At 43.9% G+C, this 67,371-nt stretch overlaps 4 protein-coding genes and 1 long non-coding RNA gene across 5 annotated transcripts; 1 reads left to right on the top strand and 4 right to left on the bottom strand.

The window, feature by feature from the left end:
- Positions 1 to 20,197: 20,197 nt before the first annotated feature.
- Positions 20,198 to 21,330, bottom strand: LOC136473698 (alpha-amylase/trypsin inhibitor-like). Its single transcript, XM_066471347.1, has one exon. It carries the CDS (start codon positions 21,223 to 21,225, stop codon positions 20,539 to 20,541), a length of 687 nt encoding a protein of 228 aa, XP_066327444.1. The 5' UTR covers positions 21,226 to 21,330; the 3' UTR covers positions 20,198 to 20,538.
- Positions 21,331 to 24,747: 3,417 nt separating this feature from the next.
- LOC136473688 (uncharacterized) lies at positions 24,748 to 30,230 on the bottom strand. Its single transcript, XM_066471337.1, has 5 exons — positions 29,637 to 30,230; positions 27,199 to 27,313; positions 26,279 to 26,397; positions 25,508 to 25,569; positions 24,748 to 25,095 (listed from the first exon to the last, which is right to left on the bottom strand). Exons 1-4 carry the CDS (start codon positions 29,885 to 29,887, stop codon positions 25,518 to 25,520), a joined length of 537 nt encoding a protein of 178 aa, XP_066327434.1. The 5' UTR covers positions 29,888 to 30,230; the 3' UTR covers positions 24,748 to 25,095; positions 25,508 to 25,517.
- A 2,789-nt stretch (positions 30,231 to 33,019) lies between these two features.
- LOC136452349 (putative cyclin-dependent kinase F-2) lies at positions 33,020 to 34,087 on the bottom strand. Its single transcript, XM_066452970.1, has one exon. The coding sequence runs from the start codon at positions 34,085 to 34,087 to the stop codon at positions 33,020 to 33,022; it is 1,068 nt and encodes a 355-aa protein (XP_066309067.1).
- Positions 34,088 to 35,107: 1,020 nt separating this feature from the next.
- Positions 35,108 to 43,540, bottom strand: LOC136473677 (threonine--tRNA ligase, mitochondrial 1-like). Its single transcript, XM_066471329.1, has 20 exons — positions 43,150 to 43,540; positions 42,711 to 42,948; positions 42,514 to 42,573; positions 42,316 to 42,405; positions 42,003 to 42,077; positions 41,759 to 41,887; positions 41,579 to 41,668; positions 40,835 to 40,923; positions 40,636 to 40,732; positions 40,466 to 40,552; positions 40,283 to 40,367; positions 38,183 to 38,277; positions 38,048 to 38,080; positions 37,694 to 37,780; positions 36,877 to 36,969; positions 36,512 to 36,604; positions 36,205 to 36,426; positions 35,769 to 35,840; positions 35,534 to 35,605; positions 35,108 to 35,392 (listed from the first exon to the last, which is right to left on the bottom strand). The coding sequence occupies exons 1-20, from the start codon at positions 43,464 to 43,466 to the stop codon at positions 35,297 to 35,299; spliced, it is 2,220 nt and encodes a 739-aa protein (XP_066327426.1). The 5' UTR covers positions 43,467 to 43,540; the 3' UTR covers positions 35,108 to 35,296.
- Positions 43,541 to 49,325: 5,785 nt separating this feature from the next.
- Positions 49,326 to 50,297, top strand: LOC136473670 (uncharacterized). The gene is made up of 3 exons (XR_010762712.1): positions 49,326 to 49,445; positions 49,542 to 49,793; positions 50,183 to 50,297. It is a non-coding gene; the product is annotated as an uncharacterized lncRNA (long non-coding RNA).
- The last annotated feature ends 17,074 nt before the right edge of the window (positions 50,298 to 67,371 follow it).

The following is a 67,371-nucleotide window of genomic DNA, read 5'->3' as shown; positions in this document are numbered from 1 at the left end:
AGATATATATCTTCAGGGGAGAGGCATATCAATAGGCAATGGAAACTTAACCAGGTTTTGGCTAGATCCCTAGTTATATAAAGAACCTATCTCTGTGATTGCTCCTGTGCTTTTTGAGTTATGTGAAAACAAGAACATCACTGTTGAACATGCTTTGAGTGGGATTCAGATTTCTTTTAGAAGATGGCTTTATGCTGAGTTGAGAGTGGCTTGGGAGGCTATTTGGAGAGACGTATCTAATTTTCAATTAAGTACTGATGCTGATTCTGTTGTGTGGCTGTTAGGAAAAAAGGTAACTTTACTGTTAAGTCAGTATACAATGCTCTCACTAGCTCCTCCACTGGGTTTTATAACAGAAGGATTTGGAAAGGTAAAATTCCTGAAAAAGTTAATATCTTCTTATGGTTAATGTCTAATGAGGCCATTTTAACCAAGGATAATTTACTGAAAAGGAAATGGCAAGGTGATTCTAGCTGTGTTTTTTGTGATGAGGAAGAAACCATTTCACATTTATTTTTTCAGTGCTCTGTGGCCAGATGCTTTGGCACTTCAAATATACCAATGAATCTTCAACAGTGTTGGTTGTGGTGTGAAAAGTGGCTTCCCTTTGGGGAGAAATATCACCCATGGGGTTTTTCTGCCATTTGTTGGGCAATATGGAAAAGCAGGAATAGAGCTGTTTTTGACAAAAAAAAAAAACTTATCAAAAGTCCACTCGAGATTGTTTGTCACGCATGTGCACTCATCAAGATCTTCAGAGTGTCACGTTTTAGTACCTTAAGTTTGACCAATTATAGATAAAAAAAGTATCCATGTTTATGATACCAAATAAAAACCATTAGATTAATTATAAAATGTATTCTCATAATAAATTAATTTAAAGCCATAAATATGAATATTATTCACTAAAAACTTGGTCAAACGTGAACCACTTTTCATGGCACGGAACACATAATTGCATTCTTTTCAAGACGGAGGTAGTAGTTGTAAGCTATTTTGTTTCCTCCTTGTGGCGGGTTTAAGGGCGTAGCGAGTGTGTTAGAAACTGCATAATATCAGCTGGAGCAGTTTTTTGTTTCAGTGAACTGAGCTTAGCTTAACTGGTTAGAATGTTTGTTGTGAAAGCTGTCTATCTGGTTCAAAAGTCAATGATTTGGTACGCGTGCTCGCATTTTCATAGGTGCTCACAGAGATAGCATGTATTAAATTCCATTTCTGTTTGGAAAACCCGAATTCCGTTTATGACTTGTTATCATGTAATTCCACTTCCTGGTTTTTATATGAACCTTCGTGCCTTGATGGGCTCCGTAGGCACCAAAACGAAACAGGCCGCGGTGGGCGAATCATTTCATTTCTGTGGGGCTGAGGCTGACTTCGTAGCTGCGGCCTTCAGTGCGCTTCCACAGGCGGTGGCGGCGTTGAAGACGCAAATCGCGAGCGGGGGGCTGCGTCTGGGTCTCCCCGTGCGGTGCGGTCGAGCTGACCATTTTAATTCCGCGTCCACTGACCGGGCTCAAGGGGAAATAACGCGTGCGCGGGCAGGGTACGGGCGCGTGCACGCATGGATGATCTCCTAATGTCAAGCCCGTGGTTTAGGCCTGTGATGATATTCTAACAATCTGCAGCACGTTCGTTTCAGCTTATTCGTTCATATCTGACTTATAATCTACGGCTTGAATAATATTTTTCTCTCACACCAAACTAGCCAGCAGTACTTTCAGCCATGATTTATAAGTCAATTCAGCTGAAACAAATAGGCCGCTGATCCCAGCTAGAGCAGAGGATATGCACAGAGATTTTGCTGCAGCCTTGACTTGTCTGGTCAAAGTCGGTTGGATGCCGGATATGGGATTTGCATGAAAGCAAGTATGCACAAACTCTTAAATATGGAGGAAAAAGTCTACTTAACCCCCCACCTATCATACTTGGTCTACTTTACCCCCTCAACTATGAAATCGTCTGTTTTACCCCCCTGAACTATCTAAAGCCATCTGTTTTACCCCTGGGCGGTTTTTCAGCGGTGGTTTGCTACAGTAACGTTGGTTTGCTACAGTACCCGTGGTTTTGAATTCCTTTTTATTTTCGGTGAATTTTTAAAAAATCATAGTAAATCATAGAAAAATCATAAAATGAAAAATCTAATTTTATTAGACTCCACATGAGTAGATCTACACAGTGAATATATAATACGGTATGCTTTAGTACAATTTTTTTTGTAGCATTAGATTAATTGGAAAATCCAATTTTGTCTGTAATTAATTAGAATTTATCTATAACTAAGTTATACATAGTGCAATGAGTACGAAATTTTTACTATAGTTCAAGCATACAATAATTAGCGTACCATAAAAATTTCACCATAATTGGACCATAGAAGCTGCAGCTATGAATTATTCCAATTAATTACAGACAAAATTAGATTTTCCAATTAATCTAAGGCTACAGTAAAAATTTTGTACTAAAGTATACCGTATTATATATTCACTATGTAGATCTACTCATGTGGAGTCCAATAAAATTAGATTTTTTATTTTATGATTTTTCTATGATTTACTATGATTTTTCAAAAATTCACCGAAAATAAAAAAAAAGGAAATTCAAAACCACGGGGACTGTAGCAAACCACCGTTACTGTAGCAACCCGATGTTACTGTACCAGAACCGCCGCTGAAAAACCGCCCAGGGGTAAAACGGACGGTTTTAGATAGTTCAGGGAGTAAAACAGACGGTTTCATAGTTGAGGGGGTGAAATAGACCAAGTATGATAGGTGGGGGGTTAAGTAGACTTTTTCCAAATCTGGATATCCCTATCCATGCTGAATCACTGGTATCCCCCTCTTCATCCGTCGCTTCCTCTCCCCCTCTCCATCAAATTAATTATAATTAAGTTGGATTGATAGCTTGCGTTCATGCCTTCCCTCGTCCTTCTCTATCTCTCCATATCCATCTGCCCCTCCCCCACTCTCTTCGTGGCCAACTTTTTTTCCCTTTATCTCACATTTCTCTCTCGTTCTAACTTAAGTTTATACGTATATAAACCACAAAAGATCTTCCATAATCTCACTAGTTGTTCTACCAACTCAGTATATTAACATTTGTTTAGAGAGAAGGTTTCCCCCACTTTATTACGCATAAAGCAAAACATCATTCAGAGAGTATCGGCGCGCCCACCAAAAACGACCGAAAGGTTGGAACAAGCATAATCAACATACGTCATGTTCGCTTGGCTTATAAGTCATACTTTTTCAGCTAACGAACAGTATTTTTCTCTCACAACAAATCAGCCAATAGTACTTTCAGCCATGGCTTATGAGCCAAGAGAACAGTGCAATAATCAACACAAGGGTTCTCCTGGCCCACTCTCAAACTATCAAAGCTAGATGGAATCACGAGGTGTAGTCCTGATCCGAAGGATGAGAGGCCAACGTCTCCAACCCAGATGCGTTGAGAGTTGTCCTCATATCCGCCCAGCAGATTTGCGGCGGTTGATGAGCCTGGGTTTCCAGCTTTTGCGCTTAAGACATCACTTGTTCCCCCACCTCTTGCTTGAACATCAGTATCCATCTTCTCAACATCTTTGCAAGTCCTACGAACACCATCTTCTCCCTTGTCCAACATTCTCCCTGAAAAACACAAATTATTACGTATCTTCCAAAGACACCATAAAATAGCATAAGAAGCAATATTAGCCACATCAAAGCGTTTATTAGCAATCCAGCGTGAGGTCATGATTTCAAAGCTACATTCACCACTCAGGTTTTAAAAAGACACTACTAGAGAACAGACTTTAGAATGATGTCCCAATTTCGCATTAGCCTCGGCATTTTTTTGTCTCCGGGACTAAAGGTCCCTGCCCAACGGTCATCCGCGGGGCAGGGATCTTTAGTCCCGGCTCGGTTGGTAATACCAACCAGGACTAAAGCTTTTAGTCCCGGTTTGGGTGATGCCCCGGGAATAAAGATTAATCTTTAGTCCCGGTTTGGACCCCTAACCGGAACTAATCATCTCGGCCTATAATTCAGCCCATTTCTTCCTCCCCGAGCCCGAGCCATTCCATTCAAACTCACTGTCTCTGTTCTTCAGCTTGCTGTTGTTCTTGCTCTCTCCCCCTCCATTGGTGTTGCTCTTCGATTTTGGAGGTAACAAACTTAATCCTCTTATATTTTATCAGTAGCTTATCTCATTTTGCGATGTAGATGCATGTGTAACTTTATATGTTGGACTTTATTATGATTTTATATGTCATTTTTAGCTCAAAATCACATGATGATTTGCATATATGTTTGGATAAACAAAAGTTAAATTAGTTCATCAAAATCATGCCTCGCTCGTCCTCGCTGGAGCACGCGCCATCCTCGTCCCCGGTGGCTTACGTGATCTTAGAATTAAATTTTCCATGAAATGAAAAACTTATAAAATAGTTAGAAAATTGTAGAAAATCCGTACTAGTTGAACTTGCGGACCGTGTTCATCTCGGCGAGCATGTTCTCTATCGAGCGGTAACAGACGTTAAGGAGGAGCTTTGATTCTACGAGGGAGAGCGACAACGGTCGTGGAAGACCGTGTTCCCTTTCTCGTAGAATCGGAGATCTTCCTTGGCCAAGTACGATGCCGTCCGGTGGAGAAATGCTCGCCGAGATGATCACGTAAGCAAGGTCAACTAGTACGGATGGTTATTTATTAAAACATATTTTTGAGCTATAATTTGATGGATATTTGATAACTTCAGACCTATAAATGTCATCTACAAATGTTACTATCATCGGCAACCTAAACGCCCACGAGCTCGTCGATATCGAGCAGGTCACTTAGAATTATTTTTTCCATGAAATGAAATACTTAAAAATCATGCCTTTTATTTTTTAAAGTTAAATTTTCCATGAAATGAAAAACTTAGAAAATTGTTAGAAAATTATAGAAAATCCGTACTAGTTGAACTTGCGGACAATGTTCAGGTCGGCGAGCCTGTTCTCTGCCGAGCGGTAACGGACGTCAAGGAGGAGCTTTGATTCTACGAGGGAGAGCGGCAACGGTCGTGGAAGACCGTGTTCCCTTTCTCGGAGAATCGGAGCTCTTCCCTGGCCAAGTACGGTGCCGTCCGGTGGAGAAATGCTCGCCGAGTTGATCACGTAAGCAAGGTCAACTAGTACGGATGATTATTTATTGAAACATGTTTTTGAGCTATAATTTGATGGATATTTGATAACTTCAGACCTATAAATGTCATCTACAAATGTTACTATCCTCGGCAACCTAAACGTCCATGAGCTCGCCGATATCGAGCAGGTCACTTAGAATTATTTTTTCCATGAAATGAACTACTTAGAAATCATGCCTTTTTTTAGAATTAAATTTTCCATGAAATGAAAAACTTAGTAAATAGTTAGAAATTTATAGAAAATCCGTACTAGTTGAACTTGCGGACCGTGTTTAGCTCGGCCAACATGTTCTCTGCCGAGCGGTAACGGACGTCAATGAGGAACTTTGATTCTATGAGGGAGAGCGGCAACGGTCGTGGAAGACCGTGTTCCCTTTCTCGTAGAATCGGAGCTCTTCCTTGGCCAAGTATGGTGTCGTCCGGTGGAGAAATGCTAGCCGAGATGATCACGTAAGCAAGGTCAACTAGTACGGATGGTTATTTATTGAAACATGTGAAATCCGTACTAGTTTTATTTAAATATATCATTTTAGAAAATATGAAATTTACACTAGTTTGCAAAAATAAGTATAGAAAGTAGATGACAACTGGTACCGGATCCTCGGCCTCTCGTTTGGTTGCGAAACGACTGAGGCCAGAACTCCCTCTCATTATCTGCGGCAAGTGTAAGCAGAAGATTGTGATAGAGTACCGAGTCAAGAGACAGGGACCCAACAAGGGTCGTGTTTTCTACAAGTGTCCGGATCGCGATGTGAGTTTCTTACGCATTTTATAATTATGGCTAATTGATCTGCTTTTCTTGAATATTTTTGACTAAATATTTTTTGGCTTTAATTTCAGTGGGAGGGCAATGGATGCGATGGTTGGTACTGGGAGGAAGATTATGCTACATACGTGCAGAATTTGGGTGCGCTTGAGGTAGCGGCTGCTGCTGATGAGTCAGTGAGCCAGCAGGAGAAGCTTATTGATATTCAACAGAAGAATAATTTGTCTGTTTTAGTTGCGTACGATCACGAAATAATTATGTTACTGAAGTGTATTGTAGTTTTAGTTTGTTTAGTGATAGTTGGGATTGCTTACGTTATAGCTAGGCTTAGTTAATTAATCAACCGTGTGTGTGTCATTTATGTTGTGTAATAAAATACTTAATTATGTTCAAGGTTTTCATAATTTGTCGTGTAATACAGATTATGTCACGCCATTGGATGTACAATGCCGATCGCCGCTCCCAAGACTTTATTGAGGGCTTGCACTATTTCTTAGGTGTGGCCGAGGCAAATAAGCGGGATAGTTTCATGTGCTGTCCATATGCCCTATGTAAGAATTTAAAAGAATATTCAAGCTCAATGAGTCTTCATTCACATTTGCTTAAGTCAGATTTCATGTCAAACTATATATGTTGGACTAAGCATGGAGAAAGCAGGGTCATGATGGAAGAAGGTGAAGGAAAAGATTTAGACATTGATGACATTATTGCTCAGTATGGTGCCTTTGATGATACTACAATGGGGGGAGATGAAGAAGAGGTAGCGGTAGAAGATGATCTCGGTGATGCTCTTGGCGATGCCATTCGTGATGCACAACAAGAATTGGAAAGTGAAAAAGAGAAAGTTAAGTTTGAGCACATGCTTGAGGATCATAGGAAGTTGCTATACCCGACGGCCGAAGAGGGGCAAAAAAAACTGGGTACAACACTAGAATTGCTATAGTGGAAGGCAAAGAATGATATATCCGACAAGGCATTTAGGAATTTATTGAACCTCATAAAGAAGATGCTTCCAAAGCCAGATGAATTGCCCACCACTACGTACGAAGCAAAAAAGGTTGTCTGCCCATTGGGATTAAAAATCTAGAAGATACATGCATGTCCTAATGACTGCATCCTCTACCATGGCAATGAATACGAGAATTTGGATAAATGCCCGGTATGTAAAGCATCGCGGTATAAGATCAGGTGCGATGATCCTAGTGACGTCGAGGGTGAACAACGTCCTAGAAAGAAAATCCCTGCCAAGGTTATGTGGTATGCTCATATAATACCACGCTTAAAACGTTTGTTCAGAAATAAAGACCATGCAAAGTTGTTGCGGTGGCATAAAGAAGACCATAAGGTAGACAATATGCTAAGACACCCAGCTGATGGGTCCCAGTGGAGAGCGATAGACAGAGAATTTCTAGAGTTTGCAAATGAGGCTAGAAACTTAAGGTTCGCCTTAAGTACAGATGGTATGAATCCTTTTGGGGAGCAGAGCACTAGTCATAGCACTTGGTCAGTTACTCTATGTATCTACAACCTTCCTCTATGGTTATGTATGAAGCAGAAGTTCATTATGATGCCGATCCTCATCTAAGATCTGAGGCAACCTGGCAACGACATTGATGTCTATCTGAAGCCATTAGTTGAAGAACTTCTAGTTTTATGGAACAAACCAGGTGTGCGTGTCTGGGATGAGTACAAACAAGAACACTTTGACCTACGAGCAATGTTGTTCGTAACAATCAATGATTGGTCTGCTTTAAGTAATCTTTCAGGTCAGACAAACAAAGGATATAATGCATGCACACATTGTTTTAATGACCTTGACAGTATATATTTGAAAAGATGTCGAAAGGTCATGTACCTTGGCCATCATCGATTCCTTCCTTTGAATCACCAAGTAAGAAAGAAAGGTAAGCATTTTAAAGGTAAGCCAGACCACCGGAAGAAGCCTCATAACCGAACCGGGGAAGATGTACTCGCAATGGTCAAGGATGTGAAAGTAGTATTTGGAAAGGGACAAGGCAGTGAATCTGTTCCCAAAGAAAATAAGGGGCACGCACCCATGTGGAAGAAGAAGTTCATCTTTTGGGAGCTACCCTATTAGCAAGTCCTAGAGGTCCGCAACGCAATCGACATGCTGCACCTGACAAAGAATCTTTGTGTAAACCTGTTAGGATTTATGGGTGTGTACGGGAAGCCAAAGGATTCACTTGAAGCACGCCAAGACTTGCAGGGCATGAAAGAATGAGACAACCTTCATCCAGAGAAGACAGATGATGGACGTCATTACTTAAGTCCTGCTAGCTACACGCTTAGCAAAGAAGAGAGGGACAGCATGTTCGAATGTCTAAGCAGCATCAAGGTCCCATCGGGATTCTCCTCCAATATAAAGGGTATAATAAATGTGCCAGATAAGAAATTCCTAAACTTAAAGTCCCACGACTGTCACGTGCTTATAACGCAATTGCTTCTAGTTGCTTTAAGAGGAATTCTACCTCCACATGTACGTCTAGCCACCGTGAAGCTATGTGCATTCCTCAATGCAATTTCTTAGAAGGCAATCAATCCAGTGGAACTAGCTACTCTACAGAATGATGTGGTTCAATGTCTTGTCAGCTTTGAGTTGGTGTTCCCTTCATCCTTCTTTAATATCATGACACACCTCCTAGTTCATTTGGTGAAGGAGATTAGTATTCTTGGACCTGTGTTCTTACATAACATGTTCCCCTTTGAGAGGTTTATGGGAGTCTTGAAGAAATATGTGAAAGTCCGTTCTAAGCCTGAAGGAAGCATCGCCTAGGGCTATGGAACAGAGGAGGTCATTGAGTTCTGTGTTGACTTTATTCCTGACCTTGCCCCGATTGGCGTTCCTGAATTGCGATACGAGGGGAGACTCAGTGGTAAAGAAACTTTAGGGAAGAAAACATATATTGGCATGAAAGACGATTATTTCAATAAAGCACACTACACAGTTCTTTAGAACTCATCATTAGTGCATCCGTACATCGAGATACATAAGGAGTTCTTACGATCCAAATTTCTAGGGAAGACTGAAGCTTGGATTAGGCGTCAGCACATGGAAAGTTTCAGTGGTTGGTTGCGAAAAGAATGTCAAGGCGATGACAATATTGATGAGCAACTGTATTTATTGGCTAGGCAACCATCATGGCATATCCTCATATACCAAGGGTACGAGATAAATGAGAATACATTTTACACAGTTGCCCAAGATAAAAGGAGCACCAATCAAAATAGTGGTGTTCGCATAGATGGCACAGATCCAAATGGGAATATACAAACATATTATGGCCGCATAGAAGATATATGGGAACTAGACTACGCACCTAATTTTAAAGTCCCTTTGTTCCGGTGCCAATGGGTGAAGCTGACCGGAGGAGGGGTAACAGTCAACAAAGAGTATGGAATGACAACAGTGGACCTCAACAATATTGGGTACAAAGACGAACCATTCGTCCTTGCTGCCGATGTGAGTCAGGTGTTCTATGTGAAAGACATGTCTACAAAATCAAAGAGAGGAAAAAACGAAGACATCAACTCAATGATCAATGAGCCAAAGCGCCACATAGTTCTTTCTGGAAAAATAAATATAGTGAGAATTGAAGACAAGTCAGACATGTCAGAAGATTACGAAAAAATGTCCGAATTCCACCCTTCATAGTGAAGAAAGATCCAAGCATCATGTTAAATGATGAAGACACTCCATGGTTATGACAAGATCATAACCAAGGGTCATACGTCAAGAAGAAATTCACGGTTGTGCCCGCATGATACAACGATGCATGTTTAATATATTATGTTTTAGAGACGGATGTTATGTAATATGTTATGACTTCACAATTGTTTTTTCATCTGAGGTCATTTAGTGTCTCATTTGAGCAAGTTTGACCAAGTTTGTTAAACTCAAAAAGATCTACAATTGTTGTTTTGGTCAACTTTCCATTTGAGAAAGTTTGGACGGTTCAAATTTGTGATTTTTAAATTTCGACGCCTACAAACTAGTTTTCGGGACCCTAGATTGTCTCAAATTGAAAAGTTTTGAATACCAAGTTTGTTAAGCTCATCGATATCTACAATCCTTATATAGGCCATTTTTCATTTGAGAAAGCTTACATAAAATGTAGTTCAAATTTCACAAGTGTGTGACATAGTTTTAGAAAGTCTATATGAGATTTAAGAAGTTGTGACTAGTGTTTGATAAAAATTTCTCAAATGGGAAAATAAGATATGTAACAATTGTAGATCATGCTGAGATGATCAAACTTGGTATTCAGAGTTTTTCATCTGAGGTCATTTAGTGTCTCATTTGAGCAAGTTTGACCAAGTCAAATTTGGTCAAATAAAAAAACAACACTTTGACTCTAGTATTATGAACTCGAAATGACTTCAAATTGAAAAGTTTTGAATACCAAGTTTGTTAAACTCAAAAAGATATACAATTGTTGTTTTGGTCAACTTTCCATTTGAGAAAGTTTGGATGATTCAAATTTGTGATTTTTAAATTTCGACGCCTACAAACTAGTTTTCGGAACCCTAGATAGTCTCATATTGAAAAGTTTTGAATACCAAGTTTGTTAAGCTCATCAATATCTACAATCCTTATATAGGCCATTTTTTCATTTGAGAAAGCTTGAACAAAATGTAGTTTAAATTTCACAAGTGTGTGACATAGTTTTAGAAAGTCTATATGAGATTTAAGAAGTTGTGACTAGTGCTTGATAAAAATTTCTCAAATGGGAAAATGATCTATGCAACAATTGTAGATCTTACTGAGATGATCAAACTTGGTATTCAGAGTTTTTTCATCTGAGGTCATTTAGTGTCTCATTTGAGCAAGTTTGACCAAGTCAAATTTGGTCAAATAAAAAAACAACACTTTGACTCTAGTATTATAAACTCTAAATGACTTCAAATTGAAAAGTTTTGAATACCAAGTTTGTTAAACTCAAAAAGATCTACAATTGTTGTTTTGGTCAACTTTCCATTTGAGAAAGTTTGGATGGTTCAAATTTGTGATTTTTAAATTTCGACGCCTACAAACTAGTTTTCGGGACCCTAGATTGTCTCGAATTGAAAAGTTTTGAATACCAAGTTTGTTAAGCTCATCAATATCTACAATACTTATATAGGCCATTTTTTCATTTGAGAAAGCTTGAATAAAATGTAGTTCAAATTTCACAAGTGTGTGACATAGTTTTAGAAAGTCTATATGAGATTCAAGAAGTTGTGACTAGTGTTTGATAAAAATTTCTCAAATGGGAAAATGAGTTATGTAACAATTGTAGATCATGCTGAGATGATCAAACTTGGTATTCAGAGTTTTTTCATCTGAGGTCATTTAGTGTCTCATTTGAGCAAGTTTGACCAAGTCAAATTTGGTCAAATAAAAAAACAACACTTTGACTCTAGTATTATGAACTCTAAATGACTTCAAATTGAAAAGTTTTGAATACCAAGTTTGTTAAACTCAAAAATATCTACAATTGTTGTTTTGGTCAATTTTCTATTTGAGAAAGTTTGAATGGTTCAAATTTATGATTTTTAAATTTCGACGCCTACAAACTAGTTTTCGGAACCCTAGATTGTCTCAAATTGAAAAGTTTTGAATACCGAGTTTGTTAAGCTCATAAATATATACAATCCTTATATAGGCCATTTTTCATTTGAAAAAGTTGTAAAATAAAAAATACTACATTTTCTTTATTTTTATAGGTTCAACCAAAATTTCCTGTCAATTTTGGTCAAAATCCGAGACAAAATTGAAACATTGACGTTACAATAATGTGATAATAAATTTCCTATCGAATAATATTAGTTTTATTAATTTTAAGTTACAAATATATTTTTGCATTAACAAAATACTTAGTATTAGTAACATTTATATTCTATATTCATAAAAGAAATTAAAAACTTTAGGTTACAAAATTTTCCTATTTACAATAAATAATTAGTTAATCAATAGTATTTTTTAAAATAAATATTGCAAAGTATTGAAGTTGCTATGGAATTAATTGATTAACCTAGTATTAAACAAAATTAAAATCCCAGGCCTTTCCAATTACGCTGGCGGGTTGCCAAAATTTTCAGGCCTTCAGTCCCGGCCCAGACCAAGAACCGGGACTAAAGGGTGAGCGGCAATTTCAGTGCCCGCCTAAAAATACCTTTAGTCCCGGCTGGTAAGACCAACTGGGACTAAAGGTCCAACCCTTTAGTCCCGGTTGGTCTTACCAGCCGGGACTAAATGTCCTTTAGTCCCGGCTGGTGTTTCCATCAGGAACTAAAGGGTCCCGGCCTATATATATCGAACGTCTGTTCTGTTCATCTTCGATCTCGCCTCCGTCGCTCAGCCCCGCCCGGCCGCGCCATCCGTCGTCGTCGAGCTCATCTCTGCCGCGCTGCCGTCGTCTACCCCCGCCCGGCCGCGCCATTCTCTCGGCCTGCAACGCCGTATCTCGTCTCCGCCGCCGCACCCGACCCCACCCTCCATCGCCGACGCTTCCCGCGCGCCCACCGTACAGCCTCCGTCGAGTACTCTTGATCTGCTGCATGCTCTCGATCGGCCATGTTTTTTAGATTTTTTTTACAAAGTCTCGGCTGTATGTTAGATTAAAATGTATTAAATTTTAATTAGTAGTTTATTGTTAGTTTTTTAGTTATTTTTAGATAGTTTTTGATATATTAGATTAAATGTATTAAAATTTAATTAGTATTTTATTTAGATAGTTTTTTTAGATAGTTTTTTATTATAGTTTTTTTATATATGTTAGATTAAAATGTATTATCTATTACTAGTTTATCTAATTTCATGTTAGATTTATTTAATTGGATTTAGTAATTATATATTCTATCTCTCTATATATATTATATCTAGAGAGAGATTCTATATGTATACATATGTACTTAATTATTTCTATATGTATATATACATGTACTTATTTTCATGTGTTGAGAGAGAGAGAAAATTGTATCTAGAGAGACATTCTATGTGTATCACATGCATATCTAGAGATATAGACATATGCACTTATTTCTATGTGTTGAGAGAGAGAAAATATATTGTATCATTCTATGTGTATATATATACATGTACTTATTTCCATGTTTTTGGATCGAAAGTGTTTTTGATTCGATTCCAAAGCCTATACCTTATTATTGTTTATCCTTATGAAATATTATGTGTTATTATATTTAATTGGATTTAGTAATTCTATATGTGTTATTACATGTACTTATGTTATGTACCATAGTAATTCTATCTATGTGTTATCTTGAATATACAAATGGCTGCTCTGGATGATAACTTGAGTGATGACATAATGGCGGATATTATCAACGCTGGCACCAATGTGGATGTAGATGACACGAGTCAGTACTTTGCTGATTATGAGGATATCCTGAATATGCCGGTGGTTGAAGATCAACAAATTGTCGCGTAAGAAAATACTGGCGAGGTATATTCGATTATCTATCATCTCTTATAGATGCATGCGTACGTATATTTGTTATTAATCATTGTGTTTCTACTCATGTAGCCGGTCTCTGGATCTACATCAACCACCGACAAAAGTAGGAAAGTCCGAGGGCCAAAAAAGCCATTAGAGGGCCATTTCATAATATCAGAATTCGACACCGACACCGGCAAATCATTGGGACCACATGCTCAGACATATGTCAATCAATGTGGGTTCATTGTAAGGGATAGGATCCCAGTTAGTGCTCGTAAATGGAAGCAGAAGATATCCGCTCCTAATGTTAGTTTTGTATCTGATCGTGACAAGAACCTAGCTTGGAGAGATATCACTCAGCATTTCACATTACAAGCAGATGATGCTTTGAAGGAGCTAGTGAGGGATTGGACAATGAAGAAGATGGTAACATTGTTCCAGAGTTGGAAGAAGACATTGTATAAAAAGTTTATCTTGAAGAATGCTACGCTGAATTTCAATGCTAAGGCATTTGTCAAGTTGGAGTCCCATTGGGATGCCTTCATAGAATACAAGACATCTCAAGACAGTGAGGAACGTGTGATGAGGAATCGACAGAATGCCCAACAGAAGCAATACCATCATCGCATGGGATCAGGTGGTTATAGGAGTGCTATTCCCAAGTGGTAGAACCTAGAAGCAGAGATTACTGCTAAGGGAATCATACCTGAAACAATAGAGAAGAACTGGCCTCAACGCGCGAAGAATTGGTTCTACGCTCATGGGGGAAGCCTAGACCCAGATACTGGTAAGCTAATTTTTGGCCAAAAATTTGAGAGAGCAACACAGAGACTAGCTCGTGCTAGGAAAGAAGCTGATAGTGGTGTTTTCAAGCCCAACAGAGAGAAGGATGAATTGACATATGCCCTAGAGAATCCTGAACACGATGGTCGAACAAGAGGCTATGGGGCGGTTCCATGGCTACACGCATTCCTAGCAGACAAGGATACCTACAGAAGCCGTCAGAGAAAGAAGGATGAGGAGGCAGAACGAATCCGTGCATTGGAGCAATTTGTTGATGAGTCACGACAAGCATTGCTTGAATCACATGAACGAGAAAAATCTCTTGAGGCAAGAATGTAGGAGGAGATCAAGAGGCAAGTGCAGTTAGCAATGAGTCAAATGCAATTGCAATCAATGTCGAGAGTCACCATTAGCCCCGTTGGTCAAATGAAAAGCAGTTGTGCTTCTACGGAGCTGCCAGTTATTCAAGACGACGCTGGGTTGCGCTTCTCTGTTGATGACATTACTGAGCCTCTAACAACATGTGAGCTGCACATTCCAGATGGTAATAATGCATCAATCATGGTGGCTATCGGGGTTGTATCTCTAATAGACCGAACGAAGACACCAAGAATCCATGGGTCAGTTATTCAACCTGGATATGCTAGCGTCTCGGTCGATAGAGTGCTCAAAGGTTACAGCAATGTTCCTCTTGACATTGAAGGCGGTGATAGGGAGAAAACACTAGGAGAAGCAGAGAAGACATTTATTCAATGGCGCAAACGCTTCATCATCATTCCTGGGGCGCCACCGCTTCCCCTACCTCACCCTAGGTACGAATGAAAGTGAATGAAATATTATTTTCCATTAATTTTCTATTGGCTTCAAAAATAATTGACACACAACTTGTTTTTGTAGCAGGGTCTCTCCCCAGCCTAGCCTAATCATTCATTCCCCATCTCATCACAGCGTCACGGGGGGCGAGACGACTTCATCCCCACGGCGATCGCCAACTCCTACACCGGCCCCACGGCCTCCACAACGATCTCCAACGCCTCCATGCCGGTCTCCACCAACACCGGCCACATCGCCTCCACGCCGGTCTCCAACACCGCCCCCACCCCCTCCACAGCGACTCACTACAAAGACATCTAAGGTCCCGGCGGCAAAGAAGACCCCGAGAAAAAGAGTTATTTCTCAAGAAATACTTTCTAAAAAGACTGATGAGCAAATAGCAGCTAAAGAAGACAAAAAAGTGAAAGATTTTTTTATAGATACAAAAAACAAGAGTCAAGCGAAGCTTAAGGAGAAACCGTACTTTTACCTACCACGAGAGGTGCTGAGGCAGAAGGTCGATGCTCACAAGAAAAAGATGATTGAACTTCGTAAGCCTTCGCCACTATCAGACTATGACCGCTCCCTCGTGAAGTCACATGATGCAGATAAGAAAAGGAAAAGAGCATCAGGGAAGGATGTCCCACAGCTCGGACAACAGAAGCAACCAATGTAAAATCTTGTTGTTGCTAATGAATATGGTTCCAACATAGAAGTCTATCGACCAGACAACTCTGGAGAAGTGTCGGTTCAAGCCCTTAATGCTTTTTTTAAAGATACTGGTTTAACCTTGGATCAATTGACGGGCAAAGCTCCAATCCAGAACCTAGAAGTTGATACCTGGAAGACTTATAAATATGGCAAAAGTCTGTACAACCCTGTGGCTCTGAATGAATTGGGTACGCAAATGTACTTGCTCAACAAGTGGTACATGCAGACGTGTGGCATGGGTGAGCAGTGGATCTTTGTCAGATTTAGAGACCATCATTACTTCCGTGGAGATGACATCTTATATATTAGTTTTGAAGAATTGCATCAACTATTCCACTTGGACGCTCTGGACAAATCAATCATTAGCTCCTTTTGTTTGTAAGTGATTCTTACTTTTATTTAATAAACTCACTTCCATGCGTACATGTATATAATTATCCTCATATATAATTTATATTTATATACAGATTCCAGATGTCAGAGCTCCAAAGAATACAAGACACTAGTGTTGGCTTCATTGATCCTTATATCGTATTCAAAACCGGTATTATTGTCAAGAAGCGGTGGGTATCTGAAGCACAGGAGAATATCATGATGTTCTTCGTGAAGCAGCATGACAAGACAACAATATTTTTCTCGTACAACTTTGAGTAAGTGTTAATAATAATGTAGTCTACACATTTTATGTAATATCAATACAACTTATATGCATGTACGTGTGTGTATAAACCAATGCAGGTTTCACTGGATACTCATTGTCATTGAGTTAAACTCAAGTCGGTTAGTAATCTTTGACTCGTTGAGAAAAGAGCGGGCACTATACCAAGATATGATAGACATTATCCAGGGGTAATTTCGATCTCTCGCGCACAACTATTATTGAATAGACTTTGCCATAATTTATTAACGATCGTACATTATTAGTCGCACAGGGTTTGGAAAGAGTTTATTCGGCAACATCGCAAGGATTGCAAGGCACCACTTAATGTAGTTGAAATAACAGTAAGTTGTACTATATACACTTCCCCACGTGTTTAATTACTATATCGTACTTCAATTTATGTGTGAGATGATAAGAATAATCTTCTTCTCGTACAGTGGTGTTTGTGGCAGGAACCAGGTAATAACTTGTGTGGATACTACGTTTGTGAATTTATCACTACGCACATAAGAACTCCTAAAGATGTCCTCAGAGTACGTATATATCAATTTTTTATTTATTTTTAAATGAATATATATATATATATGTATTAATACTTTTTCTTTTATTTCAAATGCAAGACTGAATGGTTGAAACGAAGGGTCATGCAAAAAGACCATCTGAAAGCAGTTCAAGAGTCAATAACAGGATAAAGTGCTAAATCCCAACGGCGAGTTCTACTTTGATCCTAAGGAATAAATGATGTAAATTAAATGTTTATTGATATCGTTATTTTCGAGAACAAGATTATGAAAGTGTTGTATATATACATATATATATATATCTATAATATATATATGTTCATACTTTATTCGAATATAATAATGCTCGAGATGAGAATTAGATGTAATTATATACGTGCGTGTATTTATATTAGCAGCGTAGAATACGTACATAAAAACATATTATATATTAAACAAATATGTGTAACTGAACTAAAAACAAATTAAAAAAAAAAGAAAAAGAAAATAAACCTTTAGTCCCGGTTGGGGTTACCAATCGGGACTAAAGGGTGCGGCCATGTTTGCTCGGCTGGAGGGCCTTTAGTCCCGGCTCGATGACCCGGGACTAAATGTGGCACCTTTAGTCCCGGGATCGTTGTCCCGACGCGGTAACCGGGACTAAAGGTCGTTACCGTCCGGGACAACAAGTCCATTCTATAGTAGTGAGAGATGATTAATCGTATCATTTTCGCCACAAAACAGACTAAGTCTGGTCAGTGACTTCTCTACGCTTGGCCAAATTGCCTCTAGTTAAAAGCTTGTTTTTGGACAGCAACCACAGGAAAATCTGCACCCTTGGAGGAATATGCAACTTCCAAACAGCATGAACATAGACAGGGATGATCCCCTATGTGTGATCACTGCTTACAATGATTGAACGAAATATCTACCATTAGAGTTATAACTCCAAATAATCTGATCCTCTTCCTCTACAAGATTAACATTCTCTACTATGCTTAGCAGGTCATACCAAAGTTCCATTAGTCTCTCATACACACTCCTCCTAAAGGAGAGCTTAAGAGTATCACCATCCCAAACCTCTTCTGCATCCAAGAGAAAAACATAAACTTGTTTTTTTTTAATGTCTGCCTCTGCCTCTCCCTCCTTTACCCCCACACACTTATATGTCTATCTCCCTTTCTCCATTGTCCTCTCAATCCCTCGTTTCCTCTCTTTCCGCTCTCACTCTCTCTTCTTCCCCTCTCTCTTAGTTGCTAGCATAGAGGCATGCAGGACATATACATGTTCTTTTTTATTAGAAAAGAAATAGACATGCTTATTAGCCTCTTTATTTTGTCCTAGCAGCTAAAAATTGATTAGTTGTTAGCTAGTTTCTCCTAGCTAATATAAATTGAAATTATCAGTTAGCCGGTTTCTCCTGGCCTGTTCCAAGTATTGTTTAACATGAATCCAGACATATAAACGACATGTTGCTAAAAAATATATATAGTTATCGACATTTTTTTATTTTCAAGGTCTGACCAACTTGTTTTGTGACCGGAGGTAGTACCAAAATGCTAAAATAAAAAAAAATAGTTATCGACATTTTTTATTTTTAAGGTCTGACCAACTTGTTTTGTGACCGGAGGTAGTACCAAAAATTAGGATCAGTTGGTAGGGCTCTAGCTCTGTCACCTTTTGTGGAGATGAAACCGTTTTGAAAGACATTTATAAAAAAACAGTTTCATTGGTAGTTTTGTTATAATTTATATAAGTTTGTGAGAAAAGGAGTCTTGAGAAGTCATGTTTTTGCAGCTCCAACTCTTCAGTAGAAAAACGACTTCGACTCCTCTTGATTTCTTCATAAGAGCTGTTTTCAGGTGCTCCGTGGCAAGAGCCACAAGAAGCTAGAGCACGGCTGGAGCAATATATTTATATTTTATATAGTCCAAACATGCACCTGATCAACCTCGTCACGACGAGATCAAGGTCTTCTGTGGACAATCCATAGTCACAACATCGTGGAACGATTGGGTCGTGGAACATGCCTATTTTTTTTTTACAATTTAACCTTTTTTAAAAAAATTTACGTTTGATCCCTGGAAGACTTAAACTCATTTTTTTTACCTTGGGGGTCGGCGCCAGGACTCATGGCGTCGAGGTAACACGTCTTAGCGCCACATATCTTGACGACGAGGTGCCTGGCCATGCACAGCAGGGCATCCAAGGTGACGTTCACGTGGCTGGTACCTCGACGCCAGAACACATGGCGCCGACCTCGGTGCCATGTGTTCTGACACCGAGCATGGATTCAAGACCCGAAGCCAAGTTTTCCTTGTCGACGCTACTCTCATTTCTTCCTCATCCCCCCCCCCCCCCCCCCCCCCCTCTCTCGGTTTCTTCCTCTCCCTAACCCGTCCAATCTCTTGAATCGACGAATTTGACCTTGGATACTTAGATTTGATCCATACATCTTCGCGAGCAAGGTATCCTCTCTCCCCTTATCAAATTTTACGCATTGATTTAGTATATATTACGTCAATTTTGTAACCCTAGATACGTTATTACCTAATGTTTGAAGTGATTTTTTATTTTTTGTATTTTGTAACGGTAGGATATCAAGGCATGGTAAAGCTAGTAAATCAAGGTAATCTCTTATCATCGTGTTATATTATGTTTTCATTTATGTGCAACAAGTAGAAAAACCCTAGCCAAAAAAAAACCGTGGTGCAGAACCTGGCGCGAGATACAGAACCCATCATCAGCAGACACGCGAAAGCAACGGAATTCTGCATCAAACCACCGCCATTCAAATAGCCAGCAGCACCAGCAGCGCTCACTACTAGTACTCACCATGCCTGGCCCCTCGACGAGCCGTGCTGGACCGACGACGACATGGCCGCTTCCCTGCCCGCTACGCTCCGTCAAGCTACGATCCGGAGGAAGAAGGAGATGGCATCTGCTACATCTACTTCCCTCCCTCGCTCGTAGACGTATGCAGGCTGTTGACTGATTCGTATAGTTGCTGATTCATTTATGTGAGAGAAAAGTATTGCTGGCTGATTCATTAGAACAATGTCTATGTGAGGGAACTTGCCGGCCAGCCCCAGCCGAACACGGCGATGATTGGGGCGGGCGCCGGGCGGGTAGGTGTGGCAATTCAGGGCATCAGAATCCCACTTCCCAGGCCAGGGTCAGCAGCAGGAAGTTATTGCTGGGGGGATAAACAAGGAACGACAGGACAGCCGGTGACACGTATGGAAAGCTGCACGTAACACACGTTCCCGGTAACTGTGGGGCAACCCTCCCTGCTTGGAATGGAAGAACAGGGGAATTAAAGAGAAGGCAAGGTAATCAAACAGACGATTATTAGAAGCTTCCCTTTGCTTCATCTTGCAAGCAAGCCGAGTTTGAAAATGGTTCGAAGCACGCCTAGAAAACACGTACAAGTTAATATCGTACGCAATGTATCTGATATCATTGCACAAAATTCATTTGCCAACCTTGAAACTAGAACAATGCATGGAATTAAAGGATACGTAGAAATGTCCGACGTACTCGCGTGTACTAGGTACCATGTCATGCTACGTGGAGCATGGTGTATCAATTGTTCTTGCACAAGTTATTCATTTGTGCTAGTTTTATTTATTTCTCACGTCTCGTGGGGGTTAACTAGGTACTTCGGCTCGACGATCGAGATCATGGAGTCATGTGCAGAAGACGACGTTGTAGTTGGTGCCGCCGGGGCACGTGTAGGTGCTGGTGGCGTCGTCCTTGGGGTAGCTGTAGGCGTCCGGGCACAGCCCCTTGAAGAACCTGGAGTAGTCGGTGGCCCCGCAGGTGTTCGCCGCCGAGCCAGTGCAGCAGTACTCGTCGGTCTTGAACACGGTGCACGGGTTGTCGCACCCGCCGGGGGCCTGCAGCGCGGCGGGGCACTGCGACGTGACGTCGGCGTCGCAGCGCGGCCCGCCCTTGGGGCACCCGGAGCCGTCGCCGGCGGGGAGGAAGTCCAGGGGCACGTTGAAGCCGTCCACCAGGGAGATGTCGAAGAAGTCTTGCCCCTCGTACTTGTTCAGCCCGTACTCGGCCAGCGTGTTGGGCGGCTGCCCGTACTGCGTGCACTGCAGCACGCCGCCGCAGTCCCCCGTCTGGCACTGCCCGTTGCCGTTGCCGTCGAAGGAGCAGCCCGTGCGCGCCCACACGCGCCCCCCCGTCGTGCCCGCCGGCACGTCGATGCTCCACGTCTGCCCGTTGTCCAGCTGCTGCCCGCCGCCCGGCACCGCCGCCGCCCACACGGTGTACGGGCAGTTGTTCGTCACGGTGAAGGTGGCCGCGTCGGCAGCCGCCGCAAGGAGGAGGACGACGAGCGGGAGGAGGTGGAGGATGGAAGCCATTACTGGTTCTCTGTCTGCTGCTCCGATCCCCTGATCCAACTGTCTAGTCTAGTAGCGATGCTGATGCATAGTTGAGGGAACGGATGAGTATATATAGCTGTGGTAGTGTGCATGAACTGGAAGAATTCAACATTTGCGTGCTGGAATTTTCTCGCCGAGTTTCTAAGGTTCCACGAGTTTGGCAAGGCAGCTTGATTGGATAACCCGAATCGTCTTAGACTCGTAGCTTTGTCTTGCTGGCATATATACGCTCGTTTGCAACTGTTAAATAGGGAGTACTATACGTAAATGGCATTGGAATAATAATAATATGCACTGGATCCAATTTAGACCTTGTTTGGATGCATGTGTATTCACTTCAATCTACATGTGTTGACATGAAATGGAATGAAACTTAGTTCAATTCCACTCCAATCCACTTCAACACGTGTGGATTGAGATGAATACATGCGCATCCAAACAAGGCCTTACGCTGTCAAACTTGATGTGGATTTTGTGGATCGATAACTTCTCGCGCAACTGCTTATGTAAAGATCTTGCATTCTGTAGTTAATAGGCGAAATTGGGTTTCTGCAATACCCATTCGTTCCAAAATGTTCTAAGCAAATCTTCTCCGCAGTTGACTAAGTTTATAGAGAATTATACTAACATCCACAATACCTAATAAATGCACTATCAATACATATGTTATGATGGATTCAATGAGACTAATTTGATGTGTTGTTGTTAGTGTATATATAATTTAGTTAAAATTAGAGAAGTTTGATTTAGAATAAAACTAAAACAATATAGGGTAAAGTATATTTTTCACACTCAAATTTGTGTGGTGGTCTAATTTTCCACCTTAAACTACGAAACTAGGTAACAAATATCCTCCAGTTATTAAACCAGACAAATTTGGTTCTCATGCTAGTTTTAAAGGTGGTTTAGGTATTAATTTGATTTACTATCTAAAAAATAAAATTAATTTATTTTAAACCAGGAAAATATGAACTAGTACTACTTTTTTTTAAGTTTGGTTTATTTCTATTCCAATTGCTTTTATTGCTCGGCTTGCACTCATTATTTATTTAAAACAAATAAGATCTTAATAACTCTAAATATAGCACCAACATATAGATGCATTTTTAGAAGAAAAGTGGAACTAGTTTCATTATTTATGATTTAAAATAAATTAACTATGAATTTCTAGAGATCAAACCAGATTATTATTATTATTATTATTAGAAAATAAGAAAACCATTTTTGAAGTTGATGCTAGCCAGAAGGCCAAATTTGTCTGATTTCGAAGTTGAAGGTTGTGTGTTACCCGGTTTCATAGTTAAAGTTTGAAAATCGAATTACGTTGGAAGTTTTGAAAAAATGTACTTTACCTTATAGTATTTGATATGGTAATATGCCGCTTCTTCCAAAAATGAAGTCAAATTACAAGATAGAAAATATGGGACAATGTTGAAATTAAATGAAGTGTTTGCCACGGGTACGTTGAATTTCCACACATGTTGAGGAATCAGCACGAGTGCACAAGACTTCTACGCTGAAGTTATTGCATCTGATGACTCTAAAGTTTATCTAGAATTGCTTGAACATATGCAGTTGCATGTGCTCGGAGATTTCTGCCAAACAACAGCGTGCAGTAGACGTCAAATTGGCCAAGATATGGCTGAAATTGGTGCACGCACGGATGATGGACGCGCCAAATACTTGGTCCTTCCGATGATTGTGGCGAGTGCGTCGCTGGCAACTGGCATGTCAAAATTAATGAGAATCGTGCTTCGAGTGATAAGAGAAAAACAAAGGTCTTACTTTCCAGAACAAAGCGGAAAGTAATACACTTTCTGACAAAAATTGTGTAATGGCCACCATCATGTGTTTCATAATTTGCGCTCTTAATTTTTTTAAACGAAATGGTCTAGATTTTTCGTGATCTCCAAAGTTCAAACCTGCTGCCTCTTGGCAAAGCTCGCTCTGGGACGAAGATCAGCGTGCAGGTCCTTGTTCGCGCTCGAATCTTGGCAAATTTAGAAGGAGCGAAACACACGGTGCTTCCGAGCTACGCCATCCACGATGGCTAAAGCTGAACGGTGGATTGAAACTGGCGCAGGGGGGATTTCGTATGCATCGCATAACCGCAAAGGTTGTTCTAGTCAAGATGTAGCCCCAAGGAGAAACTCCACGGCCGGCAACGTCATTCTTGTAACATATAACTTCTTTCTTCTTAATACATGATCCATAATGCACTTGTGTATTCGAGAAAAAAAGAGTTGTTGCCTGCTAACTAATCTTCATATTTACTATATTTCTTCCCCCTATCTGGGTTTGCTTATCACCAGAAATTTACTGTAGCACCTTTGACCATTCATTTTTTTTCTACAAAATAACTATATTAGTGTAACCCTAAAACTTTTATGTAGAAAAAAGCGCTCGGTCAAATTTTCTAGGTAAAAACGTTGTAGCAAGTAGACAAAATAGTACGAGAATATGACTACGAGGATGGACCAAAAATATGAGCATGGTTTTCTAGTTTTGCATATCAAGCCCAAATTGTACTCTCTCCATTTCAAATTACAAGACATTTTGGTTTTTTTATAGATTCATGATTTTTTGTTATGCACTTAGATATAATTATGTCTAGATACACGGTAAAAGCAATGTATCGAGAAAAGCTAAAACATTTTATAATTTGACTGAGGGAATATTCTCTAACAAGGATTCTGCTTTATTCCCTGTTTTCAAGTTTTACATGGCACTTATTTAATGTGCATGATGCAATGCACTGTGACTAGCTAGTCTAATTATAAGATTTTGGGGAAAAAATAATAGCCTTACGAAGTGTTGAGTGAAAAGCATACTTAATCCACTCCTTTGCATTAAGTAACTAGAGGACCAAAGAAAAAATATCCTTATTATGAAGTGATCCATAAGCGAAGAACATTAAGAAACAGTCCGTAAAGATCATCTGACTAAGTCAAAATAGTGTAGCCAGAAGCTTTAGGCCTGTTCGCTTACTTATCAGCTGGTTTATCAGCTATAATCTATAGTATTTTTCTCTCACAACAAAACAACTTCAGCCGACTTTAATACCAGCCGAACAGACCCATTTGACCGCTTCCGCAATAACGCAATATTAGGTCCAGAACTTAATCACCTAAACCCAACGCAACGCCAGAGTTGTTTATACTGTGTGATCCCCTGCCCATTTTACCAGTCCTAGGGCCTGTTTGATCCCCTCATCTAAACTTTAGAACACTTTAGCTCAGTTTTAAGATATAAAGCTCTAATGTGGGGTGGGTTAAAGTTTAAAGTTAACTTTAGAGTTTGGAGACTTTAGCTCTAAAATTTAGAGTTCTAAAGTTTAGAGAAAAAGATCAAAACAGAAAATATGCTGTTTAGAGCTAAATTTTTTACTAGGCTACTACGCCTTAAACCTGTAATGTCTCAAGCAGAAAATATGCTGTTTCATATGTTAATCTTCAGTCTAGTCATCTGACAAGGTGGCCGATTCAAACAACCATGTAGTAGTATCTTCTGATAATTAATTGACGAGGAACCCCTTGAACAGTTACGCAATAACTCGTGGATTAACCATATATATGGAGATTTATCACATTAGAAGAGACAATGCAGTTTCCCTGTCGAGTGCATCCGTCATGATCAAACTAACAACTGTTGTCACAGTAGAGCTATCAAATTGAAGTCGGTACACAAGAACACAGCAGCATTGTGCCATGGTGCGGCTGTGCAAGCACAATGAGAATAAAACAAATTTTCCACCAGAGAAGTCTACCACCCCTGAGACGGCGCTTCCACGAAATGGTGACATCATGAAATGGTCCCTTTTTTTCCCTAATGCCTCACCAACCCAATAGTCTGCAACGAAACATTGCAGCAGTGATAAGTATGACCGCATTGTGTGAAACTGGAACACAATACGGAGCTGAATAACCAGGACAAAGGGGAATGCACGCCTAGACATCTTAGCATAGCAAATACTATGTTTCACTCTTCGTGGCTCTCTGACATAGTACCAACATAATAGAAGCATCTGAAATATTTTTTCAGGATTTTTTTTTGTCAACTCAATAGAACTTCTTTACAAAAGGTTCATATGAAACAAATGGGAATGAGCAAAGAGCCCCAAGCATATAATCACATAAAAAGATTGTCAAACATTGATGCAAAATACATATGCAGCGCTGTACAGCGCACCAATTATAGATTGTTAGGCATTCAAAGAACTACTATTTGAGGCGCTGTAAGCAACACCAAGGATAGAAATTACCTCTACGACATCAAATTAATGTTCTCACGTATTGATCGAGATGTTTATTGAAAAGTTCGCACCTGCAAATAAGAGATGCTCAGGAAATTAGTGAACTGAGATAAAGAAGAAACAATGTGACCAGTAGGCATGAAACAAGAAACTACTGGTTGTTTATGGGTAATTGAGGTATCATCTCAACTCTCAAAACTAATGACTATCCAGGGTTCATATCCACAACAAGGCTGTTATCCTCAACTAGAAAGAACACTATAAGTTATGGACAGCAAGAGTTAGGCTATAGCTTATTAATAACTCAGCTGAACATGTGCAAAATAATGGTCAAACGGAAACAATCATGATGTTTGAAAACAACAAATTCATGAACAATCATGTGAATTAAAGAGCAGTAAACAGTATCACATAGTGCCACTACCACAATTTGAATGTTTAAGCTTAGATTTCACAAGTTTCAGTATGTTTGGGAGACTGAGGACTACTAGCTGTGAAAAGATCTAACACCTGCCGCTGGCTACATCTATCATGGTATCTTTACTTGCAGCATCAATATGCCTCCCAAATAAGTTATGCACTTATATCTATCTAACGTCTGCTCATTACTTAGGTCAAAATGCTCAAATATGAATTCTGGAACAAATCATCCCTTCTACAAATAGTCTCAAAAAAGGATCCCATCCTTCTAAAAGTTGTAATGTTAGCAAAGCAAAAAACAACAATATTCTAGCTAAACATGCAGTAAAAAAAAAAAATCCATTAACCGGCAAAACTTACTTGATTGGTGTTCCAGGAGCATACAGAGGATTTTTTACAACATATTCCACATATAGGTTGTAGATATGCTTTAGCGAGTCTCGCTGATCACCAGTCCTTGGATGTGTAATTAGTATAAGCTACACCAAGAGGGTAGAGTAAGTCATAGAGTATAGCTCTGGAGAAAGGAATATTGTACATCTATCTGCTCGATCACTACCATGCTAAAAGAAATGACCAAATTACAAAGACATTCAAGTGGTACAACGCTGCAGGAAAAAAAGATTGCACTGATGTCTTTCATACTAAAGGTGAAAATGCCACACCATACATTTAGTATATCAAAGGAAGGGAAATGGATTTAGCTTTTCAAAGGAGAGGAAGCATAATCTATGTAACAATATACCACATCAGCAGCTTTCCTGATAGAAGGATACTGACAGGACTAGGACATTATGGATGACACATAGGTAGACTAAAAGCCATGGTATCCAGTGTCCTAAAACCTGTGATGCACAGATACTTAAGAGTGCTCATGTATTGGGTATCAATACTCTGATACTTGTCGGACAAGCATCTGATATTTAAGCATTTTTATAAAAAAAAAATTCTGATACTTGTCAATACTTCTTCGATTCTTTCATGGGACCACTAAACCCTAAGCTCTCATCGTGCTCATAAAACCACCCTCTCCATGCTGCCCCCATCGTTCTTCACAATACAAATGTACAACACATTGGTCATACCAGGCAAATTATTAAATCAATGGCGAAGCAATCTGGTAGTTCAATAGCATTTAAAGCAATATTTATTTCTGCTGCAAGTCGTCGTAACCAATCAAATTCATCTGGCCCAAACACAAATGAATGTTGGGATACATAAAAAGAAACTTTGATCTTAATAAGATGATCCAGCAGGGCAAGAACATAGGCAATACTAACCTTTATACCAGAAGGGCTCTCCATGAAGTTCAGTTTGTATGTGTTTGTCTTGAAGCTATAAAACGAACAACCTTGGCCTGGCAGTAGTGGCACACCAAGATTTCCCTTTTCAGCCCTGCATTTGTTACATGAAAAAGGTCAAGAGGAAGAGAATTAGGCATCTTAAAGACTCAAAACACTTGCCACTTGGTACACGGTCTATGTCCTCCAGTTATTTGTAAGTATAAATGATTGTCTTCTACAATAACCTTGTTATCAATCGGGCAATGCACAGTTTGGAAAATATATATAATACAAAACTAATGCAACTGGTGTGAAAATACAAAAAACATCAAGCTGTTTGCGAATCCAAGCAGAGCATCAGTGGCTTAACATTTGAGCAATTGATCAACTTCCATCAATTTTTTTACCTTTTGTCATATCATGTTAATACTCCAGTAATTATTGTGTTGAAACATCAAACCCCAGCCCTTTAAATTGTTACAAGCTTATGTAAACTAACCAGAAAGTCTATATATACATAGGTAGCTGACAAGAAATCACCAACATGTCCCATTACCAATGTTCATAAGAGATGGAGATACTTGTTGTATTACAAGGATAAGCCTCTGTTACCCTTTCCAGCTCTCTTCTTCCATTTTCACCGCTAAATTCTTCTACTACAAAAGAGCATGAAATCTCCTCCAAACTCATCATGCTGTGAACGACTACCTGGACTGATGATGGAACTCTTATTCATCTCTATAATACTAATCAAGAGACAAGGTTCGGGCGGTGGATCAATCCACGTCGCCTGCAAACCTGCTAACCGTCAGATCCGGCAAGGACACGATGTAGACCGTTCGATCTAGGTCATAGCAGGTCTATCGCCCATTAATCCGTAAACCCATGCGCTCGCAAATCATCGTGAACCTGCACAATTCCTCCTCTGCTCCTGCTGCCATGCCCATCTCTCTCCTCCCACTACCCTCCGACGTCCCCTGCCCTTCCCCTCTGCTGGGGTGCTGAAGAGACGCAATCACTGTCGGTCCCAACCTCCCAGACCTCCGGCGCTAGTTCTTTGCGCTTCTTAGCGAGTCCTCCATCTCCTGCCACTAGATCACCACCTCCATCGTGCTTGCCCTCCTCTCCTGCATGGCAGAGGTGCGGCGCAAGGAGATCGCCTCCTCCTAGGCAAGGAAGCCACAGTGAGCTGCTAAGCTGGAGGCGCAAGGACAAAGCAACCCCTGGGTGGAGACTCGGCGGCAGCATTGAACCCAACGCCACGCTGCCACGCACTCCCCCTGTCTTCTCTCCCTGGCGCAGCATCACCCTCGCTGCCGCTCCTTTCCTGTTCCTTTCCCCTATCTAAGCAGAGTGGAGGCGGAGGCAGCGACTGCGCAGCGTGAGGAGGAGCAGAGCATGCATGGGTGGCGCAGGCACGTGGCGCAAGGAGGATATGAAGCGCAGATGTGCCGCAGGGGGGTACTGGCATGGCGCTGATGGTGGGCTCGAGCTGCAAATGCTCACCGGACGCCCCCATAGTGTTCGATGAAATGGTCGTTTCTCGTTTGGAACGCCATGACCTGCCTGCCACAAGGTCTCTTCCTCTAGCCCCTCCACCGTCGAATTGTTGTGTCAGGCAAGGGTGTCCGGTGTTTGCCGTCAACAGCACTGGAGGTCGACCCGTCAGCATGCTTCAACGAGGATTTGTTCGGACAGGCAACCTTACTTTGCGACACAGATTCATTTTTGTATGTAGTTTCTGCTTCACAAATTACAAGTAACCTCATGCTATCAGTTTAGGCTGCTAAAGAATATTTTATATGTCCGGGCTCATTTTTGCAAGTAATTTTTTATTCACAACTAACCTCATGCTATCAGTTTAGGCTGCTGAAAATTCATTTTATATGCTCGTTTATTTCCAGGGACTAGTTTCAATTTTGGAAGTACATCAATTTTCGAAAGTACTTCAAGAGGTCCTTGGAGGATGAATCCAAGAGTTGTTGGCATAAGGTAAGAAATGCAGATAGTTTACTTACTACTTTACCCATTTGTATCATCAATTAATTTATGAGTTTTCATAAAACCATTGTGAGTTTTCTCTGCTTTCAAACTGAACTATCAGATCACACAAAAGTTAGAGCTGCCACTCTAAATATTCAGCCATTTGGTTAACATTAATATGTGATTTGGCAGGAGTATCGTGCTCTGCAGAAACGGTACTAGGCCATCATACATACTAAGTGTACCAAAAAGTAAATGTGAGGGCTGATCAAAACTGGCCCAATCTAGCTTTGGCGGGGCAAGGTCGCACCTGCCTTTCTAGTCTAGTTTCTAACAGAAGATCATACATTGGCCAGATGCAGGATCGATGCGAAACTATTTCCGACTAACGGCCGCCTCAATAGATAACCGCTCACACGAGGAGTGCTAGAAGATCGAGAAGCAGGACGTACGTGGTTGGGTCGATCTTGGCGGTGAAGGAGCGAAGCGAGAAGAGGAGTCCGAACATGAGCTTGTGGTCCTGGGTGGGGTCGAGCGTGCGGAGCGGGCGGTGCCACTCGCGGTAGAGCAGGCAGACGCCGCTGCGGTTGAAGATGTAGAGGACCTGCGCGCTGGCGCCCGAGCCCGTGCCGGGGGGCGCCGCCGGGGCTGGGGTCGCCTCCGGCGCGACCGACGTCAGCGACGAGCCGCCGAAGAACTGCATCAGCCGCCGTTTGCCCGGATCTGTCGCGGAGATGCGAGGCGGATCTCCGGCCGGAAAGGGAGGTTGAAGTCTTGGGATGCGTTTTCCAGGCGAGGTTGGGGTTGTCTTCCGCGCTTCTCGTCCTCCAGGCGCCGATGTGCAGGCGGCTAGGCGAGGGCGGCGGTCTGCAGGCGAGTGGCCGGGCGGCGGTGTGCAGACGGGTGGCGCGCTGGGGAGGGGGCAACCGGGCAGCGGTGCCTCAGGAGGAAGGTCGCCGGGGAGGGGGCGGCTGAGCGGAGAGGGATCAGGAGTCAGGAGGGGGCGGCTGGGCGGAGGCAGCTGGAGGGGGCGCCGGTGAGGAGGAGCCGAGGGGGTCACCGTGCAGGCAGAGAGCAACGGAAAATTATAATACTCCTGTAGACAAACTAGAGGATGACAGGTGGGGCCGAATAAAGGATGGTGGGACTACAAGACGACTTAAAGTTAACGACGTTAGACCGTCTCCCACAAGTGACTTATATGGGCACCCAGACCTAAAATAATAGACAGTAAGAGATCTAAAATCGACCTTCAACAGAGTATCTACACGGGTGACCTATTTTGGTTTGCCTGAGAGACATAACCCAAATAGGGCATGTTCGGCATGACTGAAAAATAAGCCAAAATACTGTTCCGGCTTATTGTTGTGAGGGAAAAATATTGTTCTATCTGACAACACTGTGTAGATGAACAGTGTTTTCGTGAGTGGGCTGGCCAGCCAGCCGAACACTCGCATCTCTTCTTGAAACCCATTTGCAGAAATGATTCGCTTTTGGATCCTGTTTATGGAGAATATACCGAATATGTATTAAACCCTTTGCCTGTAGCGCTACTCAAATGTCAAATGGGTCTTGTATTTTGGCCCCGTTCGCTTCGCTGGAAAAACAAGCCGAAACGATGTTCCGGGTGATTGGTTGCGAGAGAATAACACTGTTCCAACTGAAAAAACAAGCTAAAAAGTACAGATTATAAGAGAAACGGATTGGGCCTTTGAGTGTTGTTGTTGAAGATAGTCTTTTATCATCCCGTCCCTTCAATTCACCCAACCAAACAAAAAGATTAGGATGAGCATGTCCTCTTAACCAAAACTTTTATTAAGGTAATACTGTCTGATTTCTAAAATCAGAGGCAGGATGATCCATCTCACTTCGTCTAACATGAGAAGCTATTTTTACTAATAAAGAACAAATGGAGGAAAAAATAAAGAGTATCATCAATATTTCATATTTTGTAAAAATCTAACATGAGCAACTATTTTAGTAAATGTTCTTTTAGAGTAGTTACTTAGAGCCAAAGAAAATTATTCCACCAAAGAGCTAAAGCTAGAGCAGTTTAGCTAAGGTCGGAGCTCTACCAAATACACCATAAAGCAGTCCATACCGTTATGATCGGCAATATAAAATTTAAAAGAAATTATCTTTCCATCTTATCCTATCACGATAGCTCTCGATGGAGAGAGGCATGGGTCGACAGTCACCATAGACCATGCGCGAGGATTTGATGTCATCCGGGTCCAAGGATAGGCCTTTCTCGCTCTACGCACCACTGAGCATGTCTGACTCATCGAAGCAAAGGGAGCGTGAACGCATCTAGGCCCTAATATGGAGTAAATAGGGGTTTGGTGATTGATAGAGCATAAATATGTGTGACTAACATATATCTTTCAGGGGCTAATTGCATTTGAGTTAATCATGTTATTGAGAATGGCCACAAATGACTTGGCTTCAAGATTTGGTGTTTATCATGTATGGCGTAAGGATTACGAAAATACTAGATGTTAATCACATTCGTTAATTAGTGTGTAATAAGTTTTTATTGTACTTTGAACATACTATTAAGGGGGTCCAAGGAATTTAGCTTCAAACGGTCAAAGCAATAGTATGGAGATGCATGAAGTGACTAAACTCGGGGTCGAATTGATAGCTACAAGTGGCTAACTCTCACTCGATCTCCTGGTGCTGAACGAGATGAATCGCAGCTCTGGCTCGACAAGTGACACACTCACCAAGGACCTGATTACAATACACCTCGTGACGCACTGTCATGACTCGAGGGTGAATGGGAGAGAACGCGTGCCGAGATCAGCATCGTGATCGTCGTCTCTGCCGCAAAGATCAACAAGCAATGAGTGGTTGAGACGGAGAAGGAGGTGGCAGAGATGAGGCTCCTCCAACACGTGCACTGTTGTTGTAAAAAAAACTCATGTCCTTTTTCTCTCTTCTCCAAATGAGACAGAGGTAAAAAAAACTGTTTTTTCCTCCAGCTCCGGCTCCTCACCGTAACACGAAACAAGCACGGCCAACAGGCCCATGGTTTCAGACAACACTCTTATACAACCAACTAATACAAGTAAATTGTTGCTTTTGTGATTTGTAATTTATCTTTGTATTGTAACATATCAATTTTTTTGTCATTGTATAACTATAGAAATAATTGCAAATTATTAACTGTCTTTGTGTCAACACAGATAAGATTTTATCAGATTTGTAGTTTTGTCGGATAGGTTTTTTATTGCGAAACCAAAAATTACATATTATACGTACATAAATGGCAACGAACTAAAGTTACAATTTTAATAAAAAAATATATGCAATAACTGTCGCATGCAAGTTAGCTAAAATTCAGACATTTGAATTTTAGCAAGTTCCTTTTTTTGTTGGTTAGTGGGCCCTACCTCTATAGTCCATCTGATCTTTACATATTGTGACAATTTTTTACAACTATAAAGACTGTTTTTTTAAAACCACTTATGTAGACCACTTTGCAATATATATTTCTCATGCACTGAAAGTGTGAGACTGAAGATCAATCTCGGCCGAACTCATGTGCTTGAACTAATATCCATATCCAATTCTACCATGAATACATACTATTCCATTTGCTGCCATACCAATATTTAGAGAGGAGATCACTTCAGGGTTTAGTGCTTTATTTATGGCAAGACGGATCAATTTCATTCAAAAACGCCACAAAAAGATCCAATTCAAACATGCAATTTATATTAGTATATCACAATATTCACAGCAACAATACAACAGGCATTACAATCTGTGTTCAGAAGAACAAGTTAGTTTTAAACGCACACAAACACAACGGTGGAAGCACACTTCAAAGTCACGGACAGAGCACCCTTATTCTCTTGATCTTGGGCAACGTTGATGGCACTTCTTCTTTCTTTTGCAGGTGCAGCTCCGGTGCGTTCATCTTGGTGGCGAACCATGGGTGCTTGAGTGCGGCAGCTGCCGTGAGCCGCTTGTCGGAGTTGCAAGTGAGCAGGCCGCTGAGTACCTGGAATCCTTGCACGGACAGCTTTTTCTTGGGGAACTCCTCGCGCAGTAGGTTGCGCCGCTTCATGTTCAGCTTCGGAATCAACTTGGTGGCGAACGGCGCGGACGAGAACCATGGCCACGTCGTTTCATCTGGCACGCCCAGGACGTTGAAGATCACGTCGAGCTGGTCTGCTTCATTGGAAGCCATGAACAGAGGGGATCCGTCGATGAGCTCCGCCATCACGCAGCCGAGCGACCAGGTGTCGACGAGGGCGTCGTAGTCGGGCTTCCCCAGCAGCACCTCGGGCGCCATGTACCACAGCGATCCGGCGGTCTCGTACGGCGGAGGCTCGGCCATGTACATGGCGAGCCCAAAGTCGCAGATCTTGACGGTGGTGCGGTCATCGGCGACGAGGACGTTGTCGGGCTTGATGTCCCGGTGGACGACGTGGGCGTCGTGCATCTTCTTGGCTCCCGTGAGCAGCTGCCACATGACGGCGCGCACCGTCGCCTCCGGCAGCGGCGGCATCCCATCGCAGCGGCGCTGGTGGAGTAGGTCGTGGAGGCTCGCGCCGACGCACTCCATGACCAGGCAGAGGTCCATGGTGGCCGGTCTGCGGGCGAGGCCGTGGAAGCCGACGACGAACGGGTTGTCGCGGCCGCTCGCCTCCAGCAGCGACGCCTCCCGCAGCAGCGCCACCTGGCTGCCGTCGGCCGCGGCGAGGCGCTTGATGGCGACGGTCCGGCCGGTGCCGCGGTGGCGCGCCTTGTGGACCGAGCCGAAGGCGCCCGTGCCGATGCGGCCGGTCTCCTCGTAGTCGTCGGTGCTGCCCATGGCGATCCGCGTCCTCTTGCGGGTCGGTCGCGCCGCGCCGGCGGCGGGGGCTGATGCTGCCTGTACGCAGGCCGCCATTGGGGCGAGTGGAGGAGATGGATGATTCGACGGGCTGCTTGCTGGAGGCGGAGGCAGGGGGACGATGATCGTTGGAGGTGGGGGAGAGGCGGCGACTATATACTGCGGGTGCGGAGTGAGTGCGACGACGACGAGCAATGCTCGACTTCGACTTCGACTTCGACTCGGTTCCCGCATCCGCATGGTCGATCTCTCCTCTCGTCTCCGACAAAGGATGGGAGCGAGCAACCGCCTGACGCGTGCCGCGGACGCGTTCTGCGACGATCCTGCATGCGACTCCGACAGCGAGCCTCCCGACTCCGAAAGCTTTTGGGCGATGGCCTGCGTTGCGCGCGCGGCACACAGTGCCAAGTTCCGATCGGGTTTTGGTTGGTCTGATGGATTTCATCGTTGTTGGGCTCCGTCGTCGTCAAGTGTTTGGGCTATGGGCTGTGGGCCGTGGGCCGTGGGAGACGTAAATCACGGCTGCTTGTCCGGCCTGCAAGGAAGCAACGGAGCGACAAGGTTGGGCCTCAGAGTCCCACTGTTGCTGAAATGCTGACATTGGCCGTGGCCCCGTTGGCTCAACAAAATTAACAGGACCGACCGATTTATGTGCTCCTTATGAAATCTAAGAACAAAACTATTGTTTTCGTGCTCTTATTACAGTCTTACTTACTTAAACGAATTACGAAATCTAGAACATAATCTACTTCAGCACAACCTCCTAAGGGGAATAAGTCCTGGAACCGATCCGGCCAGAAACGCCACTGTATTTTATACAGCTAAGCATCAGCAGGATACGTTTCGCCAGGAATGAAAGAAGCAAACTTAGGCTGATTTCTGTTAAAACGGCTGAGCCTGTTTTATCAGCCAAGATCCAAATTGAAGTTGTATTTTGACACGGTTTCAAGTGTTTTCGACCCCTATCGTGACAAATCGCAACCACAAAATGATTTTGGTCAACGTGGTTATGATGTGGGTGGTAGGAGAGGGTGAAGACACCGTCCAACAGTAACGAAAATCACTGGAAGTCGACAATTGTTTACTATTGGCAGTATTTAACTTCACATCTGTAATTATAATAACAAAAATACAACCTTTTAGTAGCTTCCCAACATACAAACAAGAATAGTAACACGAGGAACTCAATGCTGATCGGTAAAAACTCGTCAAAATCACAAACTAGTCAACGACTGACAAGTAGTATGAAATTATGCAGCATCAAAATCATCTGAAGGCTACGATTTCTTCCTTCAAACGTGTGATGAAGCCACCTACGCTCATTGTGGCCAGGTCAGCATTGTCTCTTACCCTAACGCAGATCTGCAGTACACAAGGGATCCACGTCAAACAGCAAGGAAATCAAATCTATTTTGCGTGCATCAATATCTGAGGGTGATAGTGGTACACAAGCACACGGCATGTGTAGAAGAAAAATAATGGCACGAGGTAAAGAGGACTTACATTTCCAGTCTCGGCCTCTTGTGCACCTACGACAAGAATGTAGTTGAATTGGGCTAGTTGGGCTTCCCGTACCTGCAAGATTTATTGAGAGGTCACAGTTGGCTCCTTCTTTTTTAATTGGAAATTTTGTATGAGGACACGCAAACAAATATAAGAACAAGAAATAACAAATATAAGACAAGAAATTAAAAGAAACGGTGCCAAAGCCTAAAAGAGCTTGGTAACTGGAAAGTACCTTCTTTTGTATTGTCCTGTCACTAGCGTCAATATCAACGTGAAAACCAGCTTCATGTAGAGTGGCAAGAACCTGGCATCAGAAACAAAAAGATCATCAGCACCATTATTAAATGAGCAAGGTCCAATTTTGTCTAAAGCGGTAAAAGGGAACACATATAACATGAACCCATAAGGATAGTATGGCAAGCTATCAAAGGTAGGAAGGTTACATTAAAGGATACGTGTGGACTCATCAACCGACTCAAACTAAATAGATATTTGTTGTTTGAATTTGAGACAAAAACTAGGCAATTTCACACTGCTGACCGCAAAGAATCATCTAAAATACCACACAACTGGTGAGGACCACAAAGTGGAATATAACTCAACACAAGTTTTTTTTAATGTCAGACACAACAGAGAACTATGAAGTCAAGTCAGTTTTTACCATTTACCTGTCTCGCATATTCCACTGAACCAGAAGATACTGAGCAAACAATGGCCTGGCGAGGGCTTAGCCATAAGGGCCATTTACCATTGTAATGCTCCAAAAGAATGGCAAACATCCTTTCAACAGAACCTAGGATTGCCCTGTGTATCATCACAGGTCTTTCAATTTTGGCTTCATCCTCAGCAGAATAAGCCAGCTTGAACCGAATGGGCAGCTGAAAATCCAGCTGTAACAGATAATAATATAAGGTTAGATAAAAATGATAAATGATTATTTTAATTATTTAATGACAGAATAACATTCAAGGGAACCTGTAAGGTTGCACACTGAAATTTCCTCTTAAGGGCGTCAAACACACCAATATCAATTTTTGGGCCGTAGAAAGCACCATCCCCTTCATTAATCTGCTTGAAGGCATCTATATAAGTCCTCTCAATACAAGGCAATGTCATGGGAAAATAATGTTGCAAAATGTGCATGCACTTCCTCTGTGATTTTAGTCAGAGCCAGTGCAGGTACTAACAATGACATGATAATTGAGTGAAAGCCCTTTTAACTGCACCAAAAATATTGAATATTGTGTACAAATACAAATCTAGTCTAGCTCTAGTATAGCATAATAAAGGCATGGAAACATCAAAGGGAAAAAGGGCTATCATAGTCTTTGTGAAGGTACCTTCCACGGCTTCCCAAACTCATTCAAAGCTTCTGTTAATTGTTGCTCTGCTTTGTTCCAAGTTTCAATTTCACCTAAATACTTCTCTGGTCTCTGGAATAATGACACCATGATCAGGTTAGAGTATTAACTAAGAAACATCAAACTATTACAAGGTTATCAATATCCTTTGAAGCTCAGAGAATTCATTAAATCTTAGCATTTTGCCCCAAAGATATGAAAATGGGAAGTAGCAAGGATAAAACAATGGAAGTAACAATGTAACATACAAATTTTCATTAGTCGTTGAAAAATTGGTTTTTTAGATCACCATAAGACAATATATCAAATCCAATCAAGCTGTCTGGAATTAAAGACTCAGGGAAACATGTGGAAACATCAAATGCGAAGAGAGATTGCAAGATCTTGTCATGAGCTTTACCAACTCGAAGTTCAAAAAAAGCAAGAATGTATACTACATTATCTCAATATATTTCAGTGAGATAATAACAAGCAACTAGCAACCAAGAACAAATATTAGTGTTACTGCCCAGATTTTAAAATAATTCTGAAAAATATGTATGTGATAACATGCCCATAGCTACATAAATATCACATATTCAGTGGTGATCTTGTTATTCGAATTCATCAGAGGTTAGCACATAAGTATAGTAAGAATATATTAACGCTGATTGTTAAGCAGTTCATCCTGCATATTAAAGCTGCAATTTACAGCTCCCAGATTGTCATCATTTCATGCCAAATGTTAAGCATATATTCTGGTTCCTATCAAGCAGAAATGCTATCAGTATAAAAGATAAAAAGAACAGAAGAATACCGTAGACAACTCCAACTCATATTTGAAGCCAAATATCTCGTAAACATAATTGATGAATTCCAAAACAGCCTTAACTTCATCCTTGATCTGCAACAAAAACAAACTTTTAACAAATGTAGGAGTATATCTACTGTCAGAGAAAAGGAAGAAACAGTAAACACACTATACAACTTGCTAATGCAAATTAGAATGTATGCAGGGTGCTGGTGTTAAGCACTCATGTAAAAGTAATTATCATAACACCATACACTTTATGTAGATTATACAGTATAGTGATTACTAATAGAAGTACAAAACGATCCATTCCATTCTAGAGGATAGTAAAAAAGCACGGTTTACACAAATAAAACCTACTTGGTCTTCTCTGCAGAAGATATGAGCATCGTCCTGCCATAGACAATAAAACATTGAAAAATTAGTATGGAGAGAACAAATTATCATTAAATATAACTGGACTGAAACAAACAACTCACAGAATAGATGTCTTACCTGCTGGAATCTTCTAACACGTGTCAAACCTGTAAGAGCGCCACTAAGCTCATTTCTATGAAGCACTCCAAAATCAGCCATGCGAAGAGGCAACTCTGTAGCAAAAGGTAAGCCAGCTATTACACATAAGGTTTGTCAAATCAACAAATGCACAGTAATGGTAGAAAATTAAGGGTCCCCTTGAAAATGAAGATACTACAGAAGGATGACTGGAGCAGCATTGGTTAAGCTTAAATTGTTCATTTGGTTCCATTTGGAGTTAGTATCAGTGACAAAGCACTGACATATGGGCTCCTATGGATCCAATCAAGATTTGATCCAAGTTTGATTGGGGATAAGTATAAGAGGAGCTGGTTTGATTGCATACTGTTGTTAGCACTTATCTTGTCTTGTCTATACAAGAGGTATGCAATGCAATCTGAAGGCAAGCCGTGAAAATTGTCTCCAATACCGAAAGTCCAAAAAAACAGCAGAAGTCTCCCCTATAATGTTCTATCTTGTGCAACAAAGTTCATGGTGTTTATAGTCGAACACAGACACACAGCAGTCGTGTTTGTTACATGCACATAGCACATCTTACCCAAGGACCGCTTTAAGCCATGAGGGATATGGGACTAGGGCCATGGCCCTAGGCGTGGCCCACAAATTGGCTTTCCCATTGAAAACTTATGGCCAAATCCATGTGGCCCTAGGCATGACCTAGTGAACCTCCCAGCCCAGCAAGACTGCCACCTTGTGTTTGTCCTACCTGAAGCCTCTCCTCTTGTTGTTTGACCTCTCCGCTCACTCTTTCCTACATTGGTGCAAGCAGCGCTCACATGCAGGCGGCTGCCCCCCTCCCTACTCCACAATGTGAACCCTAAGCACAATCATTGGCATGGCTAAATTGGGCGGCAGCATGGCCAAATCAGCCAAATGGGGATGACTGGCAAGCGACGGCACTGCCAAATCAATTAACAAGCAAGCCAAAGAGATGCAGGGAAGCAGCTAGCAGAGGCTGGATGCAGGAATGGGAGCATAACTAGACGCCTGTGCGCAGAGCGCTATGCTTGTGCCGTTGTGTACATGGACAACCGCCGGCCAACGTTGGAGAGCATGGCAGCAGCCAGCACTCCAGCAGGTAATAGAATTCCCCATTCCCAAATATCTATTGAAGTCCCCGTTCCTGTGGTCATGCCGGTTGTGAGCACAGTAGTTAGGGCTAGCTCCAGCTGTGAAGAAGGAGATCAGCCTCACAATATAAGGTTTTACCTTCTAGATAAGGGGCAGACCCAGTGCCGGAGGCTCCCACATGAGTGGGGTCTGGGGAAGGGAAAAACCGAGGCAAGCCTTCCCCCCGCAAAATCTGCGGAGAGGCTGCTTCGAACCCGTGACTTTGTACAAATCTTTATGATGTCAGTCTATTGTTTAGTTCTAGTCATGACTTCATGCCCAATTGATCACTGGTCAGCAGTAGTTTGCTGAAGCATATGTTTCATTTTAGTCTCAGTCAAATTTGTTGAGAAAAAAAAGACATCTCTCATTCGCATTTGTTTACAAGCTTCTTAAAATGGTGCTGTGTTACTACCATTTGCAGTTACAAGTGTTGAGAGAATATTTTCAGAGCGCATTTTTTAGAACAAGCTAAGAAATAGTATAGGAAATCAATATTTGAATGATTCTTGGTTATATATATCTATCAAAAAGAAGTTCATTCTATTTCTATAAGTTAGTGATAGTAAAGCCACAATCTCTTGTTTACGAAAGACCCCTCATCCAATTATGTTTACGAAAGACCCCTCATCCAATTAACTTGTAGTATCCATTTTAAGTTTGCAAGGTTATGAACCATTATCTTGTATAGATTAAAGAACTATTTAGTTCTTTTATGAATGTTTTTCATTAATGGCAAAATATTTGGCTCGTATGTGTTTTGTACACCAAAAGTGAAGTCGTTGACTATAGGTTAGTGGGCCTGGTATGAGTTGCTTAGGCGCTTAGATAGTGGCCCTAGGCATGGAGATTTATCAGTTTGCAACTGCTTTAAGCTATTCTTGTGCAAGCAGAAAGGTTCACTTAAAACAAAGCAATTTACAATACAATGATTAGGAAGAAACTCACCTCTGTATGACCGAACCCTATTAGCAAACATTAGACAGTGGCCTGGACAATTCATTGGCTTAAGTCCAAATTCCTGTTTCTCAATCTGCAGAAGAATTGATCCAACAAGCAGTCTATCTATGACACATGTAATGTACAATAAACTGACATAGATTCTGCTGCATAATCTATGAATGCACATACCTCAAAAACAAACATGTTCTCCTTGTAGTTTGCAGCGTGTCCAGAAGTTTCCCAGAGTTGCATATTGTACATATTTGGGCTCAACACCTATAAGATAGGCATAAGGAACAAAAACAGTGGAATTGAACAGCGATGTCTATAATCTAAGTAAATAACAAACTAATATATACCTCTTGGTATCCTCTAGCTCTGTACTGTTGCCGCATGAAGTCCATCAGTTTGTTATATATCCTAGCACCATGTGGAAGGAAGAAGCAGCTCCCAGGACTGCACAATTGTAAATACAATCAGCAATTCACCATTAATCAGAGATGTCACAATGAGATATGAAAGCAAGAAAAGAAAGAAACATAAACGAGTTCTATGTACCTAAGTTCATGGAAAAAGAAGAGTTCCTGTGCTTTCCCTAGCATCCTATGATCACGTTTCTTAGCTTCCTCTAGAAAATGTTTATATTCCTGCAAAGTGTCATGTAATAAACATAGACGCAAAAGATGAGAAACAAAAGAAAATGCAAACATATCATTCAGGGACGGTCGGACAGATTACGATAACACAGATCTGAAAGGCATGGCCTGTCTTGATATTCATAATTACTACAGTTACCTGAACTTATCAGTGCCTCAGAGACACGCTCAATTAAAGTTTCACACGATTACCATGCAGTGTGTTGTGCAAATTATCCCTAACCCCATAATCCATGTTAACCAACAGGTTCCGAAAAACACAAGGAGATCTTAGACACGGTTTCAAGGTATTCATTCAGAGAAAAGTGTATCATCATGTATGAAACTTTCTGCCAAGTCAGATGCAGCACATGAATCATGATTCATGAACAAATAATTTATGCTAGTATCTAAAGTGCAAATATAACTGACATGTTCAGCAGGGTTATATATTACTCCCTCCATTCCAAATTATAAGTCGCTTTGACTTTTTTGGTTCATCCATTTTGCTATGTATCTAGATATATTATTTATCTAGATGCATAGTAAAATGGATGTACCAAAAAAATCAAAGCGACTTATAATTTGGAACAGAGGGAGTAGTAAACAGATTACAATTGTCCATGTCATCAGTGATAGCATCATAAGCAGAAATTCAATTCTATACCGTGAGACGTCGAGAATCAGGGAAAGAAATTCCATATACTCTCTGCAGGCTTTCGCGGTCTACTTTTCCTCTCCAATATGATGATGAAGCCTGAATATTTACATGTGTGTATACATATGAAATAGCCAGTTCCACTAAAAAGAGAACCAGAAGAATAGTGCACAATCAAAGAATCATTACCTTCAGACAAGCGAAAGCTTTGACGAAGGAAGTATTTGGGATGTGTGGCCCACGGCATAGGTCAACTAAAGGACCACACCTGTATACTGTAATGGTCTTGTCCTCGGGCAACTCATTAATGATTTCAACCTGAACATATAATTCATTTTTTTTGTAAGAATGGACGGAAGTCATATATATTTAACATAAGCAGCAAAATAATATAGAGGAATGAAACAAACAAGACAGGAGCAAGGAAGGTTGCCTTGAATTCATTTTCAGCAAACATTTCAAGAGCTTCTGCCCTGCTGACCTCGATGCGTTCAAATGGTTGCTTTTCCTGCACCAAGTGAGATTTAACCATCTAAGAACACAATGTTTCTAGCTAGAGTGCTTCACTGATGCCACAAAAACAATGCAAGACATGGATACATTATTAGCAATTTCAAAATTCTGAATCACAGCATGTACTTTGTGACCCACATACAATGCATTGAAATAAGCCGTCCAGGTAGATAGTGCCCACAAAACAAGTTTAACATAAGCTTAAATGAAATGAGTTAAAATTCAAAGCATACCGCAACAGCCTTTTTAGCTTGGCTTTCAATGATACCAAAGTGCTCCTCGTTCAATGTTTGATCTTTGTAGTAAGCATCATAGTAGAAACCCTTAGCATGTCAAGTGGAAACATTTCAGAAAGCAGTTCACCAACAGATAAGATGGTTACATTAAATTCATTAAGCTTTAAGCTGGTGATCTTCGGATCATTTTCATACCTCCCCTCTTGTGGTGCAAGGCCCAATACACAGCTTGCAGCCATATGCTCTCTCAATAGACTGCAAATTTACATGAAAAAATGAATTTTCACATACAAATACTAGAAGTCATTGAATAACAAAATAGAAAAGGTATGACAACGTTTAAATAAAAAAAAACATGCTCGAAGACTTGAACAAGCGAAATGCCAACTCACTTCTCCAAGAATATGAGCACTTGAGTGCCAGAAGGTGTCACGACCTTCATTGGTATCAAACTTGAACATTTGCAATTTACAGTCACCTTCGAGAGGCCTCCCCATATCCCAGAGTGTTTCGTCCACTTGAGCTATCAAACAACTAGATGCGAATCCACTTGATATCTCCTTAGCGATATCCATTGGGGTTGTTATCCATTTCTTCCCTTCCTTGATAGCACCATCAGGCAGAGTTACCCTGAAGGATATGGCCCCCAAACAATGGTTCCGAGTGAGAATCAGCATTATCAAGCAAGTAAACAACAGTTGGTACAGCAAAAACTACGAACAGTCAGCAGTTCAATTTCATGATGTCATATGAATTTCATACAGTGTGGATTATGATTCCACCTGCATGACTCTAATTCGAAAATAACCCCACAAGCGGATCAGCACTCACTTGATAACTTCGCCGCCGATATTCAGCCGCTCCACGGCCTGCCTTGCCTGGGTCTCCTCGAACAAGCGAATCCTCTTCTGTGTGACCGCTTCTAGGTAGGAGTCGTCGCGAGCAACCAGGACCGAATCCGCGGCGGGGGCCTTGGCCTTCCCCTTCCCCTTCCCCTTCCCCTCCTTACCAGCAGAGGAGCCCTCACCCATCGCGTCGGCGGCGAAGTGGTGGAGGAAGAGGCGGGCAGGGTGGAGATACGGTTTAGCGAGGACGCGGGTGGTGGGGTGCCGGACGAGCGAGAGGCCTCGCCGGAGGCACTCTAGCATTAAGCGTAGGCGGCGGCGTCGCGGGATAGGCACTCTAGGGTTTTGTTTTTATTTTGACGGGTTCATTAGACCAAACCATGCCCGTTTGGATCCTTTCCTATTAGAAAAAATAAATAAAACTGCTTTATTTATGGACAAGCTATTTGACTTAAAATTTATTGAACTTTCCAAAATTTAGATATTCATGTCTTAAATTCATAAGGATGAGAGATTCCATTAATTCCTATGCTTTATTTCTATTTGCAACTTATACCATGCCCTTCGCTCGCTCATCTACGACAACACTGCAGCACGCAAGTATCTCTTCCATACAAGTACGTTACACATCTTGAAAGTAAAAAAAAAAAAGTATGTTACGCATCTAGCCATGTTAACTTGATGGATATGTGCTTAAATTGTGATTATTGGAATAGATAAGGATCCAAATTCAGACAATAGGTAAATATTAAGTCTAAAATAGAGTTGTTTTGAGACTCTAAAAATAACCCTAAAAAAACATTACCGAAGGTACTCTATTTTACATTTTCTATTTTTTAAGGTTCCACGTCACTTTATTCTTCTTAGTGCCTTTAAATCATCATGCATTGTTTTTGTGGAACTTTACTTTAGCAAGAGATTTATTTTTGAGTAAAATGCATGAGCGTTCCTTATACTTGTAATGGTGTGTCACTTAGATTCACGAGCTTTGCCCTATTCGTTTGGCTGATAAGACATGACTGAAAGTAATGTTGGCTGATTTATTGTGAGAGAGAAAATACTGTCCATTGGCTGAAAAGTACGACTTATAAGCCAAGCAAATAGGACCATATTTGTGAACCCCTAAACGTTAAACGGGGTCAGGGGACCAACGAAAACATCCACACGGAGATAAATAAAGGGTTATTTGGATCTAGGCCATTACAATTATCAAGTTTTGAGATACGCCATTGTAATTCGCATATTCTAAGATCTGTCATTGTAATTCGATTTCTCTCTCAACTATGCCATTTTCTACACTAGCCACGTACAAGGGCCACTGTCAGACGCGTATACCTACTGGAACGCGTATAGGAACACGTATGGACATGGTATAGCCCAGTGGGCGCAAGGCGGAGCGAAGGCAGAACGACAGTGCTCGCTGCGGCGGCCAGCGCGCGAGGGAGGAGCCCATCAGCGTGCGCCTGCTCAATCTCGTCGTTGCTGCCTCCCTCCCTGCCATCCTGCATCTCACTTGCTCAATCTCGCTGCCGCTGTCTCCCTCCCTCACGTCCAGATCGTAGCCGAGGTGTGTTGCATCTTCACGGTGAAGACGGTGGCATCCTTATCTCCCACGTCTGACGCGCGGGTCGTGCTGCACGCCAAGCACGACGTACACGAGTAAGTCCCCGATGGCCTCGTGGACGAGGGAGTCGGCGACGAGGCCGTAGCGCACGACGCTGCCCATAGCGTTGGTGTCCAGCGGCTCCACGGCGCCGCCCATCTCTGCAGACAGATCAATGGATGAGCCATCGACCCACCGTCGATGTTGATGTGCTCTGCTCTGGTGCACGTAGGCAAAGAGAGAATCCAGGCCAAAGAACGGATTTTTCTTTTTGTACGGTGGTGTACCTTACCTGTAATCTAGGAGAACCAAGTAGAGGTGGGCGCGGCGGAGAGCGCGATGACGGTGATCTGCTCGGGCGCCCAGCCCGTGACGCGGTGCAACACATGCGGGTCCGTGTCCGGCAGGTCCACCGCGTGGCCCATGTCCCTGACTGCCACCGTCGACGGCAGGCTCCATCTCATGCGTCTGGGCGCGACGTGTCCTCGACCTCCACGTGCGCCGTGACCGCGACGATGAAGAGGGAGGACACGTCGGAGAAGACTGTCGCGGAGGTCAACGCCACGGCCGTGGCCGCGTCGACGACGGCAGTGGTGATGGCTGCCGCGTCCGCGGCGAGGTCGTCGGGTGGGGCGGGCGTGGTCTTGGCGGCGCGGGCTGGCTGCTCCCAGCACAGCGCGGCGCGAACCTCGGCTTGGAGCATGACGACCGTGACCAAGACGTTGCGTCGTGCGCGTCCGATGGGCCTATACATTGTCCATACGTATTCATGTACGCATACGCCTATGATAGTGGGCCCTTATACACAATAGGCGTAGAAAATGGCACAAATAAAAGAGAGATAGAATTACAGTGGTTGATCACCAAATAGATGAATTATAATGGCGTATCTCAAAACTTCAAAAATTGTAATGGGCTGGACCGAATAACCCATAAATAAAAAGAGAAAGAAATGTCGGATAAGGAAACCCATCTGCAAGTTAGCTTATATATATATATATTTTTTAAAAAGCTTGACAGAGTCAAAATGCTGTAGACAGAAACTTGGCCCGATGGGCATGTACGTAAATTAGGCCTAGAACCGATTGACCTGCCCGTTTGTTGACAGCGTTCTGGAATGTGCGACGCGAGGCCTGAGTTGAGTTGGGACCTCCCGGCCCAACTTGCTGTGCCCGCGGGGCTTCCGCGCTCAGCAACGGTACGCAGCAGCCAGCAGCTCCCGTGCTCGTTCTGTCGTCCTCGTTCATGGATCTACCGGCAAGCTTTAAAAAAAAATCACCCACATAGTTTTTTTATAACGAATCCCCACCTAGTTTTTTCTTTGTTATAACGAATTCCCACTAATTAACATCATCGCATCGGCAACCGCAGCAGGCCACCGGGCACCGGCACACAAACATTTCGCACGAATCTCGTCAAGTTTTCGAGGTTATCTAGCGCGACACTAATTAGAAGCATCGCATCCCTCCCAGTCCCAGTCAACAGTACTAGTCCTAGAAATCCCGTCAGTCAAGTAGAGGGAGCTGGGAACATCTCATCAGTCAGTGCATCGCCACTTCGCCAGTCATGCATGCGCATTGCCCCTCCCCGACCCGGCCTGATCGATGAGCACAACGATAGTCAGCCACGCTCCGCCGAGCCCCAGTCGAGGTGCGCGAGAACGAAGGGGAGAAAAGTTGCCGATGGATGGATCGGAGCGGCGGTGCCTTTGAGCTTTGCGTCGTCATCACGCGACCGGCCCGGCCTCCTGCGCGTCGCACGCCGAGCACTGCCCCTCTCTGACCGGCATGGCCCCCGGCCGGCTCGCTCGCCCACAGGCAGGCGACGAGCACAGTACACAGCACCCATACGGCACTACCGGAGACTGTGTAGTTACCGAGTGCCCCGACAATTACCGAGTGTCAGAAGTCGGGGCACTCGGAAAACAATATTTACCGAGTGTCAACACTCGGAAAACAAAAACACCCGGTAGTAGACCGCTTTACCGAGTCCACACACTCGGTAACTTAAGACAATCGGTAAAACTACAAGTTTACCGAAGGGGCGCACTCGGTAAAACTAGACACTCGGTATTGAGGTGCCACGTCACCTAGGATAGCAGTCGTGCGTCGAACGGCGTCACGGCATGACATGTTTACCGAGTGTTATGAGCGTACACTCGACAAAAATCACGGTAACAGCTCCGCCCGTAAAGCGCCCATAGCAAATAAAAAAGACCGAAAATGTTTACCGAGTGTCACTGCACAACACTCGGTAAACACTATCTTTTACCGAGTGTATTGGCGCAACACTCGGTAAAATTCAACCAAATTTCTTGTTTTTCCCTTCATTCTTTTTCCTCTATCCACATATGATATTTAGTACTCCATTCCAAAATATGGTGTTTATTTCGATTTATTTACTATATTTCACAAAATTTTCATTCTTTATGAAAATTAGGTACATATCGTGTAAATTTAATTGTAATAATTAAAATCGAACTCGATAAATCACGAGATTGGAAGAATTAACATTGAAGCATACATCTATGTTATAGAAAAAATTTCATAACGTTTTGGAAGTATTTTTACATTCGTCGCTGCCGAACCGGTACATCTCCCAAAGAGACGCTAAACATTCACAATGACGAGTAGGATTTCTATTAAGAGTGAAATTCAACAATATGATTTGAACTTGGAATTTTTTAGATAGTAAATAGATGACATGAAATAGTTCATGTGAAAGTTTGGTGAATTTTAGGATTAAATTGGCATTTTTTCTTTTTTGTTTTGCATGAAATAATGGATATTTTTACCGAGTGTGACCTGAAACACTCGGTAAAGGTTAGCCACGGCCCACCTGTCTGCCATAGTGGGCTGCCATGCTTCTATTTACCGAGTGCCGTAGATCTGGGCACTCGGTAAACATGAGTTTACCGAGTGCCGTACATCTAGGCACTCGGTAAACAGAAGCATTCAACACAGCCGTTTCTCCCTCAAATCGTGCACAGACGCACACACACACACCGCACACGCCTCCCCACCGCCGCGGCCGCCTCCTCCCCTCCACCACCGCCGCCACCGGGCGGTCCCCCACAGCCGCCGCCACCGGAGAGACGGAGAGAGAGAGAGAGACGGAGAGAGAGACAGCGGCACCGGCGCACCGGACGACGATCCCCTCCGCCGACGCCGCCCCGTGCTCCCTCCTTCGCTCCCGTTCCAGCGAGGTGGGGTGGGGTGGGCCCCAGCAGCAACGGCGGCGGCGAGCACTCTCTCCCCTCCACCACCGCCGCCACCGGGCGGTCCCCCACAGCCGCCGCCACCGGGGGAGGGCGGTCACCCGCCGCCACCGCGGGACTGCCGTCGCCGCGGCCGCCTCCTCCCCTCCAAGCTCCGGACCTGCTCATCTGCTGACTGAAGCATTGCTCTCAAACGCTCGGTAATTTCCTTGCAATCGTACAATAGATCCCTTGCTTTTGATAAAACTTGGCCCATTGCTTTGATTCTATCCGAAGCACTCCGCACAACATCTTGGAACTCAATTAGCTTGGATGCCACATTGGGTACAGCCTGAAAACACATAATTAAAGCATCAGTCAAAAATTACCTGAAACAGCAACAACCGGCTTCCAATGCAAATGTCTACAGACAAGAAAACTTAAACGAGGAAGTTCATAGAACCCTAAGTTTCTTGTAGCCAATAAGGATAGTTTGTAAGTTAGCTCATATCACTCTGATATTTTTCAATAAATTTGATTCTTCCCATCATGAAACTACAAAGATATATTTGACTCAAGATTTCAATTGGTGATAAGTTTGATAATACAAAGTGCGAATTAGAGGGATAACGTATTTTCTAGTTATTCTACATATATGTTTTCTGAACCGAGCCATAGCTAGGTTGGTACTGTGGTACATACTACCTACGTCCTAAAAAGGATGCAATTATAGGGGGGGTTTCTAGAACAATGCAGGAGAGTTGCATGTCATTTCATTAAGCCAAGGGAGAAAGTACAAAGCAGGGCAGAGCATACTCCCCAAAACGCTCCATATTAAGAAAACCCGTATCTAAAGTTGACCAAGTTTATAGAAAATAGTGTCAATATTAATGACACCAAATAGGTATACCATGAAAATATATTACATGACGAATCTAATGACACTTATTTGGTATAAAAAAATATATTCGTACTTTTGTGTATAGAGTTGGTCAAACCAAAATAGTTTGACTCGGTATTATACTAGAATTGCATTCTTTTCAAGACGGAGGAAGTAAGTCAAGTCCAATTAATGAGGATATAATCAACAAAACTAACTTCACTAGATCATTATAGAGTGTACTTATAGAATTATACCATGAAAATGTCTACAAACAAGAAAAGAAGAAAAATGAAAATAGGAAGCTCATCGAATCCCAAAGTTGCTTGTAGTAAGGATAGTAACTAAGTTTAGGTCACTTTGTTCCTTTTTCTATCAAATATGATTCTTCCTATTGCGGGACTCAAGTCAAGTGTTCAATTTGAGGAAAGTATAATACTATAACCAAATTAGAGGGTCAACATAACATGAGCTTTAGAGCCACACGGGAGGTACTATATGGGCAACAGCACCATAGACACGGCCAACACTCAGACACTCGCCCAGATTAGAGCCCGGAGCACGAGTTCGAGCCCGGCCATACGCCCACGCTCACAGCCCCAGGTGGTAGCACTCCAGGTTAGTTCTGTTGCATTCGTTGTCCATTCATTTTCTACCCGTTCTTTATTTGCATTCTAACTATGTGATAAATAATTGTAGGCCCAGATTGAAGCCCTGCAGGAGTCACAGCAGGCCTCACAGAGCCAGTTTCAGGCCCTCCAGCTATCGCACCAGGCCGAGTTGGCACAGGAGAGGGCGCGAGTGCAGGCCCAGCTTGAGGCCTTCCAGCAGTCGCAGAAGGCCTAGTACGAGTACATGGCCAGCTTTTCTCAGAGCATGGGCCAGCCTCCACCGCCTCCGCCGCCGCCGATGATACCGTTGGTGCCTCCACCTCCGCGCGACGGCACTCCTGTGAGTCACTCTTCATCTTGAAAGGCTTTTTCAGTTCAGATTGTGCTACAGTCAACACTATCATGTTAGAACCTAGAAGAGAGTAGGATACATACATGTATAAGTTAGATTATTAGTAATATTGTTCAGACCTTGAAAGGCATCATGTTAGGTTCTACATGAGTACATAGGTGTTTGCCCAATTAATGTTCAGTCTACTCGACCATGTGTGACGATATCTTGCACATAGAGGAGAACTAAACAGCAACTAACTTGATATGTGTTATCTATTATATGCCTATATATTGATGTCACTGTTAACTGGTCTTTCGAAGGAATATTTGAATTTGGCATACTACCTTATGATTAATTGACAAATATGTTTATTTTCTTTTGCTCCCTCATTCCAGGGACCTTCTACAGCTGGATCGAACAACGATCAAGACTTGGACTTGTCTCCGTTTCTCGATAGGGCTCCGACCATGTGACAGGACCATGTTTCACTTGTTTGTATGTTGAACTTAGCTATATGTTGGTTATAATGAGTGGATGTGACATTTGTGGACATATATGTGATATATATTGTCTATCTGTTGGTAACTGTGATATTCTGTTATAATTGTTGTTAATTGTGGCTGGATATGCACTGAAACAAACAAAAAAAAATACTGTGGACAAGTTTTACCGAGTGTAACACTCGGTAATGGTGATGTTTACCGAGTGTTACACTCGGTAAAACAGAGAACAGAACCAAATTGGTTCTGATTCTGTTAATTTTGCCGAGTGTGCCATTTTTTACCGAGTGCCACGACCCCACTCGGATATATGTGCCATTTTTTACCGAGTGGAACACTCGGTAAATGAGTTACATGTTTACCGAGTGTTACCGGTACACTCGGTAAACTATATTAGGAAAAAAATATTTGCGGAATTGTTTTAATCATGAAAATGGTTATCTGTTTACCGAGTGCTATGTCTAACACTCGGTAAACGACGCCGTTAACGGCAAGCTTGGGGACTGACGACCGTCACGTCGTAGTTGTTTACCGAGTGCCGGCGTAGCACTCGGTAAAATTTATTCTCCGAGTGCCCCGTTAGTTGACACTCGGTAAACTAACTTTACCGAGTCGTTGTTTACCGAGTCATGTTTACCGAGTGTGGCACTCGGTAAAAAATTTACCGAGTGTTTATCCATATTTACCGAGTGTTTATCACACTCGGTAATTAATCAGTATCCCGTAGCGCGGGATACGGCCGATCGCCAAGACGCCAACCGTGGTCCGTGCCGTGCAGGAAAACGACCTGAGAGACCCCGGCACAGTGGCATGCATGAATGGTTTGACCTTTGAGAGAAACAAACCAGGCTGCCAGAGTGCCAGGCCGACCGGTTTGTGTGTGTTCGGTGTTTGTCAATCGGCTGCTTACCTATGTACTGTAACCGCCTGCGTCTGCATATGCTCTGTCACGCACACAGTAAAAGCGATTTGACCCGGCGATAATCGTATAGTACTCCTAGTACATACAGTGCGTCAACATCATGTGGGGAATGAACTGGAGATGAGGGCATCCACGTCATGCTGCACAGCAAACTTTAAATCAACAAGACGGCATACGCATCGTGTACAGCGGGTGTGGTCAGCACTGACTGAGCAAGTGAGCAGTGAAACAAAGGACCAGGCCAGGTTACCCACGGCGCTGCTGACTGCTCGCTCTTGAACGGTAGCTGTTGGGAACCCCAACACACAGGAATGCAACAGCATGGCTCCAAGCCTCCAACGTTCGTTCCTGTGAGATGAGAAAAGATAAAGAAACCGTTACGGCAGCTACTACGGCTACGGGCCAGTAATTGGCGATTGGACGTCCGGCAAAAGGTGAAAGAGCCGCTGGGCGCTGGTAGAAAAAATTCCAATGCAAAGCAGTGGACGGCAGTACTGGCGGGCGCGGGTGGCCAATGGCAGTGCCGTGTGGGCTACCTGCATGCCGAATTCCGCTGTAGTATTCCGGAATTCGGAGTCCGGACATCGTAGTTGCGTGCCGGTATGGATGTGTGTAGGTTGTATTGTACCACAGGATGTGACACATTGGCTTGTTTTATTTGGATTTTCCGTACTGTTTATTATTGGTTCCCAATCTCGGCAGATTAGACCTATTCGAATGAAAGAGTCAAAGGAGTAAATTGAGTCCCATTGTTTACTCAGCCAGTGGGTCAAGCGGACTGGCCCTGTTCGTTTCGCTGAAATTTGGTTTGTGCTGCTAGTGATGCTGATTTGTTGGGAGAGAAAAACGCTATTCGTTCGCTGAAAGGTACCGCTGAAGTAGTTCCGCAGAACACGACGAAAGTAGCTTGTTTAGGCGGTATAAAGCATACTTTTTCCCACACATGAAGCACCCCCTGCATAAGCATGTATCATGTAGTTCCTCGTGCATGAATGAAACAAATATAGAGTGTTTAGAGCACCTCAACTCAAGTGACCAAGTTAGGGCAAATTGAGAGGATACACTTAATTTTGTAGGTGCGTATGCATGTATCATGTGAGTGCGTATATGGTGGATTTTTAGCTAAAATCAGATTTTTTTTAGAGTGCACTTGCACTCACTAAGTATAATATACCTCCACCTTAATTACCTAAGGAATGTCAAGCACCTTACCTAGCGTCTTTTCTCTAGTACTCCTACTACTATATATTTTTTAGATTAAGGTCCTATACTACTATATATATGTTATTATATTATAATTCGACAACCATTACCCTTTTTTGCCCCGCAACCAAGTGTCTACCGAGAGCGACACAGGCATATGCTTTAACCATGCATAGCCGCATGCACACCTTAATAAACACTTGATACCTAAAATGATCCACGCACACTGATCCATCCGATTGGCGAGCGAGCGTGGACACCACGGCGACCTACGTACACCACGTGGGCTCAGAGGCTCAAAGCAGAAAGTCAGATCATGTTGTCGATCGATGAACCCAACGGCCGAGGTGGCGTCGCGGCCCACGGCACGGTCCGGCGTGGCCAGTGACGTGGCACCCTGAGATCGAATCATTTGCCCGCTGGCGTTGCGGGTTACGGTACTTGAGTTGGAATCATGATGCATTTATTGAAACGCTTTAAATTTGCAATTGCAGGTGGTGGGTTGCACTGCCAACACAAGCGCGGATCGATCGGAGCCTGGAGAGTTGTCGTCCATCGATCAACAGTTAGGCATGGCTGCTGCCTCCCAGGCAAACGCCAGGCAGCGCTCCAAGCGTTCGATTTCGATCGCCTGAGCTACGATCGCTTGCCTGGCAGGTAAGTCTAGGACGGCATCCAAACACGCCCCATGCATGACCAATAGCACGATGCAAGTGGACAGCGACTGACAAGCAAAACGTTTGTGCGCATGGGTGACGGGCGGACGCGACGGATGCAGCAGTCGGACCGATCCACGTCGTCGATCGGTCTGTCACCGGCGACGACGACACCGATCGATGCTGCGTCGTCGTCGACACGTCGGGCGCCCGGGTCTCACGAGCGCGTGCGGGTGCCCTGTACATGAAATGAAATGACGGACGCGCGTCGCGTGCCTGCGATTTGACACGCGCGCTGGAGCTGATGTGAGGTCACGCGCGCCTAAACAAACATGACGGCCCTCCCATGTGCTTCTCATTAATTGCATCAGGTGACGGTAATGTTGATGGAACGAATGTTATCGCCGCTTTGTTCGTCGTCACTGCCGAGTCTTTACGTGTATGCCCATTTTATTTCCCGTCAAACAACGGGTGGCGCGGAATCTTTGCGGGGTACTCACTCATGTTACAGGTGATACGTACTACTACAGTTTTGCTTATAACAATGTCCTGGCGAAGTAATTCAGCGGTTAAAATCGCGTTGGAACCCATGATTTTGGCAACAGAATATACACCCCGTTTGTTTGGGCTTGTTTATTTATAGGCCGTATTTTTTCAGCCAACGAACAGTATTTTTCTCTCACACCAGATCAGCCAACAATACTTTTAGCCATGGCTTATCAGCCAAACAAGCCTAAACGAACATGGCGATATATCACGCGTGCAAAAGCCCAGTACGCAGGATCGTCGGAGTATATATGTAGTTGAGCCAACATCTTCAGAACATAAATACCCCTTTTCTTCCTCCCTTAATAAAAGCAAGCATCAATTCTTTTGTTTTGGTTATATATTTACACACACATGTGGTTGTGGCACTAGCTACGTTTAAAATGTCACGCACAAGATATATATAAGCTCCCTTTACCCAAGGTAATGGCATATACGTGTACACTAAAAAAACAACCATCTCCGCTTGCTTTATGACTTGAGCACTTTTGTAACGAAGTTATTATGGAGCCCAATCATCCAATCAAATCAAATAATTCGGTGTGCTCGCTCTGCTCCACACCACCGTGCATGCTGCGCTCGATCGATCGATCGGAATGAGTGTGCAAGCCACCTATGGCACGTCGTTTCTGATCAATGCTTCGCTTTGCCGGGCTCTCGCCAATGAGTAGTACCGGTGTTCAGAGGTCATCAAGTGCAATGAACAGATGGGAGGCCAACAAAGCACGCAACTAATCGCAGGGTGTAGGTAGGGTTAACAGGATCCGGTTCCGGACGGGGAGGACCCCGGAGGAGGAGGAGGATGGCGACCGGCCCAGCCCCCCTTCACCGCTTTTAATGATAGCGCCAAAAGATTTCCACCGCTCTACACCCCCCACCCTCACACTCAACACCCCCCCCCCCCCCCCCCCCCCACCCCCCAACACACACACATAAAAAAAGAACTCTGCATTCGGCAGCAACCACCCCGCCATACGGTGATACGGACCCTTTTTTTCAAGAAAAAACATTACTTCTCCGGCCTTATTTAGGCTCATGTACTTACCTGAATCCACATGTGTTAACGTAGATCGAAGTGGAAGTCAGTGACTCTAATCCACTTGTAACACATGTAGAGCGATGCGAATATATGGACATCCAAACAAGGTCTAAAAAATATTTTTAATGCAGCTTAGCAAAAACGTCCTAAAAACCAGAGTTGCCAGGGACTTCTCCACCTATGTTCAAGTTCTTCATTCTTTTTATTAGAATTTGGCAACATAAGATTGGTATGTCTAAATAATGAAAATAATTTCAAAATATATAACCTCTTTCATTTAGGGCTGTTTGGATCTCTTCGTCTTGAAGGAATTAAAATCTACTTAATGGATTAGGCTATTTAGCTTGGAATTTGACATTCCATAACTTTCCTAAGCTCATAAATAAGTCTATCTCAAATCCTAGGGTGCGAGATAGAAATAAATTCTATAGATCACTATGCTATATTTCTACTCTCCAACTTATAGCACACTCTTCAACTCACTTCTCTACAATAGAAATGCAACATATAAGTATGGCCATTGTATGCCTAACAATAAATATACAGATATATTCCATAGATAACTATATTAGCTTAATTAATCTATATCGAAATTATAATTATTAGAATGAATTCAATTCCAAGGATGCAAACGGACCCTTAGAGTAATGTTGTTGGGGACCAAATACTAAGGTACTTAAAGAGGTGGAGCTAATAACCATCAAACGTTGATGCTTTCGAACAGACAAGAACGTGACTACACTTCTTGCTCATACGACCGAAGGTTGGCTGCGCCTCGTCGGGGCCCTGAGGGTTGGCTCCGCCTCGCCCGACCCCCGAGGGCTGGACTCCGCCTCGCCCGACATTTGGGGGCAGACTCCGCCTCGCCCGGCGTCCGAGGGCAGGCTCCGCCTCGCCCGATGTCCGAGGACTGGTTCTGCCTCGCCCAACGTCTGAGGGCTGGCTCCGCCTCACCCAATGACCAGGGACAGGCTCTGCCTCGCTCGACCCCCGAGGGCTGGACTCTGCCTCGCCTAACGACCGGGGGCAGGCTCCGCCTCGTCCAACGTCGGAGAGCAGGCTCCGTCTCGCCCGACTTCCAAGGGCAGGCTCCGTCTCGCCTGACGTCCCGGGGCTGGCTCAGCCTTGCCCGACGTCTGCACCATGCTCCTTCATAATGACGAGCACATGGTAAGACAGGACACTCAAGTCAACCGCAGTACCGAGGACCATACCCTGCACGCCTGCGGGCAAGTACCGTTAGGATATGACGGGACAGACGCTTTAAGCCCTTTCAGGCATGATAGAACCCGAACAGTGTTGGAGGCGCTGACTTTTGTCTTACAGTGTTGTAGGCGTCGCCATCAACCCTCGGACGCAGATCCTGACATAAGCATACGACAACCACTATAATCCAGGAGGGAACTCACATCATCTACGGTAACGGACGTTTGGTCACTTCCCCATCTGCTCACCGTAGGGTCACGGCTCAGCACCCTGGCACGCCACACCGTCCGCCAAAGTAGGATGGGAAGTGACCACTTGCTGAACGAAGCCAGAGCACGGCTCTATCTGGATTAGCAAACGTGCTATCCCTATCACCGTCTGCCATGTCAGCAGGGCATGCTCAAGGGAAAAGGAAGACCCCGCACCTTCGAAGGACCTTCTCTACCTCAGATTTTTCCGCTTTCTTCCATCTGTAATCCCTGCTCCCCCATGATCTATAAAAGGGAGGGCAGGACACCCCACTAAAAAGGAGGATCGATTCCACACACATTACACATAGCTGAGCAGCAACCGAGCTCTCAGTACTCATTCAACTTTTTCATCAGAGACTCGGGACCTATTTGTGACACCCCGGGTGTTACGATCCTTTTTAGCGCAGCGATTTAGGCCTAAGTAAAACTTTCGAAAAGAGTTTCTCGAAAATTTATTTAAAACATACGTGAAACGATAAGCGAATCATGTGTGACTTAGTTTCGAGGGCTTAAATAAACGCTGAAGTTAAAATACGCAATGCGTAGAAATAATTTAGGAATGTCAAACGATGATGCCAGCGAACGGTATGTTCTGTTAGATTAAGCATGAAAAGCAACTTTTATAAATAAGATAAAATCCATTAATAAGTTGAACGATGTGTGTGTGTATATATATATATGCTCAGGAGTTTATTTTGAAAAGCTTAAGTGAACAGGACGATGAACTGCTCGTATATACTAGGTGAAAGAAAACTAGAATTTGATAAGGAAAATTGAAAGGAGGTGACAGAAAGCTAGCAGATGTGAGAACTTTTAGCGCCTATTCTTTTTTTTACTCCCAGCTTCGCAGTCGTTCTGCACCTGGTTCTACACCAGCAACTGTGCTGTGGCAGTGCAATGAATTTGATCGGCCGACCCACGTGCTGCTGCTCCCGCTCTGCTCTCTCATATGATTGCTGACTCGTTTGTTTCTTTCTCTCGCCGAGGCCAGCGCGCTGCTCTGCCTTGCCTCTGCCATGCCCACGTCCTGCTGTTCCCTCTCCGGCACTTGTTCTTCTTGTGCACGCCGAGCCTCCAACGCCTTCCTCTTCCTTTTCTATACCGCAACCGCTGTCTTCGCGTCCCACTGAGGCTACTTCGCTTCGCCTCGTGTGCCCTGCAGCACCGGCGTTCTCTTCTTTTTCCTTCCCAGCGTTCGGCGCCCGGGCGTTCCCGCGCCCGTGTGCCCGTGAGCTCCGTAGAGCTCTGCCGGTCCGCTGCTGCCGCGCCCGTGTGCCGCATCACCAGCCAGAGCCGTGTCGCCTCGCCTCGTTGCTACTCGCATCGGCGCTGCCATCCCGTGCGCCGGCGCTCGTAGCCTGCCGAGCCGCAGCGTCCCTGCCGTCCTTCGTGAGCACCCCACGCGCCCGAGCCGCCTCTCCAGCCACGACCCGCATGACTCCGCCGAGCCGGCCTTCACCTGCGCCGCGTCTCCGTCGTCCGTGCCCTGTAGCGTCCCACTAGGCCGTAACACCACTGCATCCTCGTCGTCAGTTCCCCTGGCAAGCGCGTATGGGCCCGCGTTGCTCATAGTCGCCCTCACCGTGGAGCCGCTCGGTCTCGTGCGACGACGCGCGTGGCCAGAGCTCCGTGCTCTACCTCTGGCCGAGCCGTGTCCACTCATGAGCGCGCTCGGCAGCGGGCAGGCCGTGAAGCCACCTCCTCATCGCCGTCGGGCTACCTTGCCGCCGGTCGAGCAAACCCGCTGGGCCACGCTCGCTGCCGCCCTGCCGGCGGCTAGCCTCCTCTGCTCCTCTGGCTGTAGATGACAAATTGAAGGTGAGCTGGGTGAAAGTCCAAGACAATAATTTATACGAGGTCTTTACTGCGAATACGTGAGCCATTGGAATAGTATTGATTGTACTGCGGCGTGATTTAGTAGAAGCGTAGGGGTCGTTTCGCAAGAACGCCGCCGCTGTTGTCTGGCCCTGGCTGGGTGGGCCGGCCTGCTCATCGCGCCGCGCGTGGGCCGTTGGCCTGCCTGCCGCTGGCTGCTGCGCGCTGGGCTGGGCTGCTGCTTCCCCGCCTGGGTCGCCAGCACGCTGCTGGGCCGGCCTGCTCGTCGCGCCACGCGTAGGCCATTGGCCTGCCTGGCGCTGGCTGCTGCGCGCTGGGCCACCCGCGTTGTGGTCACGCTGGGCTGGGCTGCTGCTTCCCCGCCTGGGCCACGCGAGCGCCTGCAGGCCTGTCCGGTTATCCGGTCATGGGCAGCGCTTGGGCGTGCCGTTGCTGGGCCAGTAGTGGCCACCGGCCCTTTCCTTTGTGAAATGTTTTTCAAAAATCGTTTCTAGGTTAAATTGCAAAATCAATATAAAATGGTATAAAAATCAGAAAATGGTGAGACTAGTTTTGTTAGCTTCTTTATGGGATGCTCTACATGATAGATCTATAAATATGCTGGTCCATAAAGGTTTGTATGCTGTGTTAATTAGTCACTAAAAGTGTTTTTAGAAATGCTTTTAATTGACCAGAGCCATATCTTGAGTCATAGAAGTACATAAATAGCGAAACCAGTTTTGTTGAGCTCCTAAAATCCTGCCCTGCCTGCTAGTATATTTTGTTCACGTAGTTGGATAATATTCTTAGGAAGCTATATAATTAATTAGAGATAATTAATATTACGAAAAGGTAAACTTGTAGGAATTGGTATGGTAAATTGGTAATAGCGTTAACTCTAAAAATTCAACAGTGGATTTCTAGCAATAATTAGTTGCTAGATAGGCAATGATGTCCTAATCCGAATATAGTAAATCAGATAGAAGGAATAAAGGAACAACGTTGGTTTGTATAACTAAAAACAATTGTGGGGAAATAATGCCTTGTTCGACAACATGGATATGTAGCTAAGTACGGTCATCGTTAGAACTAGCCCGTTAACTCGAGAGGCGTACGTCGTATTTTATGAGTCACGATTTCAGTTGATTAATTACATCTTTGCATTGCATCGCATGCATATCATATAGGTACGATGATGGATCAACGGATCGATCAAAGGATGATTGGGAATCTGAAGATGATGCAATGGGCCTTCTATCCAGTTGATGGTGGATGATCTAAAGATGCAGATACTAATTTTTAATATATCTTACCCAGGTAAGCCCCGGTGCATAACCCCTACCTTTCTGCAGTTTAAATTATAACTGTGCATTAAGTTTTAAGGTGTTGAATGAAACCCACTTGCATATATATCTTTATCCTATGAGTCTTACTAGTATGACAGGATCGTGTAGATTGCTATGCTATAGGACTCCGGTAGAAGCCGAGTGATTGCCTGTCACTCGTGAGATATAGGAAATATGTTACTATATGATTGTCACTTGGAATATAAAATGGTGGAAAGGAAAAATGGTGACCGGGCAGGGATATGGTTTAGGTATTGGTGGGGGGTAAGAAGTTGTGTCGCCACGGAGGCGGGTCATAGCTTGGTTACACCGTTTTTCCCTGTCTGGTCGGTTAAGGACCGATCGTTGCATATGACTCTAGGTAGGTCACAGACTTATTATCCCGAGCACATACTTGTGTATGGGCGCTTGGAAGACTTGTTGCTCTCTTGTCGCGGATTTGGCTCTTTCCAGACCAACTGTTAGGGTTTGTTTTTGGTGGAGGAGGTCCTTGCACCGCACTGAGTCCGGGACTCAGGGGCGGGGGCTTGGAGTCCCAGTTTGGACGGGGACCTAAACACCCGGGACAGGAGAGTGATGGGTTGGTCCTGCTTGTGCCCAGGGTACAAGCGGGGCGTGTGTTTTCGGGGTACCTAGCTGGGGGCATTGATTCGCGAATCACCGGACTATCCGGTACGGCTTGTCTACGGTTTAGCATCGTAGTAAGAACTAAAAGATGGAAGGTGGACAAAGGAAATCTGATTGCTTACCACCTGCTTGAAAGTAGCACATGTGCTTACATAGAATAGTTAGTTAATGAACCAATGCGGCTTTTAATAAAAAAATTGAATATAAGGATGCACGTTTAGTAATGCTTCCTGCAAATGCAATGAACCCACAAGCCAAATAGCTTTGCATATCCTTGGAGTCTTTTCTTTTCTCCTATCGGGTAAGTCTTGCTGAGTACAATTGAGTACTCAGGGTTTTATTCCCCCTGTTGCAGGTGACAGGTGGATGCTAGAGCTGACCTTTGTGTGTGGATTCCTCCTGGTGGGCTCAGCGAGGATTTCCTTTACGCTGCGATCGTAGTTGTTATTTATAACTCTCACCAAATGCTTTTATAAATGGAAGTTTAATAATCTGTTGTCGTAGTTTATATATCAACACTTCATCATGTCATTAATAGAGGTTTATTTCTGCTGTAACTCTAATCACATGTTTATATTCCGCTGTTCAATTAAATTGTTTATAACTCTGATAATATGATTTCATTCCGCTGTCATATTAATAAATATTATACTCTGATGTTGTATTAAAAGTGATGTAAGAAATGGTTTAGAATGATGTAAGCTTTATTATCTCATTTGTGATCCTGATGGCAAAAATGTGGATTTTCGGGTTCTCCCCTGGGGTGTGCCCAACGGAACCGAGTAATTTAGTGTTCCCCCTTGAGTGCTTAGTGTCTAATGGAAGACAAGCACTTCTGTGAGGCATTCGATTAGGCGGTTCTACCACAGGTGGTATCAGAGCATAACTGAGAAAATAAAGTTTCGAAAACCTTTTCTAAACAAAAATTTGACAACCCATTGTTGCAAAAAGTTAGGACGTTTATATGCGAAGTTATATAAGTAGCCCTATTACTATAGTTATGTATCTAGGATAGATGGCACTCTTCTGACTTAGGTAGACTTAATCAAGTTTCTATAGGTACACTGACTCGAGCATACTCTGATAGTATCGGCTAGTTACAGGGAGAGAATGATGTGCCAAAACTCTGAGAACGGTTGCCCTATATGTGGCAACAGTGCAAGGACGTATAGGACGTGCATTCATGCATATCCTGTTTGTGCATTGTAGCGCTCGTATTGCTGGTAGATACGCCATTCATAGGTGTCGCGCGTGTCGTATTGTGCATGACGAATTTGTTCCTGTTCTAGAGTAGGTCTACACTATGGCTTTGTGTTTCGCGTTTGCCGTGGTTCGCGCCGGTCACGACCCACATCTCTTCGTACCCCTTTCTGCGCTCTTGTCGGACCCTTGCCCTGCAGTCGTACTAGTCAGTAATGGCATCGCACGTCGCTCGCCTTGAACTCATGGAATTTGGTTGATCCGCCATAGTGATCTCGCGCGGGAACCCTAGTGAACCATGCCAGGACCACTGAACGCTCCGCCTTTATAAGCAGAACCTAGCTTAGCCATTGGTACCACCACTTGGCGCACCTTAGCTCGCTTAGCTTTTCCTTGAGCCAGCTTTTTGCTTAGCCTTCTTTGCAACCATCGCCAAAGATGGCAGGAGCCTGGGTTAGTACCTACTGCCTGAACGTTGAGGGTTTTCCCAGAATCCTGCATGCCACCCTGCAAAAGCTCGAGTCAATGATCGCCTCGAGTACAAGGGCCGGGAGTATGAGGAACATAGCACCAAGCGGTGTGAGGTTACCATCTACATCAGGAAGAGTGAAGAGTTCCCCGACCTCACTGAAGCCTAGAGTGTGACCGCAATCGGATTTTGCTTCATCGACACCTACCAGGTTGTGGCCCGCAAAGCCTTGCGGTACCTCTGCTAGATCTATGAGGAGCCCATTGCCCATACCCCCATGCAGTTCTTTCCTCCTTTGGACAAGAATCGACGGGCATGGAGGGCCCACATGGAGGCTTTGCAAGGACGAGATGTGCAAGAGGACAGTCCCACCATGGTGCACTTGACCACATACCTGCTCGCTCTAGATGAGCAGTACGACCGTCAAGCCTTGGAGCTGAGGGCATGCCTTTGGCGCGTCGAGGAAGCTGAGATCTTCAACCGGATGCTTCAGGTGCAACTCGCCGAAGCACATGCTAGTGTTGTAGCTGCTGAGAGCTGAGAGGCTGCCATGGAGGAAGTTCTAAAGGAGGCCAAAGATCGGCATGTTCATCAGCTGCGGGTGGCCTATCTTGTCGCCAGGGCCGAGCGGAGGACGCTGGCTGCTGAAAGGTAGGATGTCCCGATTTTGGAAGGGATCCCCATCCACCCTCCCGAGAGAAGAAGAATCGGTGTTGCAACACCGCCAGCACCTCCACCCTCGGAAGTGTCAGAAGAAGAACCCTTGATTCCTCTTGCTCAGCCGTTGTCCTGTGAGGATGTAGACTAGTTGCCTTGGGATGCTGTACCTGTAGTAGTAGTGTTTTTCGTTGCTGTCCCCCTATATTGTACTCTTGCCGTTGTTGTCGTCCACAGTGTTGAGCTCATTCGACCGTAGGTGAATGCTATGCCGTGAATGTGAGCCTGAATGCCTGTACGTTGTACCCGTATAAGACCGTTGGAACATGCATTTTATTTATTTGCTGTGTTTATTGTGTTCATCTACCTTAAGTTCGTTAGGTGTGCTTAAGAGTTTCATGGGTGATATCAAGTGGGTTACAAGGGAAGTTGACATTCGGATGCCAGCAGATTAGCCGTGATTGGATAAATTTGGACACTGTATCGACTAATTGTGGATGTCCCAGTAGAACACTTGAATCTCTTAAAAAAACAAATCCGCCATTGGATTTGAATTCCTTGTCCCTTGTTGTGAAGGGAACTTTTGTTGTTTGAATTTGTCCCTTGCAATATTTCCCTTATTTTGTGGTCTATGACCCCACCGCCTTCATGGCGTGTAAGTTGGTAATAGTTGCCTGGTTAATAGCTTATGGTGCCGCGACGACACCGAGGGTCCCTGTGGAACAGCTGCCACCTGTGACGCTGCTCGGCATGCGCTGGTATCGAGGTTGTTAACTAAGTACCTTTACCAAGTTACACCGCTGTACTGTTTTGTTTTAAAATTTTTCTCCTTGGAAATGTTTAGGTGTTCAAACGGGAAATCCACAACGGGTTGATGCAGAGGTGTTCTCTCTAGTAACCAAGAGGAGATGGTTTGGAGAAAGAAAGTATGACATGATCTGGGTTTACAGAAAAGACGGATGTGGTCAAGGAAGGAAAGCAAAAGAAGAGTAGTAACGAAAGGTTAGCCGTGGATAGTCGTAAAAGTCTGAGTGGACGTCTTGCCCAAAGCCCTGTGCTTAGTTGACCGCTACGCATGTTGGGTCATTTCGCTACGTGCCCTGCGAATGCCGTCGGTGTCGGGTCCATTATCGTCACGTTTTCGCGTGATCGCGGCATCATGTAGTGCTCGCCGTCTTTGTGCACTGTGTGTTGCTCCTTTTCCCCAGCATCTGGTCGGCTCTCGACTCTCACGCCTTGTCCCTCGTAATAGACCCCCCCTTCCCCTACCTCTTTTCTTCTTTTGCGAACATGGTCACCCGCACGCCTGCCTCGTCGAGCGGACCCCCTCTCCTCTCCTTTATTCCCCCCCCCCTCCATCGCTCACGCAGGGAGCGCAACATGTCCAATCTTATCTCCACTCCGCTGTGTTGCTCCCCACCTCCATTCTCCACTATAAGTAACCCTTGGTCCTTGCTTTTCTCCTTCATCCCCATTTCCCCTCTCCTTTGGAGCAGAACTATGAAATCCAGTCGATGTTGTGAAGCTAGGTTCGTCTGTCTGAGGTGATAGGGTGATCTAAGAAGAAGGAAGGATCCAATTTGTCGAAGAAGTTCAAGTCCCCATTTTTGGGTAGTCAATCTTAGAGTTCACGATGTTTTACTTCTCAGTCAACTGTTTCTGGATCTGTTGGTGCTACGCCATGTTTTGGATAATCATCTTCCTGCTATTTCTCTATTGCCCTCATCTATCCCGACTTTGGGAGTAGGTCTTGGTTGTATCAAGTTGCTCTTAACCATGTATCCCTATATCCCCGTGTGGTTTAGTATTCGAAGTCGTGTAATCTTTCGTGTAATCCCTGATCTACGAATGTAATCGCGTTTCCCCTTTTTGGTCTAGCTTCGAATCTCGGGGCGAGATTCTTTTTAAGGGGGGTTGGTTGTGACACCCTAGGTGTTACGATCCTTTTTAGCGCCGCGATTTAGGCCTAAGTAAAACTTTCGAAAAGAGTTTCTCGAAAATTTATTTAAAACATACGTGAAACGATAAGCGAATCATGTGTGACTTAGTTTTGAGGGCTTAAATAAATGCTCAAGTTAAAATACGCAGTGCGTAGAAATAATTTAGGAATGTCAAACGACGATGCCAGCGAATGGTATGTTCTGTTAGATTAAGCATGAAAAGCGACTTTTATAAATAAGATAAAATCCGTTAATAAGTTGAACGATGTGTATATATATATATTTGCTCAGGAGTTTATTTTGAAAAGCTTAAGTGAACAGGACGATGAACTGCTCGTATATACTAGGTGAAAGAAAACTAGAATTTGATAAGGAAAATTGAAAGGAGGTGACAGAAAGCTAGCAGATGTGAGAACTTTTAGCGCCTATTCTTTTTTTTACTCCCATCTTCGTAGTCGTTCTGCACCTGGTTCTACACCAGCAACTGTGTTGTGGCAGTGCAATGAATTTGATCGGCCGACCCACGTGCTGCTGCTCCCGCTCTGCTCTCTCATATGATTGCTGACTCGTTTGTTTCTTTCTCTCGCCGAGGCCAGCGCGCTGCTCTGCCTTGCCTCTGCCATGCCCACGTCCTGCTGTTCCCTCTCCAGCACTTGTTCTTCTTGTGCACGCCGAGCCTCTAGCGCCTTCCTCTTCCTTTTCTATACCGCAACCGCTGTCGTCTCTGTCTTCGCATCCCACTGAGGCTACTTTGCTTCGCCTCGTGTGCCCTGCAGCACCGGCGTTCTCTTCTTTTTCCTTCCCAGCGTTCGGCGCCCGGGCGTTCCTGCGCCCGTGTGCCCGTGACCTCCGTAGAGCTCCGCTGGTCCGCTACTGCCGCGCCCATGTGTCGTATCACTAGCCAGAGCCGTGTCGCCTCGCCTTGTTGCTACTCGCATCGGCGCTGCCACCCCGTGCGCCGGCGCTCACAGCCTGCCGAGCCGCAACGTCCCTGCCGTCCTTCGTGAGCACCCCGCGCGCCCGAGCCGCCTCTCCAGCCACGACCCGCACGACTCCGCTGAGCCGGCCTTCTCCTATGCCGCGTCTCCGTCGTCCGTGCCCTGTACTGTCCCACTGGGCCGTGCCACCACTGCATCCTCGTCATCAGTTCCCCTGGCAAGCGCGCATGGGCCCGCGTTGCTCGCAGTCGCCCTCACCACGGAGCCGCTCGGTCTCGTGCAACGACGCGCGTGGCCAGAGCTCCGTGCTCTACCTCTGGTCGAGCCGTGTCCACTCGCGAGCGCGCTCGGCAGCAGGCAGGCCACGAAGCCACCTCCTCATCGCCGTCGGGCTACCTTGCCGCCGGTCGAGCAAACCCGCTGGGCCGCGCTCGCTGCCGCCCTACCGGCGGCTAGCCTCCTCTACTTCTCTGGATGTAGAAGACAAATTGAAGGTGAGCTGGGTGAAAGTCCAAGACAATAATTTATACGAGGTCTTTATTGTGAATACGTGAGCCATTGGAATAGTATTGATTGTACTGCGGCGTGATTTAGTAGAAACGTAGGGGTCGTTTCGCAAGAACGTTGCCGCTGTTGTCTGGCCCTGGCTGGGTGGGCCGGCCTGCTCATCACGCCGTGCGTCGGCCGTTGGCCTACCTGCCGCTGGCTACTGTGCGCTGGGCTGGGCTGCTGCTTCCCCGCCTGGGCCGCTAGCACGCTGCTGGGCCGGCCTGCTCGTCGCGCCGCGCGTAGGCCATTGGCCTGCCTGGCGCTGGCTGCTGCGCGCTGGGCCACCCGCGTTGTGGTCACGCTGGGCTGGGCTGCTGCTTCCCCGCCTAGGCCGCGCGAGCGCCTGCAGGCCTGTCCGGTTATCCGGTCATGGGCAGCGCTTGGGCGTGCCGTTGCTGGGCCAGTAGTGGCCACCGGCCCTTTCCTTTGTGAAATGTTTTTCAAAAATCGGTTTCTAGGTTAAATTGCAAAATCAATATAAAATGGTATAAAAATCAGAAAATGGTGAGACTAGTTTTGTTAGCTTCTTTATGGGATGCTCTACATGATAGATCTATAAAATATGCTGGTCCATAAAGGTTTGTATCCTGTGTTAATTAGTCACTAAAAGTGTTTTTAGAAATGCTTTTAATTGACCAGAGCCATATCTTGAGTTATAGAAGTACATAAATAGCGAAACCAGTTTTGTTGAGCTCCTAAAATCCTGCCATGCCTGCTAGTATATTTTGTTCACATAGTTGGATAATATTCTTAGGAAGCTATATAATTAATTAGAGATAATTAATATTACGAAAAGGTAAACTTGTAGGAATTGGTATGGTAAATTGGTAATAGCGTTAACTCTAAAAATTCAACAGTGGATTTCTAGCAATAATTAGTTGCTAGATAGGCAGTGATGTCCTAATCCGAATATAGTAAATCAGATAGAAGGAATAAAGGAACAACGTTGGTTTGTATAACTAAAAACAATTGTGGGGAAATAATGCCTTGTTCGACAACATGGATATGTAGCTAAGTACGGTCATCGTTAGAACTAGCCCTTTAACTCGAGAGGCGTACGTCGTATTTTATGAGTCACGATTTTAGTTGATTAATTACATCTTTGCATTGCATCGCATGCATATCATATAGGTACGATGATAGATCAACAGATCGATCGAAGGATGATTGGGAATCCGTAGATGATGCAATGGGCCTTCTATCCAGTTGATGGTGGATGATCTAAAGATGCAGATACTAACTTTTAATATATCTTACCCAGGTAAGCCCCGGTGCATAACCCCTACCTTTCTGTAGTTTAAATTATAATTGTGCATTAAGTTTTAAGGTGTTAAATGAAACCCACTTGCATATATATCTTTATCCTATGAGTCGTACTAGTATGACAGGATCGTGTAGATTGCTATGCTATAGGACTCCGGTAGAAGTCGAGTGATTGTCTGTCACTCGCGAGATATAGGAAATATGTTACTATATGATTGTCACTTGGAATATAAAATGGTGGAAAGGAAAAATGGTGACCGAGCAGGGATATGGTTTGGGTATTGGTGGGGGTAAGAAGTTGTGTCGCCGCGGAGGCGGGTCATAGCTTGGTTACACCGTTTTTCCCTGTCTGGTCGGTTAAGGACCGATTATTGCATATGACTCTAGGCAGGTCACAGACTTATTATCCCGAGCACATACTTGTGTATGGGCGCTTGGAAGACTTGTTGCTCTCTTG

This window comes from Miscanthus floridulus, chromosome 1 (genome assembly GCF_019320115.1).
Source record: "Miscanthus floridulus cultivar M001 chromosome 1, ASM1932011v1, whole genome shotgun sequence".
NCBI lineage: Eukaryota > Viridiplantae > Streptophyta > Magnoliopsida > Poales > Poaceae > Miscanthus > Miscanthus floridulus.
Note: the sequence above shows the minus strand (reverse complement) of the source record. Positions and strands in the feature narration are given on the sequence as shown.

Excerpts from the sequence above, each read along its gene's own strand:
- LOC136473688 (XM_066471337.1), bottom strand. The coding sequence starts at position 29,887 with ATGCAGTTCTTCGGCGGCTCGTCGCTGACGTCGGTCGCGCCGGAGGCG. Across the intron at positions 27,314-29,636 it reads GCCAAGATCGACCCAACCAC|GGCTGAAAAGGGAAATCTTG; the intron begins GTACGTCCTGCT and ends TAACAAATGCAG. Across the intron at positions 25,570-26,278 it reads GCTCCTGGAACACCAATCAA|GTGCGAACTTTTCAATAAAC; the intron begins GTAAGTTTTGCC and ends TCTTATTTGCAG.
- LOC136473698 (XM_066471347.1), bottom strand. The coding sequence starts at position 21,225 with ATGGCTTCCATCCTCCACCTCCTCCCGCTCGTCGTCCTCCTCCTTGCG.
- LOC136473677 (XM_066471329.1), bottom strand. The coding sequence starts at position 43,466 with ATGCTAGAGTGCCTCCGGCGAGGCCTCTCGCTCGTCCGGCACCCCACC. Across the intron at positions 42,574-42,710 it reads GTGCTCATATTCTTGGAGAA|TCTATTGAGAGAGCATATGG; the intron begins GTGAGTTGGCAT and ends GTAAATTTGCAG. Across the intron at positions 40,368-40,465 it reads AGAACATGTTTGTTTTTGAG|ATTGAGAAACAGGAATTTGG; the intron begins GTATGTGCATTC and ends ATTCTTCTGCAG.
- LOC136452349 (XM_066452970.1), bottom strand. The coding sequence starts at position 34,087 with ATGGCGGCCTGCGTACAGGCAGCATCAGCCCCCGCCGCCGGCGCGGCG.